The sequence below is a fragment of the Prinia subflava genome, chromosome 9 (assembly GCF_021018805.1).
Source record: "Prinia subflava isolate CZ2003 ecotype Zambia chromosome 9, Cam_Psub_1.2, whole genome shotgun sequence".
Taxonomy (NCBI): Eukaryota; Metazoa; Chordata; class Aves; order Passeriformes; family Cisticolidae; genus Prinia; species Prinia subflava.
In genome coordinates this window covers 34264196-34336284 of record NC_086255.1, presented here as the reverse complement: position 1 = coordinate 34336284, position 72089 = coordinate 34264196, and the positions used below count along the sequence as shown (strand labels likewise).

Genomic DNA, 72089 nt, shown 5'->3' with positions numbered 1-72089 from the left:
CAAATGATCAAAATACAAAGTATGTAATATGGCTTTCAGTGTAGTAATATTCCTGTATTTCCTTTTCCTTTAGATTTAGTTAAGCAGATACCGCCACCCTTTGTACCAGCCACTCTGACAATGTGTTCAGTTGGTGTTAGTTATGGCTATATTATTATGTGCTTGGGAGATGTATGTTCTAAAGAAGGGGAAAGCAAATGGAACTTGCTGGACCTGTGTTTGGCTTAGTGCCCTCTCACACTGCATCCCAGGAGAACAAGCCCGCTGGGTGCCAGCCCCAGTGAGAGGCTGCACCCTGTGCCAGCGCCAGGCTGAGGCAGTGCCAGCCAGGGCAGGCTCAGCTGGGCACCTCAAACACACAGCAAAATCAGCCTTGTCTGCTACACCACGCCCCTATCAAAACCAAGAGAGGCAAAGACATGAAAGACAAGAAATAAAGGGATGAAGTAAAAAAAGGCAGGGAAGGAGAGGGGTCATAGCAGAAAGGCAAATCTCCCATATCACAGTGTCCCAAGTTAGGTGAAGACACTAGAATGCATTATCAGATCCCTTCTGTGGTCTGTTTGGTCTAAGCATGCCTTGCAATCAAACAGTGAAATCCTGTACTGTCAGAATGGACCCCACAGTCTCTGCTGATGCTGGGAGCAGTAGCCCTGACTGTAAATCTCACACTTTTCAGTCAAGCTGGTTGTGTGGCATCAGTGTCAAGCTTCCTCCTGCTCCACTCACCCAAAGACAGTCATGTGGAAGAGCACATATCGAGTAATCAAACTCAGCTTATTAGTTCTAATCATTGTTTTTTGATCTTGCGTTTCTGTCAGTTACTAGACATAGTCTCCAAGACATTGAATCATAGACATAGTCCTCATTAGTTTCATCTCAATTTCTAAACTATTTTTAAAACCAATCTGATATAAGAGGTTGCACTAAACTCTTGCTTTTCGGGCCACTGCCAGTCTCTGTGTATTGGTATTTGCTGTGTGCTCCACGACTCATTGAGGTGTGAGGGTGCTGACCCCGGGAGGAGGGCTGGGGTGAGCCCAACTCTGCACCCAGACATGGGGTGACTGCCAGGAGATCCTACCCGAGCCTTTCCAGGGACAGCTCATGCATGTTCTATCTGAACATAAGGGGAAACGATGCACTTTAAAATCAGAATCATAGCAGCTCGTAAAATGTTGGTTAGATATCCCAACATTAAACAAAAAAAAGTAATTTCCCTTAGAAGAGGAAGAATGTAGGAGAAGATAATAAAATATTAACTGTGCAGGAAGAGTGAAATGCCTGTGAACACTTTTTGCTAACTCTTTTGTATCACAGGTATTTTTGAAAGGCTGATATTTACAAGGTAATATTGTACAGTGGCTAATAACAGACAGGAAAAAAAAATCATAATTTAAAATAAGGACATGGTGTTCATGTTTTTTGGGCAGGGAATCTGCCTTAAAGAACCTGACACTTTTACAATTAAGTAGAAGCTTTTGATTTTTCCTTTGAGAAGGAATTTTACAGATCAGCTTTTACAATTGCCACCCATAACATCAATTACTTCATGATCTGAAGATTATCTTTACAATATTTTTCAGCTGTACCTTGTCTACTGCAACAAAGCAAACTACTGATATATTTTAACCTATTGAATAATTTTGAAAAGCAAATAGATGGAACATTGGGGTACAAGAGATTGTGGTTCTGTGTGGATGACTGGAAGATTGCTTTCATTACTGTAGTTATAACTTTCTGGAAAAGTCTGACTCCTCTCCTATTGATGACAGTGACAGAACAAACTCTGATTAAATTGGAAACAGCATCAGGCCCCATAAATCACTAGTACATTTCATCTAAATAATGAATGAGACTGGAAAATTCTCTGGTAGCACTTGGACAATCCTCAGATGAGGTGAGGATTGAAGCTGCCCTGTGCAGTGATAAAGCCTGGTTTGGGCTGGGCGCTAAAGAAATAGGCACTCAAGGAATGTTTTAACATTATTATTTGTACTTTCTATAGAAAATAGGTACCATTTCTATCATCCTTCTAATATGTCTCCACTTCTAAAATTAGAATCCAAATTAGGATTACACAATACCTGGCAGACTCGTGGTAAGAGATGTGCTGCATAGTGATATGAATAGAAAATACCCAACTCCTCTTACACAAGGTTTGTAAATCACTTGAAATAGCTTTTCCAGGAACATCCAGAAATTTGCCATTAACACTTCTCTTACCAAAAGAATAATGGCCTTAAGACAATGCATTAAATTCTATAAAAGAGAAATAGGGCTTGCAACTGTTCAAATTACCCGGCCTTTAATTGTAGTTATTAAAGCAGCAGCAGTCACTGATGCTTCAAGAAAAGACATCGCTCCTCTTGCCCAAAGCTGCACAGGTAGGGAGCAACTCACCGCCCTCGGAACAACCTAGTCTAACAAAAGGCAAAGTGGGAACTTCAGGAGACACCATTCCTGCTTGAGCAGCAGAATGGTCACAGCCTGAGCCTCTCTTCTGCAGGTACTCCTTCAGCCCATCAGAACCAGCTTGGCTAAGGCACTGTTACACACTACCTGTAGGAAGAAATCAGACCAGCCTTGGGAAGAGCAGGATCGGGGCTTGGTGGGATGCAAACCAGGAGTGGGCATAAACATTTGCTCCACAGGGCTTTTGAGAGAGCTGCAAAATCACTGCAAAGAGCCTTAGGGAAGCTTTCAAAGAAATGGCATGTGTCATTTCTCACTTAATGATTCAGCACATGCCATTAATCAAATAGGATTAATTTCATTCTAATAGCTAGAAAATCAAGAATTTTCCATTTATGATAAATCCATAGGCTGACAAATACAACTGGATAATCCTGCTGAGGAATAACAGCCAACCAGCCATGTGTAAAGTTCCATTTTAAACCCACTTCTTGTAAGTCTTGTTTGAGCTTGTGGAGGTAGTTTGGGCTTTGACAGCCAAGATCTGAAGAGAAATAGTGCTCATGTAATTTATTCCAGGACACTATGCTTCGTTCTTCTGCCAGCCAGCAAAGACAAAAGGACATAAACCTGCAGGTCATCATACTTTGAAGTGCTTTTTAGGGCTCTGCAGGCAAAAGCCTGATTTCAATTTTTTCTATAAATGCAGACAGAAGAGCCACAGTAATTTCATGGGCTGTAGACTGTTACTTACAAACTAGTGAATCTGAAATTCCCTGGTGCTGGTCTATCAAAACATCAGTGCTGCAAGACCTGGCACATTCGCTGTGTATGCTCCAACTTTTTGTGGTTCCTGGAACTTTTGGCCTTGTGCTGTCTGCTATTACAATGGTCAGTCTGCCACATTAAAGGCTCATAACTTCTTTAAAGGCTCATAAGTTTCTCATGCTGTACTTTCTACATAACCCTGAGCTTATTTGTTGCTCGGATTATTCAATGATTTTGCAATTCTAGCATCTTAAACTCTGTCTTAAAGTGGAAATTTTTTGCATTTTTTTTATCAGCTCAAATAATTTTGCTTATCATGCACAAACAGCACACGAACAGCAAGACTCCTTGCTAATAATTGCATCTCAGCAGAACTCCCCATAGGTTTATAATTATTACCAGACACATCAGACTTCATTTTTAGGCTGCAGGAGGTTGTTGACCATGGGAAGATCTACTCAGACACCTGACTGGTGCACCAATCTCAGAGTGGAAAAGGAGCACAGGAGCTAGCAGGCTCTATTGACAGAGCTTTGAATCAGCTTGGAAGAGGAAAAGGGACACAACCAGGCTTGCCAGTGCTGAGGGATGGGATGCTGTGCCAAAACTCGAGGAAACAAGCACTTACAGATCCCTCAATCTGCTTCATAAGGTGTTGGCTACAAAGCACCACACCTGAAATGCTCTACACTAATGCACACAGTACCAGGAACAGACAAGAGCAGCTGCAGGCTTTGGCCCAGTCCCAGAGTTTGACATCATTGTATGAGTGAAACCTGCTGTGATGAGTCCTGTGCCTGGAATTCTCTGTTGGATGGTTAAGGCTCTTCAGGTGGAGAGGCAGGGCAGAGGAGGCAGAGGGGTGGCACTGTATGGAACAGAAGGGTTGGAATGGATGGAGCTCACTGCTGGCAAGGGCACAGCTGAGAGCCTTGGGATAAAATCAAGGGGCAAACAAGTAACATGGATATCATTGTGGGAGTCTACCCCAGACCTCCTATGCACGACAATGACACTGACCATTTTTTCTATGAGCATGGAAGGGACGCTTCCAAGTCAAATGCCTGTGTCCTTATGGGGGACTTCTACTTGCCAGAAATTAACTGTTACAACCCAGGCCAGAAAATTCCTAAAAATCCTGGATAACAACTTTATGGAACAGGTCCCAAGGAAGCTGACTCGGAAAGATGCCCTCATTGACCTGCTGCTTGTCAACAGAGAGGCTCCTGTGAGCAAAGTGGGGATTGGGGCTGTCTTGGCCACTGATCATGAAGTGATTGAGTTTTAAATCTCTGTTGGCAGGAGGAAAAGTGCCAGCAGGACCTCAGCCCTAGGCATGAGGAGAACAAACTTCAGGCTGTTCAGGGAATTAGGCAGCAAGGTACCCTGGGAATATATTTTTCCAGGTGCTGGGGTCCACCAGTGCTGGTCACTTTTTACACATCACCTCCTAAATGCACAGGAGCAGCAACTCCAAAATGCTGGAAGTCAGGCTGGTGAGGCAGAGGGCCAACTTGGCTGAACAGGAATCATCTCTTGGAGACAAGGCAAAAAAGGCAGGTGTATGCCTAGTGGAAGCAATGCCAGGAGACATGGAAGAATGCAGGTATGTTGCTTGCCACTGTAGGGATAAAATTCATGAGGCCAAAGCTCAACTAGAGTTGAAGCTGACAGAACTGTAGGGGACAATAAAAAGGAGTTTTTTCCAGCATAATAATGGCAAGAGGCAGTGTAGAAAGAAGACCAACCCGTTCCAGGATGAGGATGGTCACTTGACAAACAGGGACATGGACAAGGCAGAGCTGTTTAATGCATTCTTTGCCTGTCTTCAACACGGATGATGGACCAAGGGGGTCTCAGTGCCTTGGGCTGGAGGACCATGACTGAGACAATGATCAATTCCCAGCTGACCCTGAAACTCTGCACGATCTGCTGCTCCAGTTGGATCCCTACAAACCCAGGGAGCCTGATGGGATTCATCCAAGAATGCACAAAGAACTGATGATGTATTCAAGGCCTCTCTCTATGATTTTTGAGCTGTATTGGGAATCCCAGCTAACTGGAAGCTGGCAAACGTTGTCTCAGTTTTCAAGAAGGGCAAGAAAGAGGACCTTGGAAACTAAACCTGTCAGTGTCACTTCAGTGCCTGGCAGTGTTATGGAGAAGATTATTCTGGGAGGCACAGAAAAACACCTGAAAGAATGCAGTTATTGGTCACAGCCAGCACAATTTCATGAGAGAGGAGTCCTGCTTATCAAACCTGATTTCCTTTAACGACAAGATAGCCCACCAAGTTGATCAAGAAAAGCCCATTGATGTAATCTTTCTGGATTTCAGTAAATCTGAAATTTTGATACGTCTCTCCCAGGATCCTTCTGGACAAAACGTCCATCCTACAGACACGTTATGGGATGGGTGAAAAACCAGCTCACGGGTCAGGTGCAAGGGGTGACAATGGATGGGGTAGACATCAGGCTGGTGACCTGTTCCTAGTGGGTTCCACAGGGCTCCATCCTCAGCCCTGTGCTCTTCATTGTCTTCATAAATGACTTGGATGCAGGACTGGAAGGGATACTGAGCAAGTTTACAGATGATACAGAGGAGCTGCTGACTCCGTTGAAAGCAGGGAGGCCTTGCAGAGAGACCCTGACAGATTAGAGGACTGGGCAATCGTCAACCATACGAAGTTCAACATGGAAAAGTGCTGCATTCTGAACCTGGGGCAGGGCAGCCCTCTTCCCTCTGTGGTGACCAGGGACAGGACCTGGGCGAATGGCCTGAAGCTGTGCCACGGTGGATTTTAGAAAAAGGTTCTTGGCCCAGAGGGTGGCTGGGCACTGGAACAGGATCCCCAGGGAAGTAGTCAGAGCCCCAGGCCTGATAGATCTCACAAAGTGTTTGGACAATGCTCTCAGGCATTGGGGATGGTCCTGTGCAGCACCAGGAGTTGGACTTGATGATCTTTATGGGTCCCTTCCAACTCAGGTTACTCTGTGATTCTATGTGAAATTCTTGCTTTTATTTGCTTGTGTGCACAACTTTTGTTTCATGTATTAAACTGCCTTTATCTGAGTCCTCACTTTCCTCAGTTTCCTCACTTTCACTCTCCCAATTGTCTCCCCATCCTGCAGGGGCTGGGAGTGAGCAGCTGTGTGGGGCTCTATTACCAGCTACGCTTAAACCACGGCACAAAAAGAAAGGGAAATAATAGCAAAGTATCTGCAATGCATCAGGAAATTTTACATGAAAGAATTGCTTTTCCCTCTGACTTTTCATACTGCTACGACTCATAAAATAACTTTCTGAACAACTACATTCTATAGATGAATTCCTTTTCTAGCACATGTGCTCACTTGATAATGTTCTGAGAGATCTGGGAGAAGGTCAAGAAGCCTGCTTTTACATCATTAGCTATTAAAAAGGCTTATATATCAATTCCCCATCATAAATGCAAAATATTTTAGGAATCTTTTAAAATCAGAATTGTGACAAGCATTTTTAATAAAATATCAACAATTGAGCAGCATGATGAACTGTTTAAAATTACAGGCCACTTTTTGTGTAGGAAGAGGAGAAATGAAAATCTTGTCTCTGTGTTTACCAAGTGATGTGGTAGGTTTTAACCAGTCAAGGTTTTAAGCAATGAAGTTCTATACAGTAACAGGGTTTCTCTGTGTACTGGTTCAAGTGTATTGAAGTTATTCCACCTATGTTTCTTCCTTAGTTTTATTTACACGTTAGTTTTGATTGCCTCTTTTGATTGCTTTTCCTCCAACAGTTCATTTCTGTGCATTCAATAACAAATGTAGAAGTTCTAGCTTTTTTGACCATCTGTGGTTACCAGTCAACCTGAAGGATTTCTGCACTGTTTCACCGTGTTTATTAAACTGAACACTCCAAAGAAGTCAGGAATATTTTACTGTTGTATCACACATTTTCTGAGTTTGCCTTTGGAGTTGCAAACCTTTTATGTTGTTCCCAGCTGATGGGTTTCTCTGTGACAGTAAGCTCCGAGTTCTGATGGAAACGTAACGAAAGAGCGGTAACGAGTGATTTGAAAAGGCTGAAGCGTAAACAGCTGCCAAGAGTGACACAATGCCACCACACAGCCTCTTGGATGAATCAGCAGAACCCACATATGCATCCATAGGGGCCGTTGCACGCGCGAGAGAAGGCGCTCGGTGCCCATAGGTGCTGTGGGAGCAGCGGGTTCCCTGTCCAATGAGGTGGAATGCTCCGCGGGCACATGGTTTACGCTGCTCAAAATAACTTGGGACCTGCAAACTGACAAATGCTATTGCTCCGGTGGTGACAGGTTGTCCAGCTCCTTACAGCCATCCTCACAATAACCAAGGTTAACTTCCTTCACTGTATGGACTGCTAGCTGCTTCTGTTCCTGAGGACTCGAAGAATCCCCTCGCTTCCTTAACTTTAATCTCCCACTTCTGGATAACTGTCAGCGCTACTCACTGCCAGCGTTGGGCAGCAACATCTGGAGGAATTAAAAAAGGTAATCAATCCCTCAATTTCAGATTGGTCTACGTTTTGATTTTGCAGAGTGTAGCAGAAGGGTTTGATAAGCATGTATATTTGAATGCTAATTTTAGCTGGTAAGGCATACACAGGGAACAAATACTTTTTAAACCAGCTTAGATTATGCCGAGGTATATGCATTGCAGTGAAAGAGGAACAGTGCTCTTGTGGCATTATAAAGGACCTGAATAGCTTTGGTGGGGTTCTCAAAATCCCTCGGAGCCAGTCTGACTCCTCTAAAGAGTCAACAAGATTCTAATGACCTGAAAAGTTCCTTGCTGGGACTGCTTCCTCTTCCTGTCCATCTTCCCTTCATGAAATAATAGCGGAGTGAATTATTTACATTTTTGTATTCAGCCTTAAACCAATATGCCATAATTTGGAATTCCTTCTTAAGCAAAATCAAACCTAATTTAATGTGACCCCCATAGTTAAATGCTTTCTATTTATTTAATTATTTACTCTGTCATGTAAAATGACCCCCGTGGCTATATTTAGTGCAGGGAGATCTGCTCTCTGGATTAATGTACACAACAGCTGCAGAAACAGTCCTGCTAGAAGGGCATAGCTCTCACCCTTGAGCTCTCACTATCTCCTTTGCTCTCTTTCTCTCTCTCAGAAAAGTATTTGACAGTCAGTAGCAAATGTTTGGCCCAATATATTGCAACATTAAGCAGTAATCAGAAGCCCATGTTAAGTTTTACCAAATAATACATCAACAATTGCCAAGAGAACAGAGCAGCTCCTTAGTATATGTTAATAGAACATTATACAAATCATGCTAAAGACACTGATTACTTTATCAGCAGTTTTGTGTCGGTCATGAGGTTTACATTTGTGAAGATGCTCTAGAGTTTAAGAGTGAAAGCAAAATCAGCAAGTGTTAATGGAACAATTTCATAAACTTCAGCTCTGCTCTTCTCCCTCTCCTACACCTCCTGAAGGTTCCTAAGGTCAGGATATTTCTTTGTATTTATCTGTCTTTGATTTTTTTTTTTACTTTCAGAAATAGCTAACAAAAATTAAACAGCAATAGTAAGTGTGGTAGTTCCTGTAGCTGAGCAGAATACTATTTACATACCAAAAATATTTATAGTCAGTTCAGGAGTTAGGTCTTGTACATGGCAGAGTACCAAACACAAAGGGGAACTGTGTGCTCTGTGCTGGTTTTTATTCCTGTGCATTCTTTTGAGATTTTACAGCAGGTCTTGCTGTGGTACTGAAGGAATCTTTTTTTATCAACAGCTGATAACAGCTAGTAGTCTAGGCACATTTGCAAATAAATACAACATTAAGATAATTTGTTAAAAACAATACCATAAAGGCAATTGGGCAATGCAACCTGAATTGTAATCTAAACCGTGGAGCAGGGGTGGAAAGAAAGAAAAATCAGTTTACTTTTCTGTTTAAAACTTAACTGAGTTAGTGCTTGTTTCCATAAATAAGGAATATTGTACAGGAATGGGCAAATTATTCCTGTAGAATATAAATCTCATTTAAACATTCCAGTTTGAAAATATGATTACAATACAAAGGCTTTTATGTTACAATGTTCTTAGGGAAGACTGTTGAAAAAACATAATAAAGACAGAACAGTGGACAAAAAGGAATATAGTGAGACCATGAAAAAAGAAAGGCACAACTGAAAAATCTGAGGAGAAAAGCGCAATCCAGGCTTCTTTTGTGTCTAATGTAACACTTAAGTTCCCTTTTCCACTGGGAACCTGTATTTGTAGGAAAACTGAATCTCATTTTAAAACCAACCAGCCCGTGGATTTGAAATTTCCAGACAAAGAGAGGTGCAAATGCCATGTGGTTTGCAGGGCCCTGCTCCTCAGGGCTGTCCCTTGGGCAGGGTGCACTTGTTCAGTCTGGCTGCAAAGCCATCAATTCTCCTTTGGGAGCCCCTCACACTGGTGCCACACACACAGGGGTAGAGACTTGTGCTCAGCACTCTAAGTTGTGCAAATTCTCATTACAGTCTCAGTGCAGTGCTGTAATTTGTCAGTCTAGACTGAGCCCGTGCAACACCTTTGAACACTTGGGAGCTGAGCTGTCGTTTCAGGCCCAAGCTGAAACCTTACAGTGATCCTCAGCCACATGATGTGTGGATTTCTGCACTGCTCCGTGTACTGCCAGCAGGACTCACAGAAATGACTGAGTTTAAACCGTTTGGCTCACAGGCCATGAAAATGGATTTGCAGTTTTAGCCATGAAAAAGGTGTGCAGAGTGGTGTGTCTGTGCCTGAACCAGGATAAATGAATACTGTTGCCTGTTAGCTATATTTTCATTGAGGACTTCCGTATGCACATTCAGCACCAAATTGTGCATCTCTGCTGCAACTGGTTTTGCCTTTCATATAAACTTTTTCTCTCAATCCTTGAAGGAAAGAGGACTATATACATTACTTGAATCAACAAAAACTTGTCCTACATTGCAAGCACTCGATGTACACTCTGAAGTTGTCCCGATATCTGAGGCCTGGCTGCACAGGTCACTGGGAGAGGAGGATGGAGAAGCATCCCAGGCAGGCCTCAAAGACAGCCATCACCTCTCTTCCTTTCTGAACTTCTAATTTAAAAATCAGCTGAAAATGTGTTTGTTTCAATTTCATGTTGTTTATTCAAGATATTGTTTGCCTTGCAGTTCAAGGAGATTCAGTGAGGAGGAAAAGGGAATTTGACACATGGGATAAAGGGTCTCAGTTCTCATTTTGAGAACCGCTAAGGGACAATATTAATTACGGAATAAGGAAGACTTTTTGTGATCAGAGTGAAAAATGAAAGGTCTTTACATTATATGAGAGTATGAAGGAAATGTTGGAAAAGTTAGAGAGCCCTTAATGTGCTTTTCCCTTGAAGCAGAGTTGAGTATTTCCTCCTGCTTAGGGTGCCTAATACTGTAACAGTGAGGTCATGGGCCAGGGCACGACTCCAAGTGCACACAGGGCTCTTGCAGTGTCTGCTGCAGAATAACTTGGAGAGAGGATTTATCCCATCCCATTTCTGAAGGATTTTGTTTCCATAAGAAGCTGTTACACTCCTGAGCCTGGAGATTCTCCATTTTCCATATTTAATTACATTACTTGGAACTGGGAGTTTAGTTATCTGACTCATTACAGGGAATGGAAATCAAAGCCACTACGGTGTCTAGAACAGAAAAGTAAACCACCCTCTTGTGCACAGTTTTCTAAACACTATTTTAAAAATATCTCATAGGCCCACCCCCAAACACACAGAACTGCTAAGCTCAGTCCTCTACCCCAGCCTGAGCTTTCCTGTGTCTGGAGTCTCAAGGGCTGTCTTGCAGCAGCCACAGCTTGTCAACAGGCAGCACCAGAGAGGGTGACAATGGCAACTGCTGAGTGAGAATTCCTGCAAGCACACGAGAATGTGACTGTGATCATCCAAGACCTGCACAACAGACTGCTTGTGTCAGCTCCTACCTTGTTTTTCATAGCTGCAATCATACAGCTGGAACACCCCCATAAATGTTAAGCACTCTGTGGGTAAAGGTGATTTAGATGCAATGGAATTAATGATGAAGTAGATATAGCCTCTAATATTTGCTAAATGTTCCAGTTTCCACACTGGGGTGCTGGGCATGCAGAGTGTTGCTGGGTAAAGGCCACAGAGGTGCCTCTGCACAGCAGCAGCAGCACTGTGCTTGCTGCTCTGGTGCTGGAGTTTCACACAAAAGCACTCCCAACAGAAGTAATGGGAGCTTGAAAAGCTAAGACAGGAACAACATGTACCAACTGAAATTGCTCCTTTTAACTTTTGAAAGCCAGAGAAGTTGTTCCAATGCTTTTTGCTTTAAATCTGCTAGTTGAATATAACCTGTTCATTCCGACACAGAGGAGAGTTTGAAAAATTATCTTTAGGGCATCAAGCACTGGAAACTTTTCTCACCAAATAAGACAGAGATATATCAGATACATCTGGGAATCCCTTAAGCTTGCTGAGATTTCACTAGTGCTGTTTCTGTAGCAGAAGCTCAGATTCTTCCAGTGGTGACTCGGGAATGAGTCTAAGAAAACTCAAACATGAAGGAATTAAAGTCTTTGGTGTCACACTGGGCAAGATCCCCGTGGTACAGAATTCCTGCCTTCCATGTAAGGATTTTCAGGTCAAGCCATTGCCAAAACAAACTGTGGAAACTAATTCTACCTTTGTGAATATTTAATTCTAAAGATCACTTGGCTAATAAAGAGAACATTGCCATAACCATAGGCTCTTGGAAACTCAAAGCTGGTTCAATTAGTTGCCTAACAGAAACTGAGTTAGCACAGTGAAGAAATTCATGGAGTCAGTTTTGTCCGTGGCACCCTCTGGTGCTTTCAGGATAGCAGGTGCCCAAGGTCACTGCTGTTGTGTCCCAGGAAAGTCAGAGATGTTGGCCTCACACTGTGGTTTGGTGCTGTAGGTAAGGAGCCATCAAGAGTGGAGAACCACAGGCTGCTGCTGGCAGTCACCCCTAAATAACACCAGTTTAGAGACATTGCTTGTGACCAGCAATCAATTCCTGCCCTTGATATAGGTTCCTTACAACACTTTTCCAGTCAGCAAAATTATTGGTGCTTTCATTGCCACTACAGATTGCTGCCTACTGTGTTCTTACTGGTTTGTCCTTCTTACTGCCTGCTCAACACACTTATCTGCACTTATCTGCTCAGCAGAGACATCTGCAATTACAATATAATTAGCACAGTTCTTTGAAAAAAACAAACCCAACACAACAAGCAGGACATCCCTCAAGGCATAAGCAAGGCAGAATTAATACCTGTAATGGGATTGCCCAGTAGCCTCACAGCAACCCTCGCTGAAACTTAACGCTTTCCATTACATTAAAAATGTCAACTATTTCAAAATATTTTAAGACTTCAGTAGACAAGCACTGCCTCAAAGTGCTACATTTGACGAGAACCCAACTACTTCATTACTGAAAATAGAATAAGAAGTCATCTTCTACACAAGCTGAAAATAGAGAAGAGTTAGATATAAAATTCTGACCCTGGCTAAGCTCTAAAGAAAAGTGGCCCTCTAAGTATTAAGAGTTTGGCATCAGATTTGTTCTCATTAATAAGTTGCTTCCCAGCTCTAGTAGGAGAACTCTGCTCCCTTTTACCTCTTCTGCTCCAACAGGCAGAAGGAAGGAAGTTGTTCCAGGTCCTTTGCTGGGGAACTGTTTGTTTTCCTCCCTTTGCTGTCAGACAGTGGCTTCCTCACTAGGGTTTTTCAAACTAGAATTATAAAACTATTTTGCCTAAACACATCTAAAAACATCTTTGAGAGTAGGTCCTTATGTTGCAGAAATACTCTTTAAGCAAATTAGCAGAAATTATTTCTTTCATGTTTCAATGCTTTCAATTCAGCAAAAGATGAATAGAAGACATGCAAGAACAAAGTCTCAAATATACCCAGAATGAAGTCTCAAATAACCACACTGAACACACTATGGTTTACTATGGCTTCCTGCAGAAAAGCTACACTGGGATTAACAACCTCTGTTGAAACAGCCATAGCACTTATGTCTGTGCAACAGAGGAAAATGAAACCCTGAATAGTCTCAGTCTCAAATAATTTTCATATACTCTTTAGACAAAACTATTATAGGGGTTCTTCAAGCTCATTTGACTTCAGGGTTTGATCACACAATATTCCTTCCCTACTTGGAGTGTCCAGTGTTCTCTAGAAATCTGCATTATCTTTTTTCAGCTCTGATGCCCTTTACAGACACTGAGATGAAGATGTGCCATTCTGAAATGCTGCAGAAAGAGTGGCCAAGAAATGCAGCAAACTAAATTCTGCCACTTTGTAAAGTATATACGTCTCCAGCCATGTAAAATACATCCTTCCACTGTGTCCTGCAAAGCTACAAAGAGCTGGATGTTCTCATTCAGCCAAAGCCACGTGTGGAGAGGTTCTAGGTTCTAGGGCTGCAGTTCATTCATGGGACAGGTCTGTCTCCAGGCTGTAAACTCCTATGTTAGGATGTATTTAGACTCCTGGGAGCTGGAACCGTAGCTTTAGCTGTGACCTTTACAGCACATGGTCTGCGATCAGTGCGTAAACAAGTGAAGAGAGCCCCTGAAACACGTTCAGCTTCTCTAAGGGGCCACAGCTGCCCAGGGAGTTAAAGCTGAGCAAGCAAAAGCAGTTTCCACTGAGCAGGAACTTTAAGCCTCATGGAGACCTCTTTGTACTCTTAAGAGGTTAAATTATAAACTCTGTCCAGTCATGAAACAGCTCACGATATTATCTCATGTGGGCTTCCCAAATCAATGTTCTCTGTGTGCCACAGCTTCACTGAAACACTGTGCCAGATAATTTCATGCCAAGTGTTCAATTAGTATCACAGACCCTGGCTCAGCTGCAGGGACTGGATGGGGTGCTTAAAAGCCTACAATTTATATGGCACTATATTTCTCATTCTTCGTACAGGTACAAACTTAGCAATATTTTGATTGCATGCCTCTGTAATCTTAGTGATTTTGTTTCATATTATGAAAATAAAGCAAAATCAATAAATCCAAAATGCCCAATATTTACATAAGGAAAAGGATTTTGGTACAAAAAACATGCCTCAGGCAGAGGGATCAAGGTCTCAAAATGCACATCAGATTATGATAGCTGTATGTTCATTCATTGAAGAAGAATATGAACAGTTTAAATTGAAACCTCCCTTTCGTAAATAAGGAATAAGGGCTGGCACCCAGATTCCAGGAAGAAATACTGCAGCAGGATGAGACATTACCACTTCATTTGTTCTTAACCAGCCCCTTTCCAGGGACAACTGTCCCACTAGAAAAGCCCAGAGCCTTTCACAGCAGAGATGCTTTTTAAACTTTTCTTTCCCTGGTAACTTCAGCTGTCACACAAGGCTGTGAATGCAGACGGCCAACACTAGGGCATGGATGTTCTCTTCTCTTGATGCCACGACAGGAACAGAACACTCTGCAGTGTGACAAACCAGACAGCTTGGTGCAGGAATACCTGAAACCACTGCAGCAAGATTTGCCACACCATAAATGAAGTAGGAGGGAGATAATGAACACTGCATGGTGTGAGAGACAGATCCAGTAAGAGCCATGCACTTGTTTCAGTATCTGTGAGGAATCAGCTCTCTGGATGGGTAAAGAGCAGTTATTTGTCTTCGTATTTAGGCCACCAGAAGACGAGGGAGTTATCAAGGTGTCCGAATCCCTCTGCACTCATCACGGCTCTCATGTAAACGGAAGGGAGAACACCACCCAGTTATACTGGCTTCGGTATCAAAAGGGATGCCTCAGCTTTGCTTACCAGGCACGCAGGTTAAGTGTGGGCTTCCTCATGCTCTCATCTCATGTGGTACATTCTTCAGAATCAGGATGACCTAGGGACATGATTTTGAAAGCCCTGTAGTACAAATGATGTTTGCATCAAATAATGACACAGTTCTCTACTTACTTTAAATAAATAATGACACTGTTCTCTACTTACTTTAAATAGCTTATTAGAAATAATGCTGGATTTAAGAAGCTGTGGAACATCTAGCAGCATTGTGGCTTCCTATAATGAATGAAAAATTGTCATTATAGAATGTTTTAGTTCTTTCTCCTTCCTCCTCACATCCCTTTTATGATTTTGAGGGTTCATTTACTTACTACTTCAATGCTTTTCAAGCTAAATTTACTTCACTTTAAAGTACTGTTATTCTCAACAACTTTCAGTCCCTGAAATATCCAACACTTAATCTATGAGATTGTTCCTTAGCTAAGAAACACACATCAGCAATGATGAAAATTTGACATTGAAACTCAGTTAATAGCTCTGTAGTTGAAGTTTGGCCTTGAACAGAGTAGAAAATACCACACTTGCAGTAACTTTATGGGAGGCTACTGACAGCAGAAAGTGATGAAAGATGAATTTTACAGGGTAAAGGCAACAGTGTCTGGCAGGATGTGCAGAAGCAGGCCTTTAACACAAGGCTATCCTTATGTCTCAAGTATTACAAGTACATCCAAGCATTCAGCACACAGATGCAGTTTGAAAATGTTGTGTTCTGCTTTTGTGAAGCCTGTCATTGTGTTCAATCAAAAAACCTGCTATTGATAAGGCATGGTCCTGTTTGTCCTTTCTGTTGGCAGCATGCAAGACGACAGTTTAGAAACCTCCACTTCAATATCTCAGCTTCTGAGAGAGAGTTATTTAGCAGAAACTAAGCATCAAGGGAAGAGTGAAAGAAGCAGATCAGAGACAGTTTCTCATAATTTCCACTACGGCAATGCTTCTGGTGATTCAGATGAGGTAGCTGCCCAGGATGACCTCCCAGATCTCTCTGCCTTTTTAAGCCAAGAAGAGCTTGATGAAAGTGTAAACCTGGCAAGACAAGCTATTGATCAGAATCCACTGGAAACTAAACAGGATGAGCTTCAGGCACATTCACAGTGCCCCCCAGATCAGCTGAACAACACGGGAAAACACAAACAAATGGCCCAGTCTACAGCTTTGAAAACATCAGACAATGGCCTGCACTCCAACTTTTGTCAGGAACATGTCAGAAATACAAAGGGGTCCAAAGGGAGCTCTCAAGATCTAAAGAAACACCACCTCCCTTCTGAATCAGAATCCAAAAAGGAATTCCTAAACAAGGCAGCAGATTTCATTGAGGAGCTCTCGTCACTTTTCAAAGCTCACAACTCTGAAAGAATACGACCCCGAACATGCAAAAACTACAAGAGCAAAATTGATTCTAAGAACAAGTCTGCTCAAAAAGGTAGCTCTAGCCTGTCTCTCACGTCAGAAAACAGAGAGAGGCTTTCCATTCTAACACCTCAAGAGTCAGAAAACAAAGCAGTGAAAACTTCTGAACAAACAGATGATCAACAGGCGGCAAACCTGGAATCTATCAGTCAATTAACAAGGGCAGAGCTGAAAACAGAGTCAGAATCTGCATCTGTGTATTCTGATGAGCCCATTGGACAACCACCACGCTTTACTCAAAAACTGAAGAGCAGGGAAGTTCCCGAAGGATCCAAAGTGCAATTGGACTGCATTGTGGTAGGAATCCCAGCACCTGAAGTCAGGTAAACACATTCTGCACTTGTCATTTTGTATTTCTGTAATGGTTGGTGTGTGCAGGCAGGAAATACCTTGTTTGGGAAGAATATTATTTCTACTATATTTTAGTCTAAGCTCACTACTTTAACAGTTTTGAGGCGTTCTCTTGGTGCAGCTTATGCTATTACAAATGTTCTGTTGTGTTCAGACCTTAAACTCATAGAGTCTGACTAAAAGAGAAAACAGTGTCAGAAATTCAGGGGTTTTTTAACAGAAAACAAACAGGAAATATCATCCCCTAGAATTTAGCAACACTCTCTGAACACTTCTCTTGCTTATAAAGCAAGACTGTACATTTATCTTGCTTATGTCTCCAGGCATTTGGCTTGATAAGTCCTTTGGATAATAAAAATGTCAGTAGGATCCCTGGAAGAGAGAATTTATTTTTCCCCCTTTTATCATTCATTGTTTATAGTGCAAAGACAACAAGTGAAATCATCTTCGCTTATGTATCTGGACCTGTACACAAACTCAGTCTGGCTGTTTTCATACTCAGAACAGGTGAACACTGAATGGCCTGCTCACAGACTGAACTCCAACACACAATGTTCAATTTAGGTGTTCCTCCAGGCCACCACACTGTCCTTGCACCGGCAGTCATGTTGTGCTGCTGACATACATAAAAGTGACAAGGTGTCCATGTCATCCAAGTTTAGGTGTTCAATAATCACCAGAATTAGCAGCTGACGCTATAAAGTCACCGAAGCCTCGCAAGGGCAGGCTGGAGGAGCCAGGAACGATGGCTCATCCTACAGATATCCAGGGATGAGCAGGGTGCCTGTGCTCCCAGTTCAGGAACCGCTTGATTCTGCAGAAATGGATGACCGACAGCTTTGTAACTTGGGCCCATTTTTGCCCCAACAAACCTGAAGCTTTTTGATTGACATTTCTAATTCAACATTTGATTTTTTTAATTTTGATTAATTAAATAAGATACGTGAATGCCATTCAATACAGGAGTTACTACACTTCTGTAGAATAAGCATCCATCAGATGCTTAATTAGGAACAGGGAAATTAGGGACAGGGAGAAAGAAGTCCCTTGGGAAAAGTTGGTTCCAAGCAGTTAAAACTCAAGAAAAAGATCAGGCTCAGCTTTCAGTTTCACAATTTAAACTAAATAATAAAAGATAAGTCACAAGGGGGAGAGCTCTGAACTCTCTCTCCCTTGTGTTTGTGCGTGTATGTATGTGCTGTTAAGGAGAAAACTGGGAATGTTAACTCCTTGAACAGTTTCCTGATGATGGTTATTTATTAACAAAACTTTGTCATGTTCATCCAAAATTCTTTCAACTCCACCAATGTGCAGAAGTAACACTAAGAGAGGGTGTAAAAATTGTCACTTGGCTGAGTGATAAACATTCACATGCTTCCAGTGATCCTGGCCTTGTTAGTCACTGCTACAGCACAAGAAAACCAGAAAACAGAATGTACTTTGGGGGTTGTGTACCATTAATCATGGGGACCAGAAGAATGCAGCATTTTTTTCCCCTAAAAATGGAGCTTATTTTTGATCTGCTGTGCAAAGCTTCCAAAAGAGTGAAGGAGGTGTCTTGCTGGCCATAGTTGTGGAATAGTGAGCAGAACTGTGCTCAGAACTGCCAAATGTCTTGCTTGGGGGGTAAGAGTTTTCCAAGGCTTATGGTGAGTTAGCTCAGTGTCTGTGGAGCGAGGCAAGGAGAGGGATTCTAACAGATAGGTAAAAGAAATTAAAAAATCAGCAGTCCCAGGAAAGGACTGACTGGTAAGGTGATAACTGACAAAAGCAAGCTTAATCACCTGTGACTTAAAATGGACTTGTTAACCACAGAAAGGGATCCCAAGTGACCTATAAAGTAGATATTAGAACAATTACAAAGTGGAAGCTGTACTGTGGGAACCCAGCGCATTGTGAAACAAGAACTGGATTTAGCAAGCTCTGTAATGTAGTTAATCAGTCAACACTAGGAGCAGTCTGATGGTTAAACTGATGTAATGGGGATTACAAGAGAGAAATTAGAGACAGGATATTTAGAAAGAAGCTGATCACAGGTGTATAAAGGGCTGGAACATATACAGGGCAGATACCATGTTTGAAAGCAAGATAGTACTAAACCAAATTGATGTAAAAGATGGTGTAAATGACATTTGTGATGGGTCAGGGTCAAGATACCATTTTGATTATTTATCAGATTACCAAACCATGGCAATGATAAAGCATTACATGTGTGGTAGGTAACTATCAAGAACGAGGGCTCACTGAGGGGCAGAAAACTGGATGGTGGAGCACGAGAAGAAATGGGGATGTGATTTGAAACACCAGCCTATGGAAAGCTAATTCCTCTTGGCTGAGTACAGAAAGCCCTGCCTGATCGTTTTTTAAGGTAACTCAGCCTTAATGTAACAAGCCTACAATTCAGAGGAAGCTCATTTGGCCAACCTATCTAGAAATCTGAGTGAGAAGTTACCCATTTTTCAGTATCATCAGCTGAGTGCAGTGTCCCAGAAGAGACAGAGATTGATACCACAGGATGTGTGCCTCCCGCTAGCTCAACCCTAGCTCGCAGTTCAAGAGCACTTTTACAGTTACTGCTGATTGCTTTGGCTGCACTGTGGGTTAGAAATAAGCCTTTGAGAGAAATATGTAGTGTATTTCCAAAGTGTTTGATGACCTCCTTCTCATGCTCCCTTCTACAGCGCTGCTTCTGTATGAGTAATTGCAGGTATGACATTTACTCCCCTCTGTTAGGAGAGCGCTCCTTTTCCCCTCAAGTTCAGAGGTCTCTACATTTTTCCAAACTGTTTGGCACATCACTCCTAGGTTAATTTTACTGATGAATCACATTGCATGGTTTGGCATACACAGCTATCCTGGAAGTGTCATGAGGATTTAATGTTCTAAAAACAGGCTGTATGTCATAAGGTTTCCATGAAAACATTCTTTAACATAGGAATAGAAAGCTTAAAAGCTGCATTTTATGCTGCTTTGTTCGAGGAGACAAGACCTGCAACCAATCACAGATTTTTAGAAACTCTGAAACCCTGCAAGATTAATTAAGACTTTTCTTCCTGACTGACAAATGAAAGCATTTCTGTTTTAGTGCTCAAAGTTTAGAGCCAAACTTCTCTTACATTCAGCTCCAGTCAAGTCAATGGATTAAGATCTAGGATGAATTTGGCACAGGGGATGACACTGCCTGTGCTTAATGTGAACGTCCCTTGCATGAGGAAGCTCTCGTTGCAATCCATGGCAGGAATGAAATGTCAGTGACAGAGTACTGCTACCTCAGTCATGCCACGTATCCCAATGTCAGAACTCCCCTGGGACTGACATTTCACTGCTACCACGTACAGCAGTTTCACGGCAAGTGTAAAACCAAATGTTAACAAGGAAGGAGCAGATATGGCCATAGCAAAGTTTTCCATGAAGCTTAACTTCAAAGAAGGCCATTGGTTTTGATTTATAAGCATTGCAAAGAGACGACATTCACACAACATGCTCTTTTTTCCAACTTAATCTCAAAATACTTGAACATTATGCTGAAAAGAGTGACTACAGAACAGACTGCATAGAGAACTAAACACAGGCTTGAAACAGGAGTTTACTGCTGAAGTTTTAGATCACTGATGCTGCAAATTTGGGACTAACCAAAGGAAAAAATAACTGCAAAAAACCAATTAACTCAATTCTGCTTCACGGTTTGAGTCTACTAAAGGAATATAATACTTGTATACTAATAAATGTAAAAATTAGCTTACATAGTGTTTTTAAATTTGCTTATAGGAAAATTAAATTGTGCCTCACATAAGCATGTGATACAGACTTAACTCTGCACAAGCACAACAGGTTAATTGGAAAAGCTGAGCAGTAACACAATGAGTTTTATTTTACTTTAATGGCAATTATATCACAGCATTTTGTGTAATGTGTTTTGCTCAATGTGCCGCTTCAGTAAGGAAACACATTTAAGTGGACACAAAAATATAATATCACTGAGCTATGCAAGTTATTTTAATGTTCTGAAAAGATGCTGCTGAAAATGAAATCATATTCTAGGACATGGGTATTCTCTTTAATGCTTATTCATATCTGCTAGGGCTAACACGCTAAAACAAGGCTACAATATAAGGAAGAGGCATGGGGTAGGTATATAAAAAGACATGAGTAAGGGCCATGACTCATGTCCCAAAGTACACAGTTGCCTACATGAATTACACACCTAAAAGGCAACTTGTACATTCATATTCCAAATTTGTGCCTGTAGCCATACAACTGCCTGAACCTCCTCTCCTGATTATGTGACCATTTTCAGTGATCACCAGCTGCAGCTCTTGAGAACAACAGTAGAATAAACTACATTGTAGATAGAATTCTAAAAAATTCTCCCTTTGGTATCACAGGAATCCTACATAATTCCCAAGTCTAGAACTAATTGTCAAAGGATATTTCAACTGCCCCTGTAATGTACATTGCCATACTATTCCCTTGGGACAGCTAAACATTTCCTCTACTTGCTCCTGGTAGAGTTGTTCATCTATCCCAGGCACTGGAGGTTTGTGTTCTGGATGCCAACTATGAGCTATGGTATCTGTACCTACACGTGTGTAAGGACAGCACTGAACAGAAAAGAAAATGTGATACTCACTTCTGGGGAACCAGTTAAAAAAACCCAAAAGCCTTTCTATCCAAGTATTGGTGGTGAAGATTCCAGATTTGGGCAAGCCATTATGGGCAAAGTTTAAAGTAGATGTAGCTGTTCCTTCTGTTTGAAGAGGTTTTGTTTTAGAGGATGTGACAGGAATATGACAGAATATGACCACTAAAGGTCAATCAGAAGGAGGTAGAAAGATAATTATTTTTAAAGGAAATCTATTTTGAATGGAAATGCAAACCAGTAGTTTCAAAATAAAGATGATATAAATAAAGATTAGTATTTTCAAATAAATGTTAGCAAGGAACCATACAGTCTAATCTATTGGAAAATAGTGGTAATGGTACTGTGATCATGAAATCCTTAAAGGGAGAGGTAGTTTATAAATTATTTTAAGACCAATGATTTTACATTTTTAGAACTATTTTTAAGTGCTGCTTCACACCTTGGGAAAGAAGTTAAAGAGAATGGTTCCACACTCCAGAGCAGTAAGTGAATATACTCACATGTATACGTCCACTCCGTTCTTACACCCTCCCCTCAGCATCTGCTTTTGGCTGCTGCACTGTACTGTGCTGGCTTAGGTGGATCTGAAATCTGAGCCAGAACATCAGGGGTTTCTTCCTCATCCTTCCACCTGTGCCAGCTCACCCGGCATCATTGGATTTTTGCTGCTGTTGCAGGTCCCTTTTGTGTGAGCACAGCTGGCTCTCCAATCTCCAAAAGTGCTGCGTGCCCAACGGGTTTGGTGGCCAGAACACTGCTTGCATCTTAAACAAGTTCCACTGAGGTTTGGGAGCAGCATGACTGCTGAAAGCTACCTGGAGTAAAGTGCAGTCCTAGGCAGAGTGTCCACTGACAGCAGGTAGCTCAGGGCATGTCTGGTGTGAATGAAAAGCTGTCTGCTTTGAGAATGTTGGATGGCTTGGACTGATGGACACAGTAGGGCCTGGTCTTCTGCTTAGCTATAGATCATTTAAGTGCTGGATCTGTACTCCTTCATACCTCAGTGTCTTGGTTTGGAATGACAGGTGTCTGCCAGAGCCTTCCTTAGAATGGAGAACGCAACCTCCCTCCCTCCAAATTATTATAATTTTGAAATTCAAGGGCTCTCAGGAAAAGGGATGGGGATAGGAATAACAGTTCTTTACTAGTATGTACAACAAGCAAACAAACAACAAAAACTACAGCATTAATAATAAAGAGAACCAGGAAGGGATGGAGGAGAGGCTTTGCTTCACAAAACCCCGGGGCAGTCTGATCCTGGTGCCTGCAGGGCTCTGAGGAGAACCAAACTGGAAGGGCAGGGATGGGCAGGAATCCCGGGCTGGGGATGGGCTGTACCAGCAGCTCTGCAGTGGCAGCTGGAAGGGCAGGGATGGGCAGGAATCCCGGGCTGGGGATGGGCTGTACCAGCAGCTCTGCAGTGGCAGCTGGAAGGGCAGGGATGGGCAGGAATCCCGGGCTGGGGATGGGCTGTACCAGCAGCTCTGCAGTGGCAGCTGGAAGGGCAGGGATGGGCAGGAATCCCGGGCTGGGGATGGGCTGTACCAGCAGCTCTGCAGCGGCAGCTGGAAGGGCAGGGATGGGCAGGAATCCCGGGCTGGGGATGGGCTGTACCAGCAGCTCTGCAGTGGCAGCTGGAAGGGCAGTGGCAGCAGGAATCCCGGGCTGGGGATGGGCTGTACCAGCAGCTCTGCAGTGGCAGCTGGAGGGGCAGTGGCAGCAGGAATCCCGGGCTGGGGATGGGCCGTACCAGCAGCTCTGCAGTGGCAGCTGGAGGGGCAGGGATGGGCAGGAATCCCGGGCTGGGGATGGGCTGTACCAGCAGCTCTGCAGTGGCAGCTGGAAGGGCAGTGGCAGCAGGAATCCCGGGCTGGGGATGGGCTGTACCAGCAGCTCTGCAGTGGCAGCTGGAAGGGCAGGGATGGGCAGGAATCCCGGGCTGGGGATGGGCTGTACCAGCAGCTCTGCAGCGGCAGCTGGAAGGGCAGGGATGGGCAGGAATCCCGGGCTGGGGATGGGCTGTACCAGCAGCTCTGCAGTGGCAGCTGGAGCTGAGGGAGGTCCTGGCAGGGCAGGGTGGGGGCTCCAGCGCAGCACAGACCCCGAGCAGCGCCGGAGGGGCGGCGGGGCCGGGCCAGCGGCGGCCCCGCTCCCGCAGGGCAGGAAGGAGAAGGCAATTCCCGAGCTCCGGGCACACGGGCAGGCGCTGGTGGCTCCCCAGCACTGCGCTGTGCCCGCAGCAGCAGCAGCTCGGCCCCGCTCCCTGCGGTGCTCGGAGCGAAGCGGGAGCGGCTGCCCCAGCCCCGTTCTTTACCTGCCCAGAACGCGCCGCAGCTTCCCCCGCCCACACAAAGTCCAGAGACAGAAGAAGCGCAGCCAGGTGCTGCACTCCTCTCCTCTGGCCACTTCCTTGGGTTTTTGCTCAAGTACCAGTAAGTACCCAGTAGTTAACTTATGGAAAAAAAATCTGTAAATGAAAAAGAAAGAAATCTAACCCCCAACACTCAGAGACCCCATGAGGATCCTTCCTCAGTTCTGTTTTATACTTCTGTTTTATTCTGGGCTTTGTTGGTATGGACATTTATGTTAGAGATTTTTTTTCACTATTAATTCAAGGTTGTCTTCATGCTTAATTTGTAGCCTAAACTTCTTTTAAAATTCTGCAGTTGAGTGGCCAAACAAATTATTCATGGTTTTCTAAAAAGATAAGATGGAAATGTATGGAAGTACCTTATAGTGTAAGACAGGAGGTATTAATTATTACAATTTCTTACTTAAAAACCTATCCTTAGCCTTTCCACAACAATCTTATTTTCTGTGGTACCAGTCAAATGTTGACAGGCACTTTTACCAAGTGACCATAAAAGATGGATGAAACAATTACTAATTTTTTAAAATTGAATAAAAATATTGCCAGTATGACAGCCCCCACCCTCATATGCAGAAGATGCATTAGCTAATTGCATGTAATTAAGAAAGTCAGAGTAAGAAAATACAAATACTTTTGTGGCATTTTATATCCATCTATCTATCTGTCTATCTATCTATCTATCTATCTATCTATCTATCTATCTATCTATCTATCTATCTATTCATCCATCCATCCATCCATCCATCCATCTATTTTTGTGAGAAAAGTTACAGTGAAGATGGATGCACTTAAGTCTGGCTTTTCAAATTTAGCTAGTTATCTATACTTACAGGTATTTCTGAGCATTATCTCAAACATTTAACTCTGGATCTTGATACATGGCACTACATCTTCTTTATAAGGCCTAGATTTAATATGAATCTGTTTCTGCAGAGGCACCTGCTTTTTGTGCTTCTGTCCTGCCTTGTAATATAGCAGTTTTTCAAGAAGAACACAGCAATATTGTGCAGAAAAGCATTCCAGGTGCAGCACTGGCTGTTTCTGTATGGAAGTATCTCTGTATTGTTCTAGATCAGCTCTCTTACCTTGTAGTATACTTCTGTATCTTTTATAAAAAGCAGATTGTGTTAAATATATGACCAAACAAAGACAACTTTCAGTCACATTCTGCATTAACATGAGCTAAAGAAACACAAGTTTGAGGGATACTTGGTAACTTAGGGCTGGGTTTTTTTGCTTCACTTTAAAGCCACTACACAGATCTGATTGTACCTCAAGAGAAATTTAGAGCTGGATTGACAGCATTCCAAATTCAGAGCTCTTTTACTCTTTATTGAATATATGAAAATCATCAATATTTTATTCCTATGACTGTTGATTCAATACTTGCCTGAACTACTCTGTCAGAATCTTCAGGCTAAACCTACCAGTTTTATCATCAGAAAGACTTCAAACATTATCATCCTCGTTATCAACTTGTTTGCATTGAAAAACAATTTCTTTTTGCCCTGCAGGTGGTACTGTGAAGGGAAGGAGCTTGAAAACTCACCAGACATCCAAATTATCCAGGCAGGTGATCGACACTCACTGGTCATTGTTGAAGCCTTTGAGGAGGACACCGGGCGCTACTCGTGCTTTGCTTCCAACATCTATGGAACAGACTCCACTTCTGCAGAGATTTACATAGAAGGTAATGTCACAGGCATTGCAGAAACTGCTCATACAGAATGAAGGTACAATTATTTATCTGGTTTGCTAACTGTGATCGTTTTGTCATTACAAAAACCCACAGCAGTAGTCAACACTTTCCATCATTGCTAATATCTTTATTATTTTTCTGTAAAACACTCTTCAGACAAGGGACCAGCCCTTACATTTTACTGTGTCGCTTCCCAGAGATTTTATATATCTCACTGCAAGATCCAAGTCTAAACATATTCAGATTCTGAAACCACTTTGTATTTTTTTTTCTGTGGAACTCTACAGAAGTGTATCAAACTAAACTTTGTGTCTAATTCTTATTAGGCTTTCCCTATAATCATTATTACAAATTGAACAGGACAATTGGACAGCTTCCTCTTAATTCTTTCTTGGGACCTTTTAACCAAAACCAATATGTCATCAATTTGATATTCTGCTTGTCCAGTAGATGCTGTAAATCAAATGAATATGTATTTGCAGATTTAGGTATCTTTTCTTTCTCCTTATGCTTTTTGCTATACCTAGTAGGCCTTAGAGTGGCCTATTTATTATATTTCTTTTTTACACTTTCTTGGGTGAGATTTGAGATTGAATCCATTATTGTGCTAGCAGGACTATAAGCTTAAAATAAACACACAGGATTTTTTTCTTTTTCTCTCAGAGCAATATACTACGGGCACCATCGCTGACTACAGTGGGACCACTCATAAATTAAAGCACTGCCCCAAAGATGAATTTTGTTCTGCTGCTATTCTTCTTCCACGTCTCTAATTTGACAGGGAAAGGACAAATCCTTTTTTAGTATCTGCACTGCCCCTGACACTAATGGGAAATGTCTATGCTCAGCAGGGATTTACAGGTTCTCAAGACAGGGCCCAAGGTCTGCTTTTACCCAGCTCAGAGGATGCTGGATGGGAGCCATGGCTGATGGAGATGCTCACTGGCAGGAACTGCAGAGAAAATGCAAATTCCAAGCACAGTGAAGGCAGAATCACAAGTGTAAAATGCCTCAGTAACTGATAGCAGTGAGTAAACAGAGCTAGTATCTTCTTCATACCATGGTAGAAGGCACTAGCTGGAATAACAGCTATGATTCAAGGTCTCTCTCCTTCTGATCCCATAGTGTCAGGTGTCTGAGAGAAGAAAGCTCTTACTTGATTCACAACAAATAAGGACTAAATCACAGTGGCATTTCAAAGAGAACCCAAGGAACACCCAGGTATCCATTCACTCTTGGATGTTCTCCTTACTTCAGCTGCACCTCCTCCCAAATCTGCCCTATCTCAAGAGCAGCTCTGCACCTTGCACAGTATGGAACCCTGCCTCACCTCCCCTGCAATGGGCTCTTTGGTCTGGGCACAGCTTTATAATCCACATCCACAGAGTGGTCTGCAGGAAATCTGAATAAAGGTTTGTATCATTCACAGAGAAACTCAAAAACCCCTCTGCTAAAGGAGTTTTGGTTTTTTATTATTTTTTCATAGGCATCTCTTCTTCTGACTCTGAAGGTGAAATCATCAAGGACGAAATGGATCAGTAAGTTTAAAATCAATGACATCTTCTGTTATTTCTTACAGTTAAAAACCCCACAAGTGCAGACATTTCAGTTTGCAGCCTCCAACACATTATCATTCTGTTTAGGATTAGTGTGGATTGGTTGGGTTGAATTTTATTTGTGTGTTTGTTTGTTTGCTTTTGGGTCCTCAACTTCAGATTAAGAATTGGAATTTTAATATTAAATATTAATGTAAGAAGAAAGATGTTACCATAAAGATTGAAATTCTAAAATTAATTTATTAAAACAAAAGCCACTTGACTATATCCAGCTTAAATGCTGATTTAAGCATTTGACTTGGACTAAGAATGTAGTACAATTTTTCACATGAAAATACACAAGGTTTTTGGCAAAATATAGGTAGAGATTGATTATTTAGATGTAAGAAAAAGAAATTAATAGACATGCACTAGAGTGAACTGATGGTAAAAAAGACTACTTAATTATAAAAATAAAATATGTCAGATGTACTCTAAAATCGGGAAAATATTTATTTATTCATTTATTTATTTTTCCTAAATGAAATCTATCCCCTGATGCTTTAAAACCTGATACAATGCTGTTAAAATTCTTTCAGAATCAAAGTCCTTCTATTAACTAGAAAGGGAGTCAGAGTGGTTGAAAACTAAAATAATCAGTCTTTGATTTTGAACTCCTTTGTATGCACAGATTCAACATCAAAAGCCATCAGTGCTTGATAAAAGAGGCCTTAATCAGATAGACTTATGCACCCTGTTGGTTTTTTCCATCACTAAGGAGAATTACACTCATTACAAATGCCAGGTTTTAAAATGCAAAGAGAAGACACTTGCAGTGTATTTGACTGAAGACCTCAGGCTGACAGCAAATCCTGTTTAATGTGATTTAAACAAAGTCAAAGTCATAAAGTACTCCTGATGGAATTGGTTTACGGACTTTGATAAATGGTAGGGGTTTTATAAAACTTAAGGTTAAGAAAGTCTCAAACTTGGGATGTGCTAATTGCTTTGGGATGAATTGTGAAGTTTTCCATTCTGGCTCAGACTGGTCCAAACGTCACAGGGGTTTTTTTTCCCATTCATCTCATTAGGTGTCAATGTAGAATTTACCATGATCTTGATCACTTGATAACATCTCTAAATCACTTACCTCGAGTTGTGAGGTAATTTTTTTCTCAGAATGCTGCTCTGATATCATAGCAGGATGTCCTCAAATGATCACAACAAAACTCCAGGTTTGGGTACAATAAGAGTGTCTTCAGTTTTGCTCAGCTTCCAGCTCTCATCACATGAATCTGAACACCTGTAACTAAAGGGAGGTAATATGAGAACAGGTGCTATAAGAAGTCCAAAAGAGAAATCAGTGATCACAACAGTTGTACCTTCACTCTGAGTAAAGCTTCCTCTGTTTTGAAGGCTAGCTTTGCTGGGGGGACCTCAAACTGAATAAAAAGACCAGCTCTTCACTGTCTGCATTATTTCACCTAGCAATGAAATTAAAAAGGGTCAATTCTTGTATTTCCATATGTAAACAACCACAACCTGAAGAGGTGTCAATCTGCACACTAGCAAAATCGATGCTATGTTGGTCAGAAAGCATGTCTCTTTTCTATTTTCCAGCAATTAATTATTCAATGTGTATCCAAGCAGACAGTGGTATTTTCATTACCTTAGAGGCCCAGCTCTCCCCAAAATAGAAGCTAGCAGTGTCCTCTGTGAAACCAGCATTGCTTCCTCATGCTGCTCTGAGCTGGTAACAGCCACAATTGGGTTCATCCAGGCCATTTATTGCATTTGGTGTGGCTGAACCAGGTATGAGATCTTAGAGTGGCCAGATATGGAGGCTGACTTACAAATGCAGTTTTACTTAGGAGTACAGATCAGCTCAGACCAAGAGGGATTCAGTCCCAGAAGTGAGGCTGGGGTTGACAGGTAACTGAGACACACTCAGGGACAGAGGGACTTAGGGATACACAGCTCTAGCTTCAAGTTAGAGAACTTGTTCTTGGTTAATATTTCACAGCAAACCAAAGCCAGCTAACTCCTCTGTGAATGCAGCATCTCCTGCTGCCAGAACTGCAACCAAGCACCAAGAAACCTCCAAGGCACCATCAGCTGTGGTTCAGCCAGTGTCTGTACCTGTCCAGACCGTGTCAACACCAGTTAACCAGGTAGGGGACTCCATGGAGAATTTCAAGGACTAAAAGCAAGCTCTTAATGAAGTGTTTCTTGTACAGTTTGGGACTGAGAACCCCAAATTTGTTAGCATTTGTTTTGCTTTTGAACTTCAGCCTTGAGCCCGGCAGCCATACAGTGCTCAGAGGAGAGGCCGTGCCTCCAAGGTAACCTGAGCACCTGGCCAAGGGCAGGGCAGGGCAGGGCACCTGGCCAAGGGCAGGGCAGGGCAGGGCACCTGGCTCCCCCGGCTGCAGGAGCAGCATTCCAGCGGCTCGGGGGCTTCACGGGATCCATCCCGGAGCATTCCAGGAGCTCGGGGGCCGCACGGGATCCGTCCCGGTGCATTCCAGCGGCTCGGGGGCCGCACGGGATCCATCCCGGAGCATTCCAGCGGCTCGGGGGCCGCACGGGATCCGTCCCGGTGCATTCCAGCGGCTCGGGGGCCGCACGGGATCCGTCCCGGTGCATTCCAGCGGCTCGGGGGCCGCACGGGATCCGTCCCGGAGCATTCCAGCGGCTCAGACACTGAAAGGGCAGCCGGACGTGCGTGTCACGTTCGCAGCCTCTCCTCATCACAGACTGGCTCATCCACTCCCCAGCCTGGCATGTTTTCCTCTCCCTTGGTACGAACTCACCGGAAATCTTTTCCTTTCAATGAAACTTATTTTAAGCTGAGTCGTTTCACACTATGTTTACTTTATATGTAGATAAGCTGCTTTGCCACATCGCATTTTACTATCCACATCAAAGGGCTTCTAATTAACATCACCAGGCATTTGGAGTTGTTTTTGTTGCACACTGACAGCACGTTCACAGCTGTGAGTTCTTTCCTGATAGCAAAGAGGAGCCATACTTACTCAAAACCGCAATGTTCACAAGCTTCCGAGTTTCTCGCGTTACAGTGCCTTTCAAAGGTTACAGAATTGGGTGGTAACCAATAAACAGATACTGAACTGGTGAACTAATGCACGTATACTTTGGATTGCAATGAGAATAGAACTAAGCCCCTGCAACACTTTGCTATTTTCAGAGAAGATGCTTAAGGGTAATAATTACTTCAAAAATCACTACTTTTAAGTTTTGTTGGCTTATAAGGCACCATCTATGTAATCTGGCCATTTCCTGAGATACTGAATCATTAATTCTGCTGTTCTAGGGCAACTCCTATTGCAGTAAAATAAAAGACTGTACTAAATCCTCAACCCATTTACAACAAAGTTTTCCAGGAGGAACACAATTCCATTCTGTTTTCACTGAGTAGGATCAACAGGTTGATATCCCACCTCTGTAAAAGGTTTGGGTTTTGGCAAAGGAGAAGAAATATGGTAGCAGTCACACACGTGACTTGACTTAACCTTTCCTTATTAACATCAAAAACTATTTAATAAGTAAGAATCTTCAAAAGAGGACTATGACCAAGCAGACAACATGTATTTGCCTTACTGAAGTATGAAGAAAAGATGTTACACTGTGCTACAGCTTTTCTTGCCATGATTAACTGAGTAAGGCAATAAAGCAAGAGCAGCCTTTTTGCTGTTATTCCATCCAGGAAGGTCTCCAGCAGTTGTACACAACAGAATTTCTGTTCATTGCATTAGGTATTTTGCTTTGGACTTCGTCCACCACAGTCTCTTTTATGTCATTCCAAAAGCACATTTCTCCTGTATATGAAAAAACAATGTCTGTACACCTAAATATCATCTTGTGATGTTTTGTGATCTGCAGGCTCAAAGCCCCACTAACTATTTGCAAGGACTGGATGGAAGACCTATAATTGCTGCTCCTGTATTTACAAAGGTAATTTCTCCTATGACATATTTGAAAAGTAGAGGTCAGATAACTGTAAAGAGAGATAATTTACAAATAGCTCTAAAAAAACCAAAAAACAAAAACAAAAACAAACAAACAAAAAAAGCTTTTCCTAAGCCATTCAAGGGTTTAAGTGTTTTATTAAATCTTGCTGAAATCAGTAAAATCAGTATTATTTCCAGACCATTAAGACATTTACTGACTGTCTACTCATTTTCTCTGTTAGATGTTACAGGATATTTCAGCTTCTGAGGGGCAGCTCGTTGTTTTTGAATGTCGGGTGAAAGGAGCTCCTTCCCCTAAGGTTGAATGGTACAGAGAAGGAACACTGATAGAAGACTCTCCAGATTTTAGGATATTACAGAAAAGTATGTTTCTTGTGGGAAAATATTGTGTCTAATAAAATATAGGCAAGCAACAAAATTTCTAACACAGCAACACCATGAATTTCTTATTACAACTGTAATTTTAATTTTCAAATGCAGTCAGAACATCTGCAATTTTCTCAAAGTTTCTGAAATGCTGAAATTGTGAAAATTCGACAGAAATTCATAAAATATCACACTAAACTAAACCTAAATGAAATAATGGTTCATCATATCTTGATTTCATGTGGGTCAGAGTTTCAAAAATTGTCTTCAAGATAAAATAAAATTGTGCCAATACTGAAAAAAACCCCAAACAACTACTTGGAGAATTTATTTCCTATTCCCAAGTTCCCAACAGTGTTCATGTTGTTCAGTGGCTTTGACATACCATTGAGTAAAAGGCCTGGCTGTCTTCACCTCCCCCAAACAGAAAATTGGATCAAAAAGAGTATTCCATCATATTTAGAAGGTCAAACTTTCTATTTAGTGCTCAAGGAAAAAGAAATACTGGCAAAAATAACTATATTCAATCTCACAATTCTGCTCTTCTTCCCTTTAGAACCACGATCGATGGCTGAACCAGGTGAGCATCATCAAAAGGCTCATAATTTTTTCATTACATAAATGTGGTGATTTAACCTCACAAAATATAATTATTAAAACTTCATTATTTAATGAATGTAATTTCTTCTTTTCCGCATGCTCTATAGCTCCTAGTGATGTACATTCCACTGTAGACTGCTCACAAACATGTAATTTGAATTAATTCAGGCTCTTTTGAAGATAATGTTTCTGTTCTGCTTTGACCCACTTTTAACTCAGGATCTAAATGAGCTAAAGATTAATAAAGTTAATGTATGAGGATCCCCAGTACATCTGAGACCCTGAAGTATACGAGATGAGGTAGACCTGAGCTATTTTTATCTAGTTTACCAGTTAGGGAACATTGCATCAGGTATTTAGCCATGTCAGCCATTCCCTGTGCTCCCTACCAGCGTAATATGAGAGTACCACATCAGGTGTTCCACCCCTGCTATCAGCAAATCCTATAAATGTGGCTGGATCTGCTGATATCAAGGATCAGGCAGAATGTGGATTACTTCACAGGGCTGGAGCAGAGGAGCCTTACAGCTTTGAGAATTTCTCCATGAGAGTTTCATTCTCCTCACTATGCTTTTTGCCATTAAAAATATGAGGCTGCCCCTCTCAAGATGGAAAATTACCAAAGGAGTATTTTAATTCTGATGGAATATAAACTTCTATATTCTCCTTGCCCTATTCAAAATGTTTTTACCCCAAAAAGAGTCTTGAAAGGAACTGCCTCTGTCTGAGCTTCAGAAATGAAAAAATGGAGCTTCCACCAAAGCCACCGACACTGTTCTGTTACTGTCCAGTGGCATCACTGCTGAGTAATGTGAAGCAGTTTTTAGGGGATAATCAGTCGGGTGCAGTTGTCACAGCCCCATCACCTGCTGCTCATTCAGAAGGAATCTGGATTTCCATGCATGCAGTGGTTGGCAGATCCCAGCACGATAAACTGGACACTGTGATGCCTTAAACCAGTTCTGTTATCATACTACTATAATAAACCATTATTCTCCTAGAGCTGATAGCAAACAATCTCTTTGTTGCTGTTAGGTTTTCCTTGGTGATGAAACAATCAAGTTTAAGTGCATGATGGCCTTCTGCAAAAGTACTCATAGAATATTTATCCTGTAGGGCTTTAGGAAAGTTTATTGCAAACTTGTAGAAAAACAGCCACTGAGTAGATGAAGAAATTTTATCAGCCCACATTTCAGTTCACTTCAGATGTTACTTTCCCCCCTCCTCCCAGCAGCACAGCCTTCAAATCCCATCACGATAGGTATTTATTAGCTGGCACTGCTGCCCAGACGTGTCAGATACTGGTCACACAGGAATCTCATAGACCCAGACTGACTTTTCTAGTCTGGAATATAATTTTTCCTAGTATGATTTTGCTAGCATATTTTTGGTGCCCGTTGGTAATCTTCACTAAGAAGTCAAAAGACAACTTTCTGAAAGCACAGTTAGCACAATACCCTCTATCTGCAAATCTGCACTGGTATTTTTGAAAACAAGTTTATATGTGTGTTATATTTCTCCCCCTTTCAGAGTGACTCCACTTGAATTATTCCCAGTCAATTATAATTAATCTTTCAATCTGCAGAGATAAAAATAAAAAATTTAGTGAGCTGAGAGTTTGGAGCACACTATATATTTTTCCAAATTAAATTTTAAGTTCTTTTAAGTCTGTACTTCACGTGTCAGGAAAACATTTCCTAATGCTTTCCACACACTGCTGACACCTGTTCTCTGCTTTCATTGGGCATGCTGGAGCACAGAGGGTACCAGTTGCTGCAGACAATGCTGATAACAGCTGCTGCACACAAAGGCTGCCAAAATTGATAATACTGATGGAACTAGAAACAAACTGAGCAAGGTGGAAGACCTTAAGAAAATCTCCCCAAAGGCAGCCAGGGCTCTGTGTGTTTGCTCACTGTGTGTTCACTTCAAGCACTAACCCTGCTCTGATGCTTTGCAGAGGAGATTTGTACTCTCGTTATTGCTGAAGTATTTTCAGAAGATTCTGGCACTTTCACCTGTACTGCAAGCAACAAATATGGCACAGTGTCCAGTATAGCTCGTCTGACTGTCAAAGGTAAGAGCTGGTTTGAGTCCTTTGCTCCCTAGTAGACACAAGCAGAGCAGGCTGTGATTTATGTGTACTGTTGACTAAAATGCAGCTCAAGTTCTGGCAATGTTCTTCATAACTAAAAAGTGTGAGAATTCTCTGGGGAAGAAAAAAAGTTTGTATTTTAAAGATGTAGTGGAATAATTCACCAGGGACGTGGCTGAAGATCATGACTGATTTTCCAAACTGGAACAGTGTCCCTTTTCCCTCTACCTTTACAATATTCCTTTCCAAGGGCATTTGTTCCTAAACGAACAAGGTCAAACAACTCAGTGCAGCAGCTGGAAGGACACCAGAGTGAATTTTTTGCACTGTAGCTTCTGTGGTTTCATTTCACTATGATTTCTGGCATTTACATATCCCAAAGGTTTGCCCTTTCCCCTTTCAGCACCTGAAGACAGCAGCAATGCTGCTGCCCTTCACACGACGAGCTCCATCGACTTCGTCGCTACTGAGCACCAACCTCCCGCACAGACTCCTTCCAGCCACGGAGCAAATCAAACACCCAAACCCAAACTCGAGGGCGTTCTTGTGAACCACAACGAACCCAGGTCCAGTTCCAAGGCTGGGCTCCGTGTCCACTTCAAGCTGCCTGAAGATGAGAAAGGAAGTGAGTCATCCTCAGAGGATGGACCTGGTGCCACAAACCAGAGCAGACCCAACCATTTCCCAGAGAAGATAAATGGACAGCCAATGAAGACACCAGAGCCAACATCCCCATCCAAGGAACCTCCCCCAGTGCTGGCTAAACCAAAGCTGTAAGTAAAGTAAAGTCTAATTCTCAGGAGCAGCACTAACATTATTTAGTATTTATTGACCACAATAGTATTGCACTAGAGTAAAAACTCAAACACAGAATGAAAGAATTAAATGGCATTGGCCAAATTAACCATAATCTTAGAAAACAAATTCTCCAGCACTAGATTACTTTTCCTGTATATCCCTCCCAGGAAAAGTAATCTCCAATTTTAAAAGGGAAAGGTTTTCCCTTTGAAATGTTATTAATTTCATAATGTTTTCTGCTGCAATCAAAAGGAGAAGATCACTGATCTTACGCAGGCAAAATAAAAGCAGGTTCTTCAAACATATCTCACTGAATTCTGGGTATGGTATTGCCCAAAGCAGACACATTCAGTCTTACACACAGTACAGACTGGCATCCCAAAGGCCATGCCTCATGACTTGTATGTCCCACAAACGTCATCTCCCAAAACAGATAAAATACTTGGAAATGCTTGATAATGTGAAGCCACTCAAACTAAAAAGCACCTGTGTGATTGGTGCACTGGGAGCTCAAGGGGGAATTTGAAGAAGCAATGTAGTTTTCTTAGAGGACAATTTATGGAATTCACACTGCAGTTTATTAAGAAAAGCATTTTCAGCATTTTTCCAACCTCCCACACACTGTTTAACAGAAAGCACGCAAACACCTTCATTTCCTTTCTTAAACAGGCAGACGCTTTACATAAGGGCTCAGGAAGGACTTTATAAAGTAATTCACTGGTACTCTTAAGCAAAGATGTAACTTCACAGCATAAACATTACAAGGAGAAGACAGAACTTATATTCCTTGTAGCAGAGGAAGAATTTGGAGCTCAGGGTTTTAATTTGTGAAGCCCACATTCACAGCCCTACATACTTTCTGAGCTATAGTGAGTTTAAGGGGCAGACAGAAGCAGTTTTTAAGTACCCAATACTTGCATAAAGCAGAATTTCTCTCAGCTCCCCCTCCCAAAAAAGCTGTATTACAAAGGATTGCTTTATTATGCAGAGGTATATATGAAGGGCACAAAATCAGGCCCACACAACTACTAACTCTCTAACATTCTACGTCATGAAAGCTTGAAATTGCTATCTTTATCTGCCTTTAATGTGATTTTTGTTTAGCACATTGTAGAAACTAAGTCTTTGAACTAAAACCAAATTATGTTGAGTATGTATTTTCTTTGTCAGGAGCAGTTGTGATTGGTCTCTACATCTACATTTTCCACTTTTTATCAGTAGTTATTTAATAAAATAACTCCAATAACTAATAATAAAACTCCATAGTTTATCACAAAATCATTTTCCACATCCTCTATGTCTTTTCTGGAAGGGAAAAAGCTCTCCTGTTTTTCATGTGCTGTATTCCCACATACATAATAATTAAATAAACCACTTGACAAGGCAAAATGATTTTCCTTAACTGCAAAGTTAAAAAGCCCCAAAAAACTATCTAGTAAATATCATAGAGAAAAATAACTGCATGGAATGCAACTCCTCTCCAAATTATCCACTCCTGCCTGTCACTGAATGTCAACGCCACCTAAATGACGTTGGTAATATCTCCTACGGTGGATTATTACAAAGCTTTATCAGCCAAAGTGCTGGTTTCAGAACCCGCTTCAGCAGGAGGTAAATAATGCAGCCTGGCTTACAAACACTCATTTAAATGATGGTATACCAAATCTCACTCTTAGTTACACAAGTAAAGAGGTACTAAGGTGACTTTGACAGTGCTATCCCTTAAATATCTTCAAGTAAGATTTCTATTTCACATGCTAAAATGTAAGAATTATCTTCAGTCAAATAGTTTGCAGACAAAAAGCTTTGCTGCCTCTGGCAAAGAAGGGGAGATGAAGGAAAAGGTTACTTTAGTAGCAAACTTAGATTATGCTCTGCTCTTAATGTTAGAGAATATATCATGTAGCAGTTTCCCATCTCTTACTGTATCACAGGACACAGAATTTTTCTCTCTGAATTCACACACGGAAATGCAGCCTAGTGGCTCATTCAGACTCATAACCAATTCTGTTCATCTTTATTTTCTGTGCAGTGATCAGAGCCAGTTAAAACAGCTCCACAACCAGGTGTTGCTGGAACAACAGCAGGTGCATCAGGCATCTCTAAGAGAGCTGGCATTCAACACCACGCTGGTGAACTCTACGTCCTTCTACCAGCAGTCCACCTCGACCCTGTACAAGCCAAGCGCAGCCTCTGCCCCGCAATCCTTCGGCTACAGCCGCCCCAAGCAGTTCCTGCCGCCGCAAACACCCCCACCAGCCAGCCCCTCTGCCGGCTCCTCGGCCACCTTCAGCAGCATCCCTCAGGCCCCCCAGAGAACAAACAGCACGGAGAACTTCACAGGGAACCCTCCGCCCGCCCCAGCACGGCCGTCAGGAGGGTTTACGAGCAGGAGTGAACAGTCTGTACCCAGCCCTAAAGAGCCCGTGGTGCCCTCGTTCACACTTCCCACGTGCAGTGTGACACAGTTCCAGGCGCAGGCCGTGCCCCCCGCTCCCCTCTCCCCACCCGGGCGCATCCAGAACCCCGTGGCTTTCCTCAGCGCTGTTCTTCCTTCCCTTCCCGCCGCGCCTTCCACCAACGCCATGGGCCTGCCCAGGAGCACACCAGCCACGTAAGTAGCACAAACCACACGCACACAAGCAGGGACAAATACTCAAGGGAAACTGGGATGTATTTCTGTCCAGGTGTTCAGTGGGGAGTCACTGAAATGTAGGTCTTTTGTAAAATAGAAAAGTGAGTTATTCATATATTCTGGTCATTTACTCTAACGTTTACATCCAGGAAAGAAAAGAAGGGATAATACCTTCTGCAATAAGACAGAATTCAAGATAGAGAAGTGTGAGGATACAAACAGATATACAAGAATGTGGGGGCTCAGAGATTCATAAGACTGTACTAGTGTGAGAAAAGAGATTCCATGAGCTTGCAGGGTAAGTCACTCCAAGACTCTTTGCTTACACCAGGTATAAAACCATTCCTACCTATTGCAAGCAATGAGTAAAGTTTTAAAGGTACCTTACACTCCAAGTGTTTTCTTAGTCCAGGTGACACTAAGAAATAACTTATGTAAACATATTTTTCTGGTTGCACTGCTTTCTACATTTGAAATCTCCAAGAAAATCTCAGGAGAGCTAACGGTTTGCACATAAATATTTCAATTAACAGCCAGCATGATTTCTATGACAAAATAGCTACCATGATACAAGCAAATAAGGATAATGATGTACTGGCAAGTGGTGGCCTTAAGAGTCTCCTCTTTACTGGTGGAGTTGAAGCGAATTTCCCTTTTGTGGACTATGTGTACTCTGTGTTAGCATGGCTAGCACCTGTAAATTGGTACAACTCTTTACCCATAGAACTCCAAATCCTGTTCAAAGTAAGGAATATTTTCTCTTCTTTACTGGTGGAGTTGAAGTGAATTTCCCTTTTGTGGACTATGTGTACTCTGTGTTAGCATGGCTAGCACCTGTAAATTGGTACGATTCTTTACCCATAGAACTCCAAATCCTGTACAAAATAAGGAATATTTTCCCCTTTTATCAACGGTACAGTTCAAGGCAGCGATAGCCATCAGCAAGTCACAATCTCCTGACTATCCTGCTGATACTACACCAACCAATCTGCTATTACAACAGAAAAACGTGTTCCTGTGTCTACAGCATTCACCGCTCTGTGTGCCAAGAGTCCTGCCTTCAAACCAGTACTGCTCTGCTACTCACAGCCCTCTCAGTGGCCCAGCACAGGCACATAATTGCCATCACCCCTTGGCATGTGCCTGGAGGTCTTCCCAGCCCTGGCATCCTGATGAGGCACACAGCGTAAAGCTATAAGGTCACAGTGAAGGTTTCAGCCAGCTCAGGCCTTTGGTCTGCTTCCACAATGCTGCAAGGGCAAGCAAAAACCAGCTGCAGCTGTCACCAGTCCCCTTCCACCCCTTCAGAGCTGGGGCACAAGTGCTCAAGGGCTTTTCTCTTTGCATTAAAGACACTTAACCTCGCAGTGTGCTTCCCTTTTTCTCACAGGCATGGCCACACAAGCCATCACCATATGCCTGCCAGACAACTAGTTAAATGTGTTTTCTTCATTTCAGCTTTCCTGGGTCCCAGCCCAGAGCTGAATTCCCACACAGCTAGTGCTCCTTTTGCTGAGACTGAAGTCTTGACCTCTGCATGGGAGAGTCTTAGCAGGGCACAAAAGGTCAAGAGGGAACCTGAACATTATCAGAGTATCTGTGATAATCTGTAAATACTCATTGAAGCTTCAGCTTCCCTTTTTTGGCAGTATCAATGACAGTAATTCTGGCTACAAAAGGAGTGAGCGTGTCTGCAGAACCACACAAGGATACCTTGCAAAGCAATCACCAGTTATGCCTTTACCTAGAGCCTGTTACCAGGATCCCAACACCTGTTCTGGTAAACTACCAGAATATTGCACACTCCCAAGCACTGTCCTGCTGCTGTGCTCCAGCACTGCACTCTCACAGTCTCCTCAGAGTCTTATTTAAGAATTGAACTATTTTCAAACCTTACTAAAATTAAACAGACCATGTCTATAAAACAAAAACCAAAAAATAACTGTTGATGTTAGGTGTCATAAAAGGGCGAGAGAAACTGAAGAAATAAAATTCATGGAAAGAGTAAATGAACAATGAAGATGTGAGATAAAGATTAATGAGAAATTGTATTAACTTTTAAATTATTGCCTGATAGCAGTTAAATGTACACACTGCACACCTAAGGTAACACCTACACTGACTTCTTTAGTATTTACTGTGACTTCATTATGGCAGGATAAATAGAAATGGAGCTTAGATGCTTATTATAGCATCACAATCCTTATTTCCTTTCAGATGTGAGTTTTTAATTTCTACTGCATGGGAATGGGATGCCCCATTAAGATACCGCTAAAAAAAATCACATCCTTTATTGTGCTTTGGCTTCCATGTAAATAAATCATAGATTCCACCATAACATATCATACAGGTAAAAAAATAATATATATACTGGTTGCTGCATGTTAGTATCAGAATTTTCTTTTAATAGCCCAACCCAGGGATTAACAAAGAAAAACCTGAAGCCTCTGCCATTAGCGACAGAAGACTCTATTCGGGAAAACAAAGCTGCACTTGTAAAGGACCTGGAAAGAAAACTGCATTTCAGAGAGGATGCCAATCAACAAAGTGGTCAGCAGGTAAGAAAATCAAATGTCATTTTAAAAAAATCACTCATGAACAAGACATACATGATGATGTGGAAAGAAAGGTGTTTGTGTGGGTGAGCTGCCACACTACTTTGCAGGAGGAGCTTTCATGTGAGTACTGGTTTGGAATAGCAAACTGGAGCTTTAAACAGAAAGCATGAGGGATGCAGCTGTAGAAAATTTACTTTGTGACTGAGCAGTATTTTTCATTTCTGATCATCTAAAAGGCTATGAATGCAAAACGTCTTTATTTTCATGGAAGCTTCTGGACATTGGCTTTTACTTCTTTGCTTTAAAAGTTGCTCAATTCATTGCACACACACATTCATACACTCTGTGTTTTAAAGCAAAGAGTAAAATAAGAAAAGTTTAGGATAAGGTTTTTGTTTTTCTTTTGGTTGAATGAAAATAGGCTTTCAATTTTTTTAGCATTAAACCTATTTTTCCAAATTCCCAAACTTATATGAATTGACAGGGACTTCTTGGAGAACTTTATTATAAGAATTTGGCAAAATAAAAAATCTTTTACAAAGTTCAAGGAAAAAAAATATCAGTCCACTCTTAACTGGAATCAATAAATGCACTGGATCTGCACACTGTCTACGAAACTAAAGAAGAAATAAAGAATGAAATAGTATTTAGAGGTTGAAATGACTGTAAATCAGGTTCCAGCACCCTCAAAAAACAATAGGACACACTCAGGACTGTTAGATAGCTGCTCTGCCTGCAGGTGATTTCTCTCACCTTGGCCACAGAGCCCTCCAGAGCTGTCCCACCAGCTCAGGCCTAACGCAGCAAAAAGGGTTTGCCCTCATCTCTTGTCAGCCAAAGAACTTTTCCCCACATCCAGCAGCCCTTCTGACAGAGAACGTGCAGAGAGAAGCAGAACGCCAGCGAGGCTCTGGAGCAAAGTCCCCTCTGTGGACAACTGCAGGGTAATCCCTGGGGGGTTTAATTCTGCTGCTGACCTTTCCTTCTGGCAGACCACGCTGCCAAAGCACTTTGAGTAAAACAACTGGCAAGCAGAACGTTTTGCAGATGAATCACAAGTGTTACAATTTGTACTCGCTATGCTAGTAAGACAAATTATTTGGAGAGCTACTGTGAAATACCAGTCAGTCTTTGGAGTTAACTGCATGATAACCCCTTTAGAAACAATGATCACTACTAGTGTCAAAGTTATCTGCTGACAGCAAAAGTTATTTATACACTTACTTGCTATTCTGTATGAGACCCAGCCTAAATCTCGATTCTCAAATTCCTCAAACGCTGAAAAAGTTCAAAACTGGCACTTCCCTAATTGTTACAGTAATTTGACTGCCAATGGCAATGAATTAATGTCAATAAAAGTTTCCTCATTTTCCTCTCAATTCCCAACTTTAATCCCTTCTGATTTTACTCTTCTCATCTGAGAAAAGCCTACTCCAGCAAATTCAAGCCTGAGTCTTCTCCTCAATGAAGGCAGTGATTATTTCAGCAGATGACAAGAGGAGGAGTATTTTCCAAAATTCCTATTGCTTTACACTATACAGAACAATCAGCATCATGAGACTAGTATGCTGGAGTGCTGGATCCACATCCTTATATTTTGTCCTTTTTTTCCTCTCACAGTTAACACAGAATTAAAAAGGAGAACATTTTCATTCCACACATAGGATATCTGTATTAAATCAATTATGGTAATGGTAGGGAAGGGCTTACTTTCTCATAAATACAAATGCAAGTCTCCTCTGTGTGAGAGATCACTGCATAATGGACTGCAGCATCCAGCAAGAATCTCCAATGTTGGTCTCTTTGTATTGTCTACATGCTATTTTAAAAATTTCTTCTCATAAAATGTGTCCTCTGGTATATTTTTATTTAGAGTATTGCACTGGGACCCCACATTTCAATAGCATTTCAATACCTCTCATTTACAATGCCTGCAGAGCATGCAGGGATCACCCAGAGCAAACGCTGCAGATGACAAGCCTGTGCCTTAAAGTCCTGGCATTGTCTTGTATTACTGCATAAAGGACAGTAATGAACAGAAGGGATTTGCATTCTGGTGCTCTGTTTATTATCTAAAATTGACTTCCGTATGAAAAATGTTTAGCTCACAAGATGAGCTTTTCGTAAGAGTCAGCATTATGCACTCAGCATGATATCTGATAATCCAGATGTACTCCTTCTGTTTCATCCAGTACATCATTCATCACCAACAATAAAGAAATCCAGGATCAGAACACAGTTGGGAATTTTGCTGATGCTGCATGGGACAGAACAGATTAGTCTCTGGGCTTCTCCAGCTATGATGACTAGGAGGTGCTGACAGAAATACAAATATGGCTTTGCCAAGATTCTAACTGCAACTTTGATCAAGTACATGCAATAACAAGCTGTCATTTTTACCAGAAAAAACCATGATACCCTTCATTTCTGCAGATGGTAGCAAGCTCTAATGCCTGGTGAAAGTTCGTCACAATTAGGAGTGCTGAAAAGAAACATAATTCAGTTACACCCCAACATCTTCAGTCAGATTTGCTCAGCTCTTTCAAACAAAAGGCACACTAATGCCTTTATGCAATCACAGGAAGACAAATCCCAGGATGGAGGAGGCTTGACTCAGTGTCTTTCTTGGCTTGACAATGGAATCCATAACTCTGAACTCCCATAAGGGCAGCCTTCACTCCTTGCCAGTGGGTACATGTCGTGTTGGTGCTGTCCCAGGTTGCTCAAATAATTCAGCATTCTTTAACAGCAGGAGAAAAATCTGGAAATTCCACCTTTCAGAACAGCTTTTGTAAGTGGTGACCTGAGCTAGAAAAGCTAGCAAATTAGCTAGGTGGTAGAAAAACACCCTCTCCAGCTCCAAGAATAAAACTTAAGGCTTTTGGGCACCAAGAACAGGCCCTCAATTAGCAGGACATTGCAAAGAGCATTTCAGCTCAATGATTTGGGTCCTCTGAGGAAGCTGTTAGAATTTTTTCTTCCAGGTTGTGATGGAGAAAAGGAACAGAGACAGACTGAGACAGAGAAATAAAAAAAGAATCTCTGTACTGCCTAGAAACGAGGGCAAAAAACACCTGCATTTGTGTCCTTGGTGTAGTGGATGTTTCAGTATCTCTGCAGAGTGAAGGAGGACAAAGATCCTCATCCACTGCTCTTCATCCCTAGAAGGTTTTATTGGCACAAAGCTTGCAGTTTTCTCTTAGAGACTGAGGCTGAAATGCTGTAAGACCAAGCATCCAAGTCTCATAACCACAGTGTCAGGTAACTGCACCACTTGATGAAAGAGAGCACAGCCAGTGTCACCTCCCCTTCCCCAAATCTGCCAGCCTAGTCTGTGGGGCCTCTCATCTGCCTGCAAGTAAATAACTCAGAAATGTTCAGTTGGAATGCATCACACAGAAACAAAAAGATGTGTGGGGAGAAAAGGAAAGATGGAGACTCTGGGGAGACTTTGGCAAACAGAAAAACAGAAAAACATAAATATGTAATGGAAACTAATTCTTTTCCCCTGATATTTGAAAGCATTCACAGGCTTCACCAATATAAATAAATCTATAAATATTTCCTCTGTTAACAGAGGAAATTCAGATTTACAGGGAAAACTTAGGTATTAATGATATTATCTCCTCAACATTTTGTTATACAAATAATAGAAAATAGGAAAATGAGGTAATGAAACCTCAAAATCCTGTACAGTAATAAAATTAAATTAATTACCCGTGCAATAATAAAGGAAAGCAGAGTTAAATACCAGGGCCTGGTTTATACATTTTGGTTATAAGAACCACAAACCGTGCTCACATATCTGTGTCATTTACTATGAAGAATATCACGTGGCAGTGCTGATTGGTTGTGTCTTATGTAAGACTCAGATAGCAGCCTTATTTTTAGGAGAAAGAAAAAACCTACAGCTGTTTAGAAAACTATGCACAGCCCTCCCATGAATACTCTTTACCTTTGCTAGAGAATACTTGATAAGAAATTTCAGAGCAGAAGGGATGCAGGGTTTGTCCAAAAGCTTTTAAATCACTAAAAGCGAAAGCCATATGCAGATCCCAACTCATCCCACAGGCCCTGACACCAACAATACTCAACACTGATCTCACAGAACCATCTCCTGCAGTTCCCATACTGAGCCCTCAGTCTCAGGAAGGCCCACAAATCACCCAGAAGTCTGCTCCCAGGGCACAAAAATTACACTTCATTCAACCACTCCAAAAATCTGGCTCAAAATCAACCTTCACATCATCTCTCAAAGGTCAGCAAATGTAGGCAATTTTAGACTAGGGATGGGAATTTGACCACAAAGACTCCCCATGGAAGCTTGTCTGCTCTGTACTAGAAATGAAAAGAGATTTAAGAATCTGACCAAGACAAATTGCTATTAATATGTATCAACTCCCTGTAATGGTGGCAATGAACAGTGGAACAACCACTTGTGGCTGTCCTCTCCAGACCTAGGTCTAATCAATAGAAAGTCCAGGCAGGTTTTCATGGCAGGCATCGTGGCTTGCAGAGCTCATCACGTCACAGAGGGAAGCTGAGCTCCTCCTGCTTGCACACACTCATTCCAGCTGTCAACTCTGGGAATTGGAGATGGCAACTCCATTTGCTTTCTCCTCCGTTTCCCTCTTGCTTAATCACTCTGAACTCTGAATGTTGTCTGGTTAGACAATGACTTGCTAGGCTCCTCATGGTTTGTGTTTGGGTAAGCATGAGATGCATGCCTAGTGCTACGTAAGTGCCCCATATAATTCATCTGCAGGAAATAAAGTGCCCCAGTGGCGCCTCTTCATAGGACATGACAAGTGCAGAAAAGCCTGCACATTGGATCTGCTGCCTTTTGATTCCCACTGCTCAGAGGGGAACAGGGAGAGGAGAGGGAATCCCAACCAACAGGAGATTTCAGTCAGAGTAGCCTAGATTAGACTGTGTGGTTAAGGAGTGTTACAGCTTGGAAACAGATGCTGAGATGAAATTTATGCCACTTTCTTAGATAAACTGTTACATGGATTTAGAATAATTTTGCCAAAAAGGCAATCTAGTAGAAGTTACAAAACTGAGATTAAATTGGGAAATTTGTCTAGCATTGGTGGTACGTTGGCAACAGAATTGTTTTTATAAAATGCATGAGAATCAACATTTGAGTAGCGCTCCCCATGCCTTTCTGTTTGTGGTAATTTCCATGACTTACTATGGTAACATCAGATTATTTTGGTTCTACAAGCTTCTACTAACTGCTATGTATATGTATATTCATTAAAATCTGAATCCTGCTAAAGATAAATTTGAACTACAACAGATGCAGGGTTTTAGAATTTGTATTCATACACAAAGGTGCTTAGAATCTAATGGGAATTACTACATTCTATGCAATTCCCCTTTTTTGCCAAAAATGTTCACAGGTAGCAGAGAGGCCCAGAGTTAAATTACTTGACAAGATCTAGGAGACCATGATCCAGCTCTCTGCTCTGTCACAGATTTTTTGTGTTACCTTCATGGGTCCATCAGGTCCTTTAGGCCACAGGTAAAATGCAGGTAAAATTTCCCACAGGTAAAATTTCCCACAGGTAAAATGCAGGTAATAGCCCTGCCCTGAAGGGTGCTGTGCTCTCAGATTGACAAAAATTATGGCGATGGGGCCAAACAGATCCATCACAGAGAGCAAATGATGTGAACCTGTACCTTCAGCAAGACTGGCACTGAGAGAAGGTTTTGTTTGCTGTGCAGGACAAAGTACAGCCACCCACCAGCAGCCTCCAACAATACTGCCAAAGCACAGCAGAGGCAAGCAGAAGGAAAGCTGCATTTCACTTCTCTATCTGCCACAGAGTGCCACTAGAACAGTGCAAAACCACTCCAGATACACAGTCACATTTCCTGGCTTTGCTTTGGCCAGTTTTAAATCTTTTACCCTTCAAACAACACTGTGACAATATTAATACAAGCACCACTGCCTACTCCCCTTTTGCACACCGTGCACACTAAACAATGTGCATTAGATGCAGAAGAAATAGGCAGGTTTCCAAAGCTGCAATCTACTCAGCCTATATAGATAAATATATGCAATTATAGATGCATTATGTACAGAGCATTGCACCACTGAACAGCAGCTTGAATTTTTAGCTGGTAGATATAATAATTTTAAATATCTGACTACAGTATTGAACAAGTGTGTGAATTGCTGCCTGTAAAAGTTTCATGTTTTAGGAAAGCCGCCAAAAAAGGAGCTGCAATGCTACATTTTTGACTCCAAACCAGGGCTTGAACCTTTGTACTCTTTCCCTCAGTCTCCTCAGTGTGCTGAACTGCAGCCTAGTTTTAACATTGTACCTCATGGCTACATGGGCTTGTTCTTTGTACGAAATACTTGTCTGAACCACAACAACAACACTTTGCCCTACACCAGTTTTGTAATCACATTCAGAAATAGGCTTAGGGCTTCTGTGATAAAAGCAGAGAAAGCCATATTAACAACTCCTTTCTATTCTTGCTAATCCTAAAAGAAAACCTACCGAACAAGCAAAACCCTCCAAGATTATACTCTGCATTCAGAAGTGTATTCTCACTTATTTCAGAGATTTCTGTTTTTTACAAGAAGTTTGGTGTAACCCCTTTGGCCTCTGAATGTTTGAGTTCAAATTTTCACAGTAAAGTTAATTTGGTCTTGTTGGTTTGGTTGTAAATTTACAGAAGCATATATATGTGCACAGAACAGGTTTAGAAAAGCAAAATATGAGGGCAACACACAGGAAACAGGGACTGTGGGAACTCTGACTTCAATCTTTTCTAATTTAAAATGTATTTTTGAATATAACTCCTTCCAATGAGCAAACCTCTGCAGTCAGCCTGCACAGTTCCCTTTGTACAAGGACACTTGGGGCTTCCACAGCCAGGGAAGCAGCTGCCAGCGATGACAACCTGGTGCTGATGGTGCAGCAAAATGCTTTTGTTTTCACCAAGTGCTACTTTTATACCTCCTTCTGTGTATGCAAATACATCCAGGGTCACATGCAAAGAAACCTGTCCATGATTAACTTCAAAGGGTCCCCTGAAAGGCATTCTTTCCTATATTGTATTTACTTCTGCAAGCAAACATTTGAAAAGGAAGAAGTGCCCATATTTCTTAATGAAGTGGTTTGTAGGAAGTTAATGTCTAAAGCTGGCGCAAGGTTAATTTGGCTACAACTTGAAAATGATTGCTCCAAGTTTTATTTATATTAGTTGGTTAGATCCCTTAAGACAGATCTGCACTTCTGGAGTAGATGAAAAAAAATAGGTTAATTGTCTCTATCAGCATCATTTGATTTCATCTCTAGGCCATCATGGCTACAGCAACCCTACGCTATTCATTTCTCGTAACATACCATGACTTCTTTTGGACAGCAATGATTCTAGAAAAAAAAAAAAATCCATTTGAAAAACTGCTGACTAAACTCAGCTGTCTATAAACAACACTGGACTGTGCCATCAGCTTGCAATATTTCAAAATCTAACTGTTCTGCAGCATTTGGTTCTGCAGTGAACACCTTCCACATTTAAAAAGTGTAATGGCAATGCCTTTCCAGCCCCATCACTTCCCTCTCATACAGCAGCCACTCCCTGATTCTTACATGACTCTGCCTTCCTAAAAAGACACAGGCCTGTTCTCAGTACCGGGGTAAAACACTGATTGCTTAACTTTCCCTTGGAACGCTAGAACCAGTTCTTGCCACCCACGTGGGAGAATGATCAGGTTGTTTGGTGAGAAATCAGAGGAACTCCAGTGTTACACTGGCTTCAATGAGATGAGAATTTGCTGAGACCTGCTGCAAGGGGGAAGAGAAGCTGGAGGAGGTGGAGCTCTGTCAGGCTGTGTGGTGCTCCCCAGCCCTGAGGAGGGGCCGGTCCCAGGGCGTGCCTGGCTCCCAGCCCCTGGCACCCCTCACACGGGACACAGCGGCCAGCTCAGAGCTGTGCTTGGCAGAGCTGGGCTCGCAGGGAGCTCGCACAGCAGATGGGGGAAGGTGTCAGAGGTAAGGAAGGGATCCTGGAGGGGGACTCAGCAACCTCAGCTCCTTGAGAACACTCCAGAACCCTGCAGCTCTCCGCACTGCTCTGAAGCTGCGTGGAATGAACAGCCCTGCAGCACCAGAGAACAAGGCACCAGTGCAAGCAGCAGCAACTTCATTCACCAAGTTCCTTTCCTACCTACTCCAAGCTGGCTGCTTTTTCCTACCCTAGCTAACCTTCAACCAACCTCCCCAACACAGACATTTTAGATGAAAACACACAACATCTACCTCTACAGTTCCAAAATCAGCTATTACCAGGGTCTTTATTCCACCATAGCAGTTTCCAACTTTTTCTACTTTGTCACATTTTCTTCCTCTCACCCCCAAGTCTTATAAACCCCTGTCTCTTCAAAACTCTGCTGTAAGGTCTAAACTTCTGGCCACTTCTGTCTCTTTGGTCTCCTGAAAAAAGCAGAGTTTTAGCTTGTCAGCTAAAATTTTTTGCTGCCTCTCCCTCTTTTCTCCTTCCTATCTGTAAGTTGTTGGTCAAGAGCATAATCAGCAGTAAGATGGGATGGCTAAACCATCAGGGATGCAATTGTCAGTGGTTTGGGGTATCTGCTGGTTCTTTAATTTACTTTCTATAGGATTCTAGACATGATGCAAATTGAATATATCTAAGAATTGACTACACTCTTATTTACTACTTGTTGGTTTCTAAAATTCCATTTTCAATAGAAGCAGGAATGCAAACTCTGGGCTTAAAACCTGCACAAATCCAGGTGTGAGCACACTGGTTTTTCTTCTACAGGTAATACAGGATTACCCCCGACAAAGGCAGTTTGTAATGACTTTAGCAAGGAGCTCTGGCAGGTGTGTGTCAGTGCAGGGCAGAGTGTGCTACCTGAGAAGTCACCCAGGTGTAGCTGTAGTGCTCCACCATGCCCAGGACAAACATTGGTTTGGAGGCACAAACTGAAGCTGCCTCTTGGTCTGAAGCTTCACAAGTCACAGCAAGAGACATTTGGTCAAACACCTCCTGGTCTAGACAGGAGATTTCCTCATGCAAAACAGCTAAGTGATGAGACGTTTCTAATTGAATTCAGGGGACCAGGAGAAGGTTCATAATCACATCAAACTATCTGGAAATCTTCATTTACGTAGGAATATGCTGGGTTTATTGCATAATCTGTTTAATCTGCTAAGAATTTCAATGTAGTATCTTTTGCATTCTCAGTTACACCAGCTAGAAATCCGTCCAAGTTTAACCTGAAGTTAATTACTCTGAAAATATTTCCCTTTCTTCCTAATTTTCTCTTTAAGTAGGTATAGTTTTCCTTATTTAATTATGAATTAAAATATACAGCATTCACTTCTATAATTAGCAGGTGACTAATAGTTGAACACAAAATCCTCAAAAATTTGGTATGTTTTAATGATTTCTTTTGATCAACTGTGTGCAAGAGTGTAATTTTTTTTGACAGGGTCTTGGAGGAATTACGTGTTTGATTTCTTTTGCTGCCTGTGAAAAAGCTCAGTGTCATTACACTGTGCAGACTCACAATGTAGTATCTGTGCCTGCAAACCAAATTCAGACTGTTTCGGGATGTCCTCGGTTAAGTTGGGCTTTTTTATTTTCGCTTGTTGTAGAATAAGCCTGAAAGTGCAAATGGCTGCAAATACCCCAGGACATGACTGGTTTTGCTCAGGCCTGTGCCTCTCTCACCCTGCAGGAATACAGGATTTCAAGCTTTGAGCAGAGGCTGATGAATGAAATTGAATTTCGCCTTGAGCGGACACCGGTGGATGAATCAGACGATGAAGTCCAACACGAGGAAATCCCTACAGGCAAATACATAGCTCCCATCTTTGACAAGAGACTCAAGCATTTTCGGGTAATGGAAGGATCCCCTATCACATTCACCTGCAAAATAGTTGGAATACCTGTTCCCAAGGTAGGTCATTCTCATTGTAACTGGCAAAGGAACAAAACCCAACTCCACACTAATGTCTGCACATCCCTTCAAAGCACAGGGCTCTGTGGAGAGCACTCCCAAAGGAATCCTTTCCCACCTTTCCAAAATAACAGTATCTGCTCCTGAGCATGCATCAGCCTTGAGGTCCAAACACCTGACTCCAGGAGACACAGAACTGCACAAACCCCAGAGCTTCTCAGAGAGATGAGAACTGATCTAACCAGTGACGTGCCTAAAGCCAAGAAAAGAGAAAGGGACAGGCCCAGCTATGACATGCAGCTTCCTGAGTTCAACCTGGAACCATTCTGTTCCACATTATAACTGATCTGCAAAGTCTATAGTAGTCTAAAATTTTAATAGCTATCATTCAACTTACGTTATTTTTCTAGTCACTGTTAACTCATGGGGTTGTGTCTGATCACTACAGGTCTACTGGTTCAAGGATGGCAAGCAGATTTCAAAGAAAAACACACATTTCAAAATGAACAGAGAAGAAGATGGAACATGTTCTTTACATATTGAAGCTGCTACTAATGATGATGATGGCAACTATACCATTATGGCTGCAAACCCACAAGTAAGGTGTTTTATTTTCTTTTACAAAAATGCTTGTTTCATCTTTTTCTAATATACATTAATACAACTTTGTCCAGTTTAAATGTTCCCTTTTTTTCCCAATTCTTTTTCATTTCCACATGGCTGCATTTTAAAGTAGGCCAGTGCAAAGGTACTAGCAGACAGTACCTGTGGCATGAATAAATAAGCAGGGACAGGCACCACTGCTAAATGCATTGCCACATCCTGAAGAGTTTGAGAAACCCCTGCCTCAACCACAGGCTAACAGCATTTGCTTTGGGGAAGTGGTATCCTCACTATAGTTCAGCTCCTTTATAAAAAATGAATCTTAATGCACTGTAAGTGTTTAATATTTATACTTTAAAATGAAGTAAGCCATAATCAACTATTAATTCTGTTTCCATTGTGAATTGCAGGGGAGGATCAGTTGTTCAGGACACCTGATGGTTCAGAGTGTCCCTTTTCGGGGACGAATATCAGCAACTCAGCCTCACAGGTGAAAGAAAAAAATCCTGCAGACCTTCTTTATGCTTTGTACTGAAGGCATCCAAAATAACCACTGCATTCATTGAACTTCAGTTCTCAGTCATAAAATGGAAATAACAGCAGCAGTTCCCTCACAACAGGTCACTTCTATGTTTTTGAAGGTCATTCTCAAATACAGGGAAGTTTGATTTCAGTTAGTTGTTGTAGTGGAGCTAAAGGCAAGGGATGGATTAGCAAAATGAAATGCAGACAAAAAAAGCAAAAAGAAGCAAAGGCCAGCTTGGGAATCTAAGGATATACTACATGATACAGTTAATTTGATAATCTGTCTAAATGGAAAATACACAAGAATGAAATTACAATCAGTCCATTTCTTTCTGCCCTTTTATGTAACTCAAGCTGTCTCTCCATCCTCTTCCTTAATTTCCCCCTCTTTTTTTAAGCATTAGGAAAACCAGTTTGACTTCCAAACACACACGTGATTTTTGTGTTGCAGAACACGACCCCGGGTGCCAGAAGGAGACAAAGAGGCGGTTCAAGAACGCTTTTTCAGGCCATACTTCCTGCAGGCTCCAGGTGACATGGTGGCACACGAAGGGCGACTCTGTAGGTTGGATTGTAAGGTATTACCTGGTTCTTCTGCTCACACTCACTTGCCCTACCTCTGCACATGTAGTGCTATGAGTTTTTATGTTCTTTATTGCAATTATTTATTGCATGCATGAACATTTTCCATTCAAATTTTAATGCTTCATTTTAAAAACTATTTCTTAATGCCACTGTCTTGGAGCTGATTCCAGGGATTTCTTTTGAACAAATATTCTATGGGATGAAGAACACAGAAAACATAACCCAGAAACAGAAGGGTCACTTACAAGGTTGTTCAAATTACTAGATATGTTCACTGTGTCCTTTACCAGTATGAACTCCAGAAGTTCTGCTCCATTATCAATTCTTGAAGATAATCCAGAATAGCACAAAACCATGAGAAAGAGGATTCAGCATGTTGCTTTGTGTTCAAACCAATTGTCCCCATTATATTGGACTGAATTATTGAAGATTAAAACTCCCTGTAAAGAGGACACTGAGCCCAGTTCATTTTAGGCTTCCCCAGCATACACAGAGGCAGAAACAACCCCATTTCCTGATTGCAATCCTGGCATGAAAGAGTTGTCAGAGGTTAGAGTACACAGAGTGAACACCCTGTTACTGAACACCTTGACGAGAATCGTCTGCTCCAGCACATTCTGGCAGCCCCTCTATGTCCCTGCAGTGCAGCAAAGGCAGCAGTGCTGACACTGAGCTCTGCCCTGAAGAGGGTAGCAGCTCTGAGGCACAAGCTAATGCCCTGAAGATGAGCAAGACTCATTACTACTTAATTTACGATGTAAAGTTGACGAGCAGCATGCCAAAGAATTTGCTTGTTCCTAGCTCTGCTATCCTGGCAGAGCTTGTGAAGCCTTAAAGCATGTCTGGCACTGCACAAACCTGGGAGAGAGCAGTCCTCACTCAGGCAAGTTCCACTTCCCTCTTCCTCTGCTTCGTAAAATGTTGTTTGGAAAGCAGTATCTTAGACGGGAGTAAGTACTGCTCCCTATTGAAAAGGCTTTTAATACTACAATACAGTCTAATTTTTCAAAAAATACTTAATTTGTAGTGTTCTACAGCATGCAAGTTCAACAGCTATGAAGTATTATATCATTCTTCATCGAATTTTACAAAATACAAAGTAATTTGTATAGAACATTTTTAATCTCTGTTAAACTCTGTAGTATTTTAGAGTGAGGAATGTGTTTTTTATTCAGAACCAAAAAAGGGAAAACTAGCAGATTATTAAGAGTTTTTTGTGACTTTCATATCCTAATTTCATATTTCAATCTAGGTTTCTTCCTTTCTGACTAAGAAAAATGTAGATCTTTCATGTATTTTTAAATCTTTTTGCTTGTTTGTTTTCTGGTTTTCTCCCTTTTGGAAGTAGTCAGCAGAGAAACAAAAACTGAGAAATAATTACAAAAAAAAATCTTTCTGGTCTAGATTTTGATGTGATTCAGCTGGCACTTGTAAAAAGGCCTAGCTCTGAATTTCCTCACCTCCCTGTGTCAGCTGGACATTTGTCTGAGCTGTTTCCCTGTCTCTCAGGTGAGTGGGTTACCAATGCCAGACCTGACGTGGCTCCTGAATGGCAAACCAGTGCTCCCAGATGGCAGACACAAGATGCTGGTCAGAGAGACTGGAGTGCACTCTCTGCTCATCGATCCTCTCTTCCAAAGTGATGCTGGAACCTACACGTGCCTTGCCACTAACAAAACAGGACAAAATTCATTTAGTCTGGAGCTCACTGTTGTAGGTAAGAAGCACTGCAAAACTAATCCCAATGATGAAGTTATCTGCATGCATTTCTTCAAACTTACCTTACTTTCTTACAGACAAGTATAGATAAATAGTTAATGCACGGAGAGTAGGAGAATCCAACAGCTGTACATAAGTCATTTAATTTATATATTTCCCTCCTCAGCTGATGGAGGGGAATGCACCTGGTGCTTGGATGAGTGCACTCCTGTTACTAACAGAATGCCATAAGAGCTCTGCCTCGTTATCACCCTTCCTCTCTTGTCTGGGTAAAAATGACATTCTGAACTTTCTCCCCAGAAAATGCTTAGGGTTTGAATTCATAACATATATGTTGAGGTATCCCAGATTTCAGCCCAAATTTTGTTGGTTTAAAAATGTTTTTAAACAGACAAATTTAATCAGAAGGCTCTTTAATAAAGCCTTAAAAGATGTGAGATATTGAAATTTATAGATCTGGCATTCATTTCCTGCAATGGTAGTATGTTCATTCCCATTAGACATGCATGTATTCCTTTATGAACTTCAGTTCTATCTATTATTTACTTTATGTTCCCTTACAGAGTCTATGTCATGGCATTTCACTTCCCTTCCAACACCCCACTTAAACTTCATAGCCTGTTTTGGTATCACAAGAATAATTTTTATCATGTTCTTCCATACTATTCAAAGAGGAACAAAGAATAAAGTATCTGTTGTTGAATAATTCTTTTTCCAGCAAAGGAAGTACAAAGAGCCCCCATGTTTCTGGAGAAGCTTCAGAACTGTGGTGTTCCGGAAGGCTACCCTGTCCGACTAGAGTGCAGAGTTGTGGGAATGCCCCCTCCCGTGTTTTACTGGAAGAAAGATAACGAGACCATCCCATCAAACAGAGAGAGGATGAGGTACTGTACCACAGCACCCATGCTGAAGTTTCTTGTGGCTGGACCAACTGCTCCCATGAAAACCTCTGTGACAAGTCCAGATGGTGGTGCTTTACAACAACTTCTTTCACCCACATAAAGCTGCACAGATCCTGCCTCCCTGTGGGGTGAACAATGGCTGTTTCCTTGGTTCAGAACAAAGGCGTGAGGCCCCACTGCCTCAGAGTGGGGACAGAGCCTGCAGGCTCTGACAGAACACAGGAATCCCCTTATCAGACACACTCTGATCTGGTATTTCAATGCATTGCAGCACCTTATTCTCTCAAAGCTATTTTTTCTCAGTTTAGTTCCAACAGGTATGAATTCAAACTCAGAACAGTTTCAGAGCCCCAGAGCATGGGGTAATAGAGAGGTTATCATGTCAGATAGAGAAACTTAACAAAGCTGGTCACAAACAAAGGCAGCGACTTTGATCCATGCTTACAAAATACAACAACATTCTAGTTCAGCTCTTGCACCCAAATGCGTCACTATTTTTCAATTTTTGCAAAAGATAAGCTGATGAAATAACATGCCTGGCTGTGATTAACTTTTTCAGGTTTCTACTTTAGCATGTATCTGACTGTTAGTATTTTATTTCACTTGGTTCCAACTAACAACTTGATGCAGCCACTGGATCTCTGAGATCAGCTTCACACACATACCTGCAGGCTGTCAGTACAGAAAGCTGGCTCTGCAGCAGCACCTCTTAGGGATGGACACTAATCACAAGGGAAAGCATCCTTAGAAAACTCTTTCAGTGGTTTCACCCTGTCCTTACCCAGAGACTGCTGTGCCTCTCCAAAAACCCCACCTAACCTGACCTTCTGTCAGTCTGTATGGTTTGGGCCCAGTCCTGTTTAATACCTTTATAGATAATCTGGAGGAGGGGATTGAGTCTGCCATTAGCAAATGCATGGATTACACCATCTAGCTGTTCCCATTTAATAGGAATTGTGGTTACACACGTGCACACACTGCAGTTACTGGAAAATGAACAAGTGTCCTAAAATGCCACATTTCCAGTTGTTTCACAAAATGTTAGAAAATAAATTTTTGCTTCAGCTCAGCAGAGGAACAGCCAAGGGAAACCTTCCACAGTGCCAGGAGCAAGCATAAGGGTTGTGACAGCTCTGCAATTTCAGCCAGTTGAGAGCAGAAACCCCAAAAGCTTCCAGTGGCTCTGCACAGACCCACGGGCAGCATCGTCCCTGTTTGTCCCTATCTTGCCTCACTGCTGCCTTCCTGCCTGGAGCCAAGAGAGGTTTCTGTATCACAACGAGGACACACACCAGCTCCTATACTACTGCACCCCACTGCAGATCGTGTAGTGCAGGGAACCAAGGGTGAATGTTCCCTTTTTTACTAGAGTGGTTGAAGCACAAAATGTCCTCTTGTCCTGCAAGGCTGTGGTTTCATTCGAGTTCATACGGACACAAAATCTCAAATTTCAGAACATCCTGGAACTTCAAGCATTCTGAAGTGCTCATCTTGCACATCTTCCTTTATAATGAGAGAAACACTTGGGTTGATAAAAGGGAACAGCCTCAGCCTGGAGAGCAGAGGAGTCTCATTTCTGTTATATCCTACTGAAAGGTTTTTCCTGGAAATTGCAGCCACAAAGTCTTAGATCACTGGAGAGCAAAGGAAGTGGAGGGAACAACGAAGCAGGTTTCTTTCAGAGTGTTGGCTAAACAATCTTTCTGATTTTCCCACCTGGTCATTTTCTCATGGAAAAGGGTGCCCCAAGAAAGTTTCTGACTGGCTCTGGTTGCTGTTGTGAAAAATATGACAACTTTGTAGAAGTGCTCTTGGTATTTTGTTATGTTCTTGTTCCAACTTCTGAACTAGGAAAAAATACAGTGATTGTGCAGCAGCTTTGCATAGGTTTAGCTCATTAGTACTCAATAAATAATGCTAATATTAACATATATAGAGTAATAATTCAGCTCCCACAGTCATACCATGGCTGTGCACAACTGAGAGGAGCCAGAACAGATCTGAGATTTCCTGATCATTGTTTGAAGCCATAGTGAAAGCAAATCTATTGACTATACGCTGCTACCTTTTTGTGAATAGAGTTGACAACGTATCTGTTTCATATTTAATATACATATTTTAAAATCTGAAAGCTGATGTGCTCTTGAGAAATACTAATTCCCAAACCCTGTTTTCCAGCATGCATCAAGATACAACAGGGTATGTGTGCCTCCTGATCCAGCCTGCCAAGAAAGCAGACGCTGGCTGGTACACCTTGTCTGCAAAGAACGAAGCTGGCATTGTCTCCTGCACTGCTCGCCTTGACATTTATGGTAGGTATCAGCTGGGAAACAAAACAAGGCTCCAACTGCTTCTTAGTCTGGGCTTGGCATGGATTAGAAATCAGTGTCACAGCAGGGCCACAGCTTAATAAGGCCCCAGAAGAGACATAATGATACAGCTAAATGGCCAAACCAGCTCTGCTGCATCGGCGCAAAGGAGGGTAAGGACAAAAAGCCAAAGCAGGAGTTTTGCACAATATTTTCTACTCCTATTTTCTACCTCCCAGAATCCCAGACAAATAAGCATATATTTTCAAGTTGAACCTTAACTCTACTGCCTCTGACATGCCTGTGCTACAGCCCCGACCTCACAGAGCAATAAATTGCACACAAGAAAGCAGACCCCTTCTTCCACAGAGCACAGGGGGTGCAAACCTAGCCTGACTGATGGGGACTACTTTACATCCAGTACATTCATCTGGGACTCGGAAGGCCCCAGCCCACATCAAGAACTACAGCACACCATTTAACTGTTATCTCTGCTAGATGGAATAGAAAAAGCAGAGTATTTTGATCACACAAGCAGCAGAATAAAACAGAAAGCATGTTCCACAAACTGGATTATATACATATATATATATATAAAATATAACTGGTTGGATTAGAACCAGACCCTTAAAAGAAAAAGAAACAAAGAGCCCACATTTTCAAAGTCATATCCCTATTCCGTTTTTTTAAACCTCACCTAATTATCGGAAGTAAGTGACCAGTGCATCTCTGTCAGCCTCCTGCCACCTTGTGGTGATACGGGCAAGAGTAACGGAAGGCTCAAGAGAGGGCTAGGGGGAGGCTGATTTAAGAAAGGGGAAAAACAAAATTTTAACATTCCTTAGGTATCTAAATGTTGAAAGACAAATTTTCAAATGAAAGATTCAAGGCACAAACAGGAAAAATACAGAAATCAAAAAATGCTCCCCAATTCACACCACATTTTCTAAGATAGGTAATTCACACCCCTAAGTGAGTGACAGAAGTAATTTTTCTTTGTGCAATTTTGAATGAGTGGGGTAGAGAGATTGAAGGTGTGGTCTGATATTTGCAATTCTGCATGCAAAGAAAAATAGTAATGAGTAAATAATGAGTTCAAGTTTGTTTCTACAAATTGAGCACAGCAGGAAAAAAATAGGGGTCTTTTAAAAGTATTTCCAGATAGGGTCAAAATTCAGCATGGAAAGATTCATAATGGAAAAACATTTCTTATCAATGCTTAACATGTAGATTGTTGTCTCCCACACTGACATACCTCAGAGCACTGGAGCCTGAACTTGACTTCCATTTTCATAATCGTCCATTTTAACTGCTGACAGATATGTCTGTGTAATTTGGGTGCAGACCCATATGGATAAACACTGGCAATGATAATATAATTTTCCCTTGTCTGAAGTGTTCTAGGAATAACAACTTCTAAATATTATGTAACACAATATTTTTACATAATTTTAGCAGTATTTGTTCATATGGGAACTTGTAGCATGCTACTTTTAAATTACTGAATATGTGTCTTTGGATTACATTTCTTTCAGCATTTTAAAAAATCTAGAAAACATGTTAGTAGTTGTAAGTGCAACAGGGCAATAGAAACTGTAATCACTTCCTCGAAGAAAAGCCATCTGGAGGAAGCAGTACAGAATCAGACCCACTTTGTTAATCTCTGTTCATGCTATGTATGTTTTTAGCTTTGGTTGCAAGGGCTTTGGAGAAGGCCCCAAAGATTCAATCATTAAATCCTGGACTTTGTGAAATCCAGGCAAACATTGCCATTGAATTGAACAGGGACGACATTTTATCTGTAGACTTCAATAGCATTGCTGAACATACAAACAATGCCAACCATAATATTTGAAAGAACAGACCCCAACCCAGCAAGAACAATGCTGTGCTCTCGGGGATGTTGGAAGCAACTTCCCAGGTGTGAGTACTGATTTCCATTGTTTCTTTGTGACCCGAACTAGAGGTTTACACAACCATTGTGTTTCTGTTGCTGCAGCTCAGTGGCACCGCCAAATTCCACAGGCACTCAAGCTCCGCCCCGGTGGCAGCCGCTACACGAACCTCAGCAGCCAGGGACTCGAGATCTTCTCTGCCTTGCCAGCTCCTGAGAGCCCCGTGCTGTTCTCAGCCCCAACCCAAAAGCTGGTGGAGAGTGAAGAACTTTGAAAAACAAACACTTGTTCCAGTTGCACCTGCGGAGATACTTAGAACTGTGAAAAACTAAATAATAATAATAAAAAAGAAGAGGTACAACTCACGATGCTCAAGGTTTACAAGCAACTTGTTTGTAATTAAGTGTTCTGCTGCTGCAAATGCTGCAAGTAATATATCGTACCAGACTTTTGTGTATGATTTTAATGCAGGATAATTGTGGTATGGAGTGTTGTGCAATAAATTCAGTACTGTGTAGTTTGCTAAGAAATTACATAGTAAACATAGTTTTCAGCACCTAAAAGCCAATACCACTTTCTGGAATTAGAGCTACTGCACTGTAGCTGCCATGGTAAGGATTGATGATGATTAGCTGGAATACTGCCAGTGAAAACACTGACATTGCACCAGTCCTGGATGAGGGTAAACAACAAGACTTTGAATGTAATTTTAAAAACATGCCAAATAATCACAAAGCACAAGTTAAATGGAAAAGATGTAACTCATTTTTATATATGATTATTATGCCAGCCTATTCTAGAATTTTTGAACTCCAGACTAGATCAATATAGCATTTCATGTAGGTAAAGCTGTATACCCTAAATATTTATATCTGTGTGTGTGTGTACTCCATGAACTGTGTACTCTTGGTGTAAGGGTTCATAAAATAAGGTATAGGGCATGTGCATCAGGTGCATAGGAAATGGAAATTCCTCTTGTCTGAAGCACGTTCTCGTGAGCCCGCAGCTGAAACTATTTTCCAGATGTACTTCATACCTTTTTCTTTACCATGTTAGTGATCCACTGACTTTAACATGGATGATACCAAACTTGTCACTTCATGGCTTTTAAATTTCAGTCTCTTTTTCCTAATTTTTAATGTGCATCTGCCACCTAGCTCATTTTACAGCTGAATGGAAAGGAATTGTAACCTGGTAAATTTTCACCACCATTAAGGAAACAATCACAAGTGTGGTGTTTAATAGGAAGACAGAAAATTCTGTTAGTATACAAAAGTTACAAAGTTAAGCAACAGTTGTATGCAAAAAGCTAAAAAAAAACCCCCAGCAGTATTAATAAATAAGGCAAATTACTGAAAGCTCAACAGAAGGTGTTAAGTGACAACACTTAACAATTGATTTAAACATATTTGGCATCTATACACTTACATTAATATCCCCAGCTGTTAGAATGCTGAATGTCTAAGATGTTTTCCTGCATCTTTAAATTACTGCTAACCCTCTCCTCTAGACATTGTTTTCAAGCAATTACTGCTTTCAACGTGGCTGCAGAATGCAGCAAAGTCATGATCCAAGTCAGAGACGAAAAAAATTAACAGATACTTTCATTTTAGACTATGTTTGGAATTTCTTCAAATTTAAAATTTTAACTTTAAAAAAAATTCCATATGCAAAGAAAACAATGAAGAGTTATTTTAAGAGCAAAAGAATATTGGCTATAGCCAGAAACTGAGAAAGAGAATGCCTTTCACTGAGCTTCCCACAAATACAGCTTCTGCTGCTCCTAACTGTTGATTCCCTCAGGATTTAGAGGAAGTCAGTTTCTTGTGTTGTTTTACTTCCCACCTGAGTGAACACCATAAAACAAAACCATCCTTATAACACTCATACTTTTGTTAGAAACCTCAGACTCAACCCAACTGGACAGGCCAGAAAGCTAAACCACACACCCTAAGGGTTAAAACCAGGTGCAGGTATTTCCATGGGAAAGCAGATGTTGCCCACGTTGTACCTCTTCCCTGTCAAACCAAATAAAACTCATGGCTATTAAAAGTGATGCATTGAGTTAAGTGACTTCAGTAATGAGATGCACAACCTAAGACATACCGTGGCTCTGATCTTCTAGGATAGAGAATCTATTGCTCCTGTTACCGTCACTTGGTTTTTAGGATGAATTAGGGATTCCAAAACTACACCCAAAATTTCAAGTTTCCCATATTAGCTACTACTCTTGGAAAAATAATCCAAGAAAAGTTACTGGATTTTGCTTGCTTAATTCAGTGCTGTTGGGAAATGGAAAGGTAGGAAAACAAGACACAAAAGATCCAACTCGCATCTACAGCCCTGGTCTTCCCATTATTTCACAAACCAGAGAGTAGGTTTTGATCTCAAGTATTGCAGATTGTACACTGGCCACCAGGCTTTATACCTAAGCTTAGTCAGGAGATTCCCTGCTTGGAAGTCCCCCACGGCCCCTTCGCCTGGCTGAGAGTGAGGGGTTGGACCACATGACCCCCTGAGCTTTCTCCAGACCTAAATCACTCTATGCTTCCTAAATGATTTTATTTTCCACTGCCTGTCTAAATAGCCTACCTGCATTAAGTTACCTGTCAGCTGAGTAGCTAAGAATTCAAGCAAGGACAAACTTTTCCTTTTTGCTGGAATCTAACCTGCAAGTCCAGCTACAAGAGTTCTTCACGCAGTGTAGAAGAAAGGAATGCTAGAACTCACCACTGGCAAGTACCTAGTTATCCATGCTGGAATCATCCTGACCAGTATTACTGACAGCAGTAGTGGTTTCCACATCTTACATCAGATATCGCACCCAAAACTCAATGCAAGTTAAAAGACAAAGTGTGCAGTGCAAACACACAAACCAAATCTCTTCACCTTTTCTCTGCAATGTCAGTGGTGTGTCCAAACTCACATCATTATAACCTGAGCTGACATGCTGACCATTAAGTGGTACAATGTTTCCTAAAATGCACATTCAGTTCTTTGGAAGTGGGAGGACAAGAAGCTGAAAGGTTTTTCCCAAAGATCCATGTAAGAAGGATTCAAGAAGGGGCCCAGAAATCTCAGTGGGAGTCAGGCTACAGAAAGTAGATCACCAAAAATGTGTTAGCTGAATTATAATATTCTCTCCTGAACAGTATCTCCTGGCAAAAAGACCAACCCCCTTCACATTTCCCTACAAAATGCAGAGGTTGGCAATGTCAATTCTTTTCAGTAGCTCTGATAAAAACAAACTCATACTCTGATCCCAAATGGTCTGTAGTTGTTACATTTTGTCCTGGACAATGTCCAGGACATTTCTCCTGTGTGTGTACTGAGCCCATGAAGTGAGCCTGTAAAGGCAGCCTGTGTGAATGGATGTCAGTGCTGTTTAACAAGTGGTATTGATGTGCTCATCACAAGGTAGAACTTGCAAGAAAACAACACCAAAATTACGTTTGTGTTGTTAAGTGGTAGAAAAGACAAGGCAAAAAAGCCTGTGGAAGAGAAGAGCAGTAGGACAGTCCTGTGTTGCCACACCGTGTCAGATGTGCTACAGCCACTCTGCTCCCTCCTGAACAACCTGGCTGCTCATTGCTGGTCTTTACTGAATAACCAGTTCCACTTCATACTAACACCACTTTTCATTCTCTTATTCAGGGCAGGCTACTGCAGCAACACAACTTAATGTTAGACCTTCCCCTGAAGTCACTGTTAGTTATTAATTTCCAGAAGTCCGTGAAAGCACCACAGCGTGGAGCATAATGCTGTGTGTGATACAGAAATGCTCAGGTTTGTAACCTCTCAAGCCTTTACTGATTCACAATCTTCTAGGTTTATTTAGTTTCCCATTTCCTCCCAGTCCTGGTTTTGTACACAACCAACCAGGGGCACGGCATATTGCAAACTAGAGCAGAAACACCATCTTTTGTGTTGCAATTCTAGATTTCAAGAAGTACTATTTCAGCTTTAAACTTTTGGTCCAGATTGATGCAAACCCAGCCTGCAGCAGCATTGCATACAGGTCTGCATTGGTATCATTGGACTTCTTACCTTAAAGCCACTGGATCGAGTTCCTTGCCTCCACAGGGAAGGAGCAGCACCCTCCTGGATGCCTTACATCTGCTAACATGAGGAGATGTGAGCACACACTGCAAAAAGGAAACCCCAAGCCTGCAGTGCTCATCTCAATATGTAAACAATGCCAGCCCCAAATGTTTACAGTAATTGTAGCTACTTCAACCAATAAATCTGGAATACAGCTTCATGGAAGAACTGTGTTCTTAATGCTACCAGGTTTAAAAGCACTAGTTTTTGAAAAATGTCTTTACAAAACCTAATGAACTCTTTATACTGTTAACGGAGAAGCAATTGATAATTGTCTTATTACTTCCAATACAAAAATGTTCACTTTGAGCCTTAAAATTCTAGTCAATATTTCTTCTTGATTAAAGTTGATTTTTTTTCCAATGTCATTTTCATTGGGAAGAAAAATGCTCATTTCAGTTTTATAGTATATTTTAAATGCACATGAAAGGAAAAAAACCCACCTGCCTGTTCAGTAATGTACTTCCCCCCTTCATCTCACCTGAACTTAAATAAATGCTTCAGAGTTGCATACAAGACTGCATCCTTCACATGTTCAAATAATTTTGAACATGTACAACATCAGAAGTTTTCTGAAAACTTTGCTGTGACTGCTGATTAACAAAATCAGACTTTACATTATTTAGAAGAAAATCATAAATACTGTCAAGTTATATACTAGCCATGCTCCTAGAAGGTAGCTGTGAAATAAAGTTGTTGTTTTTTAAACAATTTTTGGTATCAGTTCCCATTGGTTTTAAAGTACACTCCTCCCTACAGCCTGCCATAGCTGAACTCCACTGTGTCTCAAAAATTCATTCAGAGCCTGCCTGTTCCACCTGGGCCCACCCTGCCCTTGGGCCCACCCTGCCCTTGGGCCCACCCTGCCCTGGAACACGTTTGCTGAATCCAGAGCACACTGCTGCAGCTCTCTGTGCACTCAGGCACAGGAGCCTGGCACAGAGCACTGATCTTTTCAACCCCTGCCTGTGCATCCAGCCTTGAACAGGAAACATCTGAACGAGGGCAAATCAAACACACAAGGCACACTGAAGTTCACTCTTCCCTATGCATGACTTCAACACGAATAATCGTGCATCTTCTTTATGTAAGGGCCCAAAACATTTTGGAATGGGTTTTAAATAAGCTGCAGATGCAAGCCAAACACTTGAAGGAAGCTGAATCTCATAGCTCAGATACAGAAGAGAACAGGACCGAAACAAAGGACGAGTCCTGTCACTTTTGCTCTCCCGTGTTACCTTCTCCATTCCCACCTGATTTCCATGTACTTCTGTGCCTGCCAGGTCAAAGGAAATGTTCCTAAGACCATTTCACCTCAGCTACAGCTCCATGACCTGGAGTGGCTCCTTCACATTTTATCATTTCCTCTGAGAAACAAAAGTTGCTTCTATTAATGCCTTTATACATCAAGTCCACTATAAGGAACCATTTATTACATAATCAAGAGAAATCTTGGGTCCTATGTGTGAATTTAAGTGGAGGTCTCTGTTTATACCAGTGGGAATTCTGGTCAGAAACTGAGCATCCTTTATGATCACACACTCCTGTTAGTAACAGGAAACTCAATTGTAAAGAAATGGAAAAACATTGAAGACAATCTAAAATGTTAGAAAAAATATTACTATGTACCCCAGGCTGCAGTAAGCCAGTCAAAAATGAACTTCTTACTCCTTGGAGCTACATATGCAGACACTTCAAGCAAATTTTGTATGACACATTTTGCTAATTTCTGTACAAATGAAAACTGAACTACAAATTAGAAAAAATATTAGTAGACAATATTAAAACATAATCTTCAGTAGAAGAGACATTTAATATACATGGGGTTGGTTAGGGGTTTTGAAGCCAGGTTTGCTTGAAATATAGTTAAAGTATAAAACACAGAGCACTTTTTAAGTAGTCCAAAAGTACCAGGTGAAATCAACATTTGCTGTAAGACATCTGTGTAGAGGAAACCCTGGACTGCTTCTTCCATGAATAAACATTTCTTCATCCTCAGTGCACTTGGTTTTTTTCCCCTGGATATTTTGTAGCAATCAAAGAGTTTAACATATTTAGAGCAAAAAGCAGCTTTTTTGTGAATTATTTTTAAAATCTGGGTAAATTTCACTCCTAAACAATAAAGACCTGCATCCATAGTGCTTAGCTCATATAGCTGGAACCCCAAGAGTAAGTGTGCCTATGTTAAGGCAAAAGCTTCCTTTGGCAAATCAATTCCTTTGGCCTGGAAATAGTACTTTTTAAAAATTTGTGCCTGTGAATCCCATCACAGAAGGGACTTCCACAAAGATTTCACAAGGAAAGTTTTACTTAACAAGATAGAGGGAGTGAGCTAAATATTGAAATACCTACTCATACTTCCTCACAGGAGGAAGCTGCAATGTCATTGACTTTACAACTGTACAGCTGAGGTCACTCAAATTTTTACTTTGAAGAATGGGTACTGTAGCACCATTTCAGATTCCAGTCAAGAACTGAGACTTGCCCTGTGTGTATGTACAGTACAAGATGGACTGTGCACTAAATACCTTATCAATGGTGAGATGGAAGACAAATGCCTAAAAATTTGGAATGAATGGAAGGTGAAAGACATGCTGATGATGAGGAAGAAAGCACTGACTTTTTATTACTAACATGTTTTGGCAGTGTGCTACCCTAATTCTGCTTTTAGCTGCTGCAAACACACTGCAGTTAAAAATGCCACTCTAGTTTCAAGCTCAAAAATAACTCTGGGCATGTCAAAAGAGGGTGATACGACTAAAAGAATCATAGAAGCAGAGTATCTGCAGCTTCAAATAGAAAACCCTGCAGAAAGCCCTTTCAGAAAACAGAGGTTACTACCCCACAAATAGTTCATTAGAATGTCACACTGAGTTCAACAGTGAAGCACATATCTGTACAGTATGCAGATGTATTTAATGAGGCAAGCACTTGTCATCCCCAATGCTCTCAGAATAACGTGGTTCTGGGATTGCAGTGATAACTGGGCAGATGGATCAGATACTGATACTACAAACCAAAGTATTTCAGGTTTGCACTGCTATTCAGAGGGACAAAGATTTATAGCAGACAAAACTCAGCCTCTAAGAAGACACCAAACTGAGCATCTAAGCTTTTGCTTATTTGGAGGCCTAACAGAAGTCATAGTTATTTAAGGGGAGGTGGTATGAAATGCCCACGCTAGCAAAGTCCAGTACAGAAGGCGGCTCAGAGCCATTACCTGACCAGCATCAAACTGTCAGTGGGGAATAAAGATTTGGGAGCAATAAGCAAACCCAAGTCAAACTGTCAAGTTTATATTCCACAAACGTCACTGAAGTATTTGTAAAGAAAAGCTATGAAAAGAAATCAAAGATTTACTGAGTAGTTGTTGTGTTTGAGAAGTCCCAACCAGCATGGATATTGTCTGCTTTTCAAACTGCACTCAGAAAGAATTTTTAATGATTTAACTTTCCCATCACCTCAGCTGACTCCCCAAAAGGCTTTGACAGATAATCAATAGACAGACAGCTGTCCGTGCACTGCACAGAATTTACTCTGCTGCCTTCACTGCCACAGTAAATTGAAAATCCCAACTTCAACACTGCACCCTCCCAAGAAACAAAACCAGTTCAGCATTAGATAAAATCACAACTTTCCCAGCAGCAATGTTATTATTATAAATAAAGGTATCAATAACATTCACGTCTCATTAGCACAACAAAATCTAAGAGAATGGGGATTACAGGGGATTATAACCTTAACCATATTGTTCAGCAGCAGAGATTGATACCATGGCCTGATTTGTAAGTGCTCATTACCTACAAACCGCACTGAAGTGCTTTGCAGGGCTTCAATTTCAATTCTTAATAACTTTTGGTAACATGAGCACAGATATTTTATGGTTTGTGTTGCTTTGTTCCTCTTTATAAGTTTACTACCATTAATCATTCCCTGCATACTAATCAATTATTTTTTTAACTGTATCATCATATGCAGTAGGAAATAAAGTACAATGCTGCATGGAAGAAACAAAATTGGAAGAGAAATGGCTGGTAAGTACTTTAACCTGAATTACTGCAATGTCATGTCCCACAAAAACAAATCATATGCCATAGTGCAGAAGCACCAGTCATATTCTTGCACTCTGTTTTGGCATTTATCCTTCTGAACTGTATTTGCCTTCAAACCTCAGCTTTAGGCAATCTTTCACTAATCCGAGCTTTCCATGGATATGGAAATTTCATGGATAATCACATGACTTATTTGCATCCCATGCCTATTTCAGTATGGAAAACCCACTGCTGTGTTAGCAGTGCAGGTGAGACAGTGTCTGCCTGAAGTTTACAGCTAATTAGGGTAAGATAGCACATCATTTAATTAAGAATTGTATTCATTGTTATTACAATACAAACTTAATGGTAAGCAATATTCACACAATATTAACCTGACTGTATGATGGACAACAATTAGTTCTACTGTCTGAGTAACATGACGTCATATCTCTGAGGCTGAATCCACTTTCTGCTCGCTGATAAAGATCTCATGTCATTCACACGAAGCAAAGGCCCCCATTTTAATAACTAACATTATTCATTACCTTCAGAGAGGCTAAATGTACATTTAAAAACCCATTCCTGAATGCCAGTGCTCAAAGGAGAGAGTTGCTCAGAATCCACGGTGTGTTTAAGCCGGCCTGAAACGCAGCCTCCAGGGCAGGAATTGCAGGAGCCTGCACCAGTGACCGAGGGCCAGACGCACTGGGAGCACCGGCCCCTGCACAGAACCGCTCCTGCAGCACAGGCCCTCTCCCCAAAACCACAGCTGAGTTCCGATGAATGCCTTTGTTCTCTTCTGAAAGCTGCTTAATTGTCGAAAATAACTCCTATCAAAGCTATTCATTTGGCATTTGAAAGAATCCCAAAATATAAGATGTGGCAGCAGCCAGCAGGGAACCCGCCAGCCTTCCCTGCTGGAGATCCACCACCAGCTGTTGTGGGACAGCAGCCCCCCGTCTCCTTCCCTCTCTGGGCTAACACCAGGGAGGGCTTTTCTCTGGAATCTCCCCTCGGCAGCACCAGCAGAAGCACCCTCAGCTCCACAGTGTGCTGTCCCCACACCAGGCACTGACAGCCGAGCCTCTGCAGCCTCTGCACCCTGCTACAAACACCTGTGCTTCCCTAGGCATCCTCGCCGAGGTTTTGCATCTTCCCAGCCTCCTCTCCTCTTCTGCCTTTCTCCCCTCTATCCCCCACAAGTGAAAGCAGCAGGTAAACAAAAGGCCATTCAGCACATCACCAGGGCTGAAATGAATCTGCAAGAACGCTCCATAACTCTCCCAAATTCGTACATAAAATAGACTCCTTACTGTAGCTGGGAAGAAAATCTCATTTGCTGGTTGGCTCTTCAGCACATGAAACTGCCAGGGTTGGGACAGAAGTAGTGTAACATTTGGGGTAGAAAATCCACTAGTAAGTAATTCCCAGGGTAGGAATTCCAGATATTTGGTGAGGACATAGCATAGAAAACACTTTATTTATGATTTACAAAATCTGTTATTGTTTCGAGGTAACATAAGATTAAAAAATAAAATCCCATCATTTAAAGACTACAAAAATCTAGAAGCTTAGATTACTTTCACACAAGCATTCTCATTTATAGTATGTAGTCACACGAGCTTTTACAACCACTGAAAATAAAACATTCCTTCCATGACTTGAAACCAGCTCTTTTTCGAGCATACGAGAGACACCATAAATTGGATTAAAGCAAACCTACACAACTTTGGAACCCATATGTCAAACTTACAAAGTTTAAGAAAGTTAGTTCTCTGAGGACTAGAACTCCAATACATTATAAAACTTTTTCCATGTGAACCATTTATGGGAAAGAAACTAAAGAACAACTTTAAAGCTGACATAAAAACATGGAATGAAGTTCATTTCTGGTGCTTTTCCATTCAGTCACACCATGGGTCAACTTGTCCCACGATCTGTAGAAACACTGTCATGATTCATCACAGTTAAAAAACACCAAAAACTTATTTAATTAAAGCATCGAATACACTAGATAAACTAGGAAAGAGTTGTCAGAAATATTTCAAATTAAAAGTGTAATTTCCACCAGCATTAAATAAATTCAATCATCTTAAATGCCTTTTGATTTTATGTTCTCAGAGCAAATCTATTTTGTCAAATTACTCTAAGATGCAAACAAGAACGAGCTATTATAATGCCAATATTACCTCAGTCAAGCAGATTAACTCTTGCTAATTATTAAATTACACATCTGGCCTGCTGCATATTGCTAGCTGGCAGCAAGTTCTAATTGGCTATTTGGAAGTGCTCCGGGTGGTAGCTGAACACCCTCTGTGCGTAGGGCTCGCCGTCGGCGGCGGGTTTCTGCGGCGGGCAGTGGTGGTAGCTGTCGGCGTGGAAGTGCTCGCAGTGCAGGCTAATCCACTCCCGCTCACCGCCGTACCTCTCAGCCTCGGCCAGGATCCTGGTCAGAGCCATGATGTAGCTCAGAGCCATCTGCAGCGTCTCGTACTTGGACAGCTTCTTGTCCTGGCCCCACTGCGGCACCACCTTTCTCAGGCGGTCGAAGGCCGTGTTGAGCCCCTGCATGCGCCTCCTCTCGCGGGCATTGGCTGCCAGCCTCCTCTTGGCAGCGTTCTCCATGCGTTCCGAGCTGCACCTCACGGCGCAGCCTGCTCCACCGCGGCACTGCGCGCCTGCCGCCACACCCGAGGCCAGGGCACTGCATTTGCAGGTTTTCATACCTGGTGAGCTCCACTTCCACACACACAGGGATGGCCTAGCAAAAATTCAGTATCTAAAAAGTGGTAAGGAAAGCACTCATGGAGTAGCCGTCGTACCTCTTGTTTCCTGATATCAAATACAGAGTATTTTTCTTGGCTTCTAAAAAATAAACATAGAAAATAAAAGCTGTTCTGGTTCTTCTGGAAACGTCTGAAAATTGTTTCTTATCGTTGAAAGAAAGAATGAAGCATTTTTTATGTACTATGCTTTCATTCTTTTAATTTCTTTAATCTCAAAGAGAGCGAGGAAACAATGAAATCTCCATTCTCAAAATGTATGCTACTGAAGAAAATAGCTCGTTTAATCCAAGAAGGATCTTACTGGATTAAAGGCACAAGAACTCCAGAAGGCAGTTTCAAATGAGAAGTTCTGACTCAGTTTAGGAGAGTACTTTGCGACGGTGACAGGCTGCGATCTGAAGACGTAACTTCCGAAGAGAGATCTCTTTTTCCTTGGCTCCTGCCGGCCAGCAACGATTGTGTCGAGTGGACAAGACGAGGCTTTATAGAAACTGCAAAAGCTAAACAGGTGGTAGCAGGTGGGCGGGCGGCACGCTGCTGCCATCCCGGCACCTTCCCACCCTGGGAACTACAGGAGAAAAAAAAGCCAAACACTGAAATCCCAACATTACAGCCTTCATCTGGTGAGAAGTCTTCCAAAGCCATTCTGTCCAGCCCTAACAACTTGCCATCTGGAGTAGTGTCTGGCTGGCCTCACAAGACTCTGGGCAGTTAAGCAAAAGATCCTTTCAATGGATAATCGGTTGCAACTCGGGGAAAAAAAAATCTTTGTGCATTGTAGTACTTGTACATTAAAACATGTGAAAATTCTGGCTATGTATTGAGGATAGAAGAAATAACTGCATTAACGAAACAGGAGAAAGAGCTAAAAGGTACACGGCAAAGAATACCCCTGTTTTGCACATATGGTACCAAAATAGGTAAACTCAAATGATTAGAAACCCTCCAGCATTCACAATTTCAATATTATATAAAGTACAAAACATTGCAACCAGAGTAGTATCTTAAGAAAAAAAGGGGATTATATATTTGCCTGTCAGGGAACTCCAAGTCATTAAAATAATTTAAATATATTTAAACAGTTCAAATGTAGCTATAGATTTATCTAATAATTGCAAAAAATATTTAGATGAGTTATGAGTTATACACAAAAACATGTAAGTATACAAGCTGTCTGAAAACTGCCCTTTTTAATACACCCTAATAAAGTATAAATGTGTACTTGATGTGAATTAAAGGTTTCTTTTTAGTAATATCTCTAAATAAGTGACAAGAATAAAAAAGGGTGTGAAAACCAAATCTGCTTGCTGGCAGCAAGGGATCAATTCTGCAACCAACTGTAATGACAGGCACCACAATATACTCACACCCATGCCCCATAATTAAAACATCTTTCTTTTCCTATACTTGTATTACTAAAATCATAACTACATAAACATACAAGGAAACACCATATGATCTTTTTATGATGTACACAAAAGGAAAAAAAAAAACCTGCCACACAATGATTTATTATCTGTATTGATTTCAAGCTTAATTAAATTGTTACCAGCATTCATAAATTAGTAACTTTTTTCATTAGAGACTGAATACTGTATATTTATTTAGAACTATAGCTCAATTGTTTTCATTATGACTCCAAAACTTGGTGTAGTTGTAAACAGCTGATTAATCCCTAGCAAAAGCAATGACAATGAAATGAGGTTGAATAATCCAAAAACAATAGGATGCAATTGAACACTCATGGACTCCAGCATGACAGATGTTGGACGTCGGCTGTTACGCCCAGTTGCTCTGCTCTTAATATTCCGCATCCTAATGATCGTGAACAGAGATGATAGTTGGGGTAGGGAGTCTCCATTATTCCATTATCAAAATGTATGCCACTTCTTCAATTTTTAAAGAAGTGCGACTTCATCACGTTTCATTAGAAACGTTCAGCTGGGCTGTGTGTGTGCGCTGACCTGTTCTCCCAAACATAAAGAGCTACCACCACACGCTGAAACGCCACTTTCTGACAGACAATTGCTGTTATCTGTGTGAGAACAGCTCACTTCAAAGCCCCACAGAAACATATGTCTTTCCCAAAAGGATCAGCAATTAGAACTTGTGAGATCTCTGTTTCTGAAGATGCTCCATGGGAAGTACTGCATGTGCAGCAGAAAAGAAAATCCACATCTGATCTTCACACTATTGCTAAAGCTTCTTTTAGTGCTACTGCATCCTGCTATCCCAAACAAGTTAGTTAAATCCTTTGTCTCTTACAATGAATGTCAAATTATTTTTCATGTAAAAGAACACCAGAGAATTAAGGTATCCTGTAAGTTAATAAATACTGTGTGTTCTCACGAAATAGCTGAACTCAGTTCAGGTAATTAATCACTCTTCATATTGAGAATGCTGCTAACATCATGCCATAAATTTGAAAAACTCTCCTTTATAACAGAGTACTGTACTTTTTAACTTAGCATCAGTTTTCTTCTTTTTTAACTGAATATATCCTGCCAGAATAAATTACAATGACAACCTCAAATATATTGAAAATCACAGTGCTTCAGAAACTTTGTATTTTACTTCA

General features: G+C 41.5%; 2 protein-coding genes across 2 annotated transcripts; one reads left to right on the top strand and one right to left on the bottom strand.

Moving 5' to 3' along the window:
* The first annotated feature begins 15846 nt into the window (after positions 1 to 15846).
* Positions 15847 to 60621, top strand: MYPN (myopalladin). The gene is made up of 19 exons (XM_063406383.1): positions 15847 to 16784; positions 25340 to 25515; positions 27011 to 27062; positions 29083 to 29230; positions 30963 to 31034; positions 31273 to 31414; positions 31974 to 31997; positions 33978 to 34094; positions 34516 to 34885; positions 36943 to 37524; positions 39956 to 40103; positions 49831 to 50052; positions 50501 to 50650; positions 51066 to 51145; positions 51632 to 51758; positions 53275 to 53482; positions 54203 to 54368; positions 56565 to 56698; positions 58695 to 60621. Exons 1-19 carry the CDS (start codon positions 15847 to 15849, stop codon positions 58862 to 58864), a joined length of 4026 nt encoding a protein of 1341 aa, XP_063262453.1. The 3' UTR covers positions 58865 to 60621.
* Positions 60622 to 68226: 7605 nt separating this feature from the next.
* ATOH7 (atonal bHLH transcription factor 7) lies at positions 68227 to 71717 on the bottom strand. Its single transcript, XM_063406414.1, has one exon. The coding sequence runs from the start codon at positions 69447 to 69449 to the stop codon at positions 68994 to 68996; it is 456 nt and encodes a 151-aa protein (XP_063262484.1). The 5' UTR covers positions 69450 to 71717; the 3' UTR covers positions 68227 to 68993.
* Between the last annotated feature and the right edge of the window lie 372 nt (positions 71718 to 72089).

What these genes read in the sequence shown, in the direction of transcription:
- MYPN (XM_063406383.1), top strand. Translation starts at nt 15,847, where the DNA reads ATGCAAGACGACAGTTTAGAAACCTCCACTTCAATATCTCAGCTTCTG. An exon ending in GTGCTGGCTAAACCAAAGCT is followed by an intron (nt 34,886 to 36,942) that starts GTAAGTAAAGTA and finishes TTTTCTGTGCAG; the next exon opens with TGATCAGAGCCAGTTAAAAC. An exon ending in TTGGAATACCTGTTCCCAAG is followed by an intron (nt 50,053 to 50,500) that starts GTAGGTCATTCT and finishes TGATCACTACAG; the next exon opens with GTCTACTGGTTCAAGGATGG.
- ATOH7 (XM_063406414.1), bottom strand. Translation starts at nt 69,449, where the DNA reads ATGAAAACCTGCAAATGCAGTGCCCTGGCCTCGGGTGTGGCGGCAGGC.